At 37.7% G+C, this 72,089-nt stretch overlaps 5 protein-coding genes and 1 long non-coding RNA gene across 6 annotated transcripts; 3 read left to right on the top strand and 3 right to left on the bottom strand.

The window, feature by feature from the left end:
* The first annotated feature begins 17,085 nt into the window (after positions 1–17,085).
* On the top strand, positions 17,086–18,630 carry LOC142531771 (uncharacterized). The gene is made up of 2 exons (XM_075638025.1): positions 17,086–17,265; positions 17,668–18,630. Exons 1-2 carry the CDS (start codon positions 17,086–17,088, stop codon positions 18,628–18,630), a joined length of 1,143 nt encoding a protein of 380 aa, XP_075494140.1.
* A 674-nt stretch (positions 18,631–19,304) lies between these two features.
* LOC142531770 (uncharacterized) lies at positions 19,305–19,652 on the top strand. Its single transcript, XM_075638024.1, has one exon. The coding sequence runs from the start codon at positions 19,305–19,307 to the stop codon at positions 19,650–19,652; it is 348 nt and encodes a 115-aa protein (XP_075494139.1).
* Positions 19,653–20,197: 545 nt separating this feature from the next.
* On the bottom strand, positions 20,198–21,499 carry LOC142531781 (uncharacterized). Its single transcript, XM_075638035.1, has 2 exons — positions 21,059–21,499; positions 20,198–20,994 (listed from the first exon to the last, which is right to left on the bottom strand). Exons 1-2 carry the CDS (start codon positions 21,377–21,379, stop codon positions 20,299–20,301), a joined length of 1,017 nt encoding a protein of 338 aa, XP_075494150.1. The 5' UTR covers positions 21,380–21,499; the 3' UTR covers positions 20,198–20,298.
* An 11,202-nt stretch (positions 21,500–32,701) lies between these two features.
* LOC142530933 (uncharacterized) lies at positions 32,702–33,734 on the bottom strand. The gene has a single exon (XM_075636868.1). The coding sequence runs from the start codon at positions 33,617–33,619 to the stop codon at positions 32,876–32,878; it is 744 nt and encodes a 247-aa protein (XP_075492983.1). The 5' UTR covers positions 33,620–33,734; the 3' UTR covers positions 32,702–32,875.
* Positions 33,735–37,526: 3,792 nt separating this feature from the next.
* Positions 37,527–38,086, top strand: LOC142530934 (uncharacterized). Its single transcript, XR_012816182.1, has 2 exons — positions 37,527–37,653; positions 37,816–38,086. It is a non-coding gene; the product is annotated as an uncharacterized LOC142530934 (long non-coding RNA).
* Positions 38,087–58,502: 20,416 nt separating this feature from the next.
* Positions 58,503–63,906, bottom strand: LOC142531944 (MA3 DOMAIN-CONTAINING TRANSLATION REGULATORY FACTOR 1-like). Its single transcript, XM_075638232.1, has 4 exons — positions 63,683–63,906; positions 63,328–63,615; positions 60,618–60,712; positions 58,503–60,518 (listed from the first exon to the last, which is right to left on the bottom strand). The coding sequence occupies exons 2-4, from the start codon at positions 63,590–63,592 to the stop codon at positions 58,740–58,742; spliced, it is 2,139 nt and encodes a 712-aa protein (XP_075494347.1). The 5' UTR covers positions 63,593–63,615; positions 63,683–63,906; the 3' UTR covers positions 58,503–58,739.
* Positions 63,907–72,089: the final 8,183 nt, after the last annotated feature.

Raw genomic sequence — 72,089 nt, 5'->3', positions numbered from 1 at the left:
AAAATATTATTTATTTAATCAAATTTTCATACTATTTTTTCAATTATTAAAATATATTTTAATGTACTTTATTTAAATTCGTAAAACATCCGTTTTACGAAATTAATAAAATGTAATATTTTGCGTAATGCTTTTGTAAGATTATAATTCAAAAACTAAAAGAACAAAAGATTACTTATAAAGAGACTAAAAGATTGAAATAATATGTATAACTCAATAGTCTATTTCTATCATTAAATTTTTTAACATATAGTTCAGCTCTCCTAAACTCAAAATCCTAGCTAAATGCCATTCCAGTGTTTACTATGCAAACAAGCTTATTACCGAGAGGAATATGTTAGGAATTGGAGAGGCTGTTCCTGAAGAAAAATATAATTTCTATATTAAATTAATTTCCCTAATATTATCTTTTTCTTATTGATTTGATTGAGTATAATATTTAATTATGGTTTTGTCTTTCTAAATAATTATGTTAAGATTTTATTGTGATATAATATCTTCCTTAAATTTAATTTGCTTCTTGATAAGATTATGTGAAATGTTAGATTTTACCTTTCTAGATATTATCTTTATGATAAATATCCTCTAGATATAATATTTATGATAATGATTTACATGATATGATATTGTTGATTTTGTTTCTAATATAATTCTTGTATACCATATCTTATAGATTTTCGTCAAGATAAATCATAGAAGAGGAGACATTTATAAATAAGCGATGGAGATTCAAAAGCATTGATTCACAGAGACGAAAAGAAATTCAGAGAGTTTTAGTGGAGGAGTTTTAGTGGAAAAGTTTTCCGTGGGAGGCTCTTGGAGTTTTTCGTGGAGTATTTTTCGTGGACGGTTTCTTCGATTTATTGCTATCGTGTTTTTCACTCTGTTCTTGAAAGTTTTCGTGTTGCATATCTTGTGCACGTTGTATGTCGTGGTTCTCAAAGAAAAACATCCTACAAAGACGCTGCTGTTTGACAAGTGCTGATATCAAGTGTTGCCATAATTGTTGGAGACATTTCAGAAAACACGCGTGCAAGTGTTGGCTGAAGATAAGGTTTTGTTGCTCCAAGTTTTTTTATCACGTTTTGCTCTCTTGTCTAAGTTTTAGAAAGCACTTATTTTCCCAACCTGTTGAGAAAATTGATTTTCGTCTAGATCACTAGTGGTAGGTTTTTGTAAACGGTTAAGTTTTCTAGTGATTAATTTTTGCCCTGAGGTACCGCGCAAGTATTTATACTTGTGCAAATTTAATCTCATCCATCTGTTTATTTAAAGTGAATTTGTGTTACAAAATATAATATTCCGCTGCATGTTGTCTTAAATGTTGTAACATTTGACACAACACTTAATTCTGATAAAACACAAATTTACATTCTTATTTTACTGTTTATCATATTAACGTACATCTGTCAAGCATTATTCCTAACAAGTGGTATCAGAGCCTACTCTTGATATACTAAGTGTTGATTCTGGTTTTGTTTTTGTTTTTGACAGAAATATTTAAATGGACGTGTCACTCGTAAATACAGTACTTCGACCACCTATTTTGAATGGATCTAACTACAGTCTATGGAGGGTGAAGATTAGAATATATATTTAATCCATAGATGAACGAGCCTGGCAGCGTGTTGTCAGCGGTTGGAGTCCATCGAAAGGGATAGATAAAGATGGTGATACCCTGATAAAGCCTGAAAATGAGTGGACTATTGATGAAGTGTAGAATTCGAATTACAACTCAAAGGCCTTGAATGCAATATTCACTTCAGTCGATATGAATATGTTCAGTTTGATCACAAACTGTACTTCTGCTAAGAATGCATGTGATACTCTCCAAAGACATTGTGAAGGTTCTGAGAGCGTGCGACGAACAAGACTGAGGATGCTTACTTCCAAGTTCGAGATGATGAGGATGGAAGAATCTGAGAACATACTGGATTATGATCGTCGCCTACGGGAAATTGCTAATGAGGCGTTCAGCCTTGGAGACCCCATCTCCAATGAACGATTAGTTAGTAAGGTTCTCCGTTCTTTGCCCGAAAGATTCAATATAAAAATTTGTGTGATAGATTAGGCTAAAGACATGACTCAGATGGCTTTGGAAGATCTTATCAGTTCACTTCGCACCTTCGAGATGAACGTGGATATTCAGAAGAAGGACAAAGGTAAAACGATCGCTTTCCAGGTATCAAATGACTCTTATAATGATCTCCTTAAATTGTAACAAGAAGTAAATGAGTCAGACCTTTGTGAAGACTCTACTTTATACATCACGGAGAAGTTTGGAGATTACTTGAAAAGAATTAGAGATAAGAAGAAGGATGCACAACCGTCGAAATTTCCTAGTCTTCCAGCACCCGAGAGACCACAAAATTTTCCTGTCCAACAACAGCTTTGATCAAGGAATGAAGGCAAGTGTCAATTTAATTTGAAAAGATATGACTCGGTGCAGTGTAGAGAATGCAATGGCTTTGGTCACTATGCCAATGAATGTGCTAACAGATTACGCAAGAACAAAGGCTACAATGCGTCTCTAAGTGATGAAGAATTTGATGAGGAGGAGAAATCCAATGATGAAGATAATCACACATCCTTGACTGCATTATTGACAGAAAATCGCAGGCTGCAGGTAAATCCTTTAGGTGTTGCCACTACTGGGCGCAACATCTGCAAAAAATCAGTTTGTTTAAAATCTATAGCTTCTGTAAATTCGAGTGTAGATGATGAATTGGAAGCTGATGATGAAGAGATGACTCTTGAGAGTGTCCAAAACTTTATGAAGAGTTTTTTGAGGATTGGACCAAAAGAAACAAGCTTAACTCAACTCTTATGAAGAAAAACACCGATCTAAAAGTCGTGGTTGCCAAACTTGAAGTAATTCTGAGCAAAAAGGATTTAGAACTGGGTAAGACCAAAGAAGAGCTTCAAAAGGCAACTAAAACCCTATCCAAGTTCAATTCTAGCACATCCAAGCTTGAATCCATACCTTTGATGGAAAGAGAAGACAAGAAAGGCTTAGGCTTCAAAGACAGTGTGTTTGAAATTGGTGAATCTTCAAAATCTACCGTTTTTGTGAAAGGAAAAACTGAAACATTCACACTGTCACAACCTACACCTTCAACCAAAAGCTCTCCACCGAAAAGACAACCCATTGCTTCTGTTCCTAAGAAAATAAAACGCAGGTATGTATTTCATTACTGCTTTAAGCCTGGTCATATCAGGCCCTACAGTTTTAAATTCATGGATGACCGCATGAATCAAACGACGAGTCGGATATTGCCCCGAATGTTGTCCAACACTTCCCGCAACACCTCCCACCATCGACCTACAGTAAGAGAAATTTGGGTACCAAAGGTAAAAATTCACTGTAATGTTGTCTATATTTCTTTAAAAACTAACACTGCAGGTCATTGGTACTTTGATAGTAGAAGCTCACGCCATATGATAGGATCACGAGAATATCTCATGTTGAACAAAAATGTGGTAAAGTAACCTATGGAGGAGAAGCTAAAGGAAAAATTGTTGGAAAAGGTATTTTGAATGTTGAAGGACTACCAAAGCTCCAAAATGTGCTTCATGTTAAAGGATTAAATTCAAATTTTATAAGCATCAGCCAATTGTGTGATGATAATTTTCTTGTCAAGTTTGATAAACATACTTGTGAAGTTTTTGATGAAACTAATATGTGCATTATGACAGGTACAAGGTCTTCAGACTATTGTTATCAAATAGGCGAGGAACTTTCATGCAATCATGCTCAAATCAGTGAACTCGATCTTTGGCATCAAAAACTCGGTCATGTAAACTTCAAAACCTTGAAGAACTTGTGTAAGTACGATGCAGTACGAGGTATGCCTAATATCTCATCTGGTATACCATATGTGTGCGGAGATTTTCAAGAAGGAAAACAGACTCGCGTTTCACACCCAGTGTTGCCATCTTCTGGGACAAGACGCTGTCTGGATTTACTTTACATGGACCTAATGGGTCCTATGGAAGTGGAAAGCTTTGGAGATAAGAAGTACTCTTTTGTTTGTGTTGATGATTTCTCACGATATTCTTGGGTAAGTTTCATTATGGAGAAATCAGACACGTTTGATGTGTTTAAACACTTAGTCACAAAAATCAACAACTTCCAGCTGCCACTTGTGTACTGTGATAATTCTAGTGCAATTGATATTTCAAAAAATCCAGTACAACAGTCTCGAACAAAACACATTGACATTAGACATCACTTTATTCGAGATCTAGTAGAAAAAGGATTGGTTCGAATTGAATTTGTTAGTACAAATAACCAACTGGATGACATATTCACAAAAACATTATATTTTGAGAGATTCTTCAACCTTAGGAAATCTCTTAGCATGTGTTTTGCCTAATCATACATAGATGTTGTCGCAGATGTTACAACATCTTGGACTACACCTAACATGCATGTGTATTTCTAGGACTTAGACATATTGCATCTGCATACATACTGTTATATGATGTGTTATCATAATGTTGCATAATCTTCTGGTGCACTTACAATTTCTTGTTATATCTAAACTTAACACACTTGGATATGCTTAACAATCTGATTAAATCATAAAGTAGTTGAAGGATGATCATGTACTCCATGACATTGTCCCATAAGAAAAGTGATCTGACAAGATAGAGTAAAAAGACAAATCAATTATGTATATTGCATATGCTCTGTATCAGAAGACAAGATGAGAAAAAACTACCTAAAAGAGTCCAATGAAGACTGTGTTTTTAGTGTGGGAGCTACCTCTTCTGAGTTTAATACAGAAAGGAAAACATACGAAGTTGGAAAAAGCTACCTAGAGGAGTCCTAAAGAAAACCGTTCTTCTAGTGTGAGAGCTATCACTTCTGTGATCAGAAAATTGATAAGTCTCTAAGTGTGCAGAAAAATCGAAATAAATTTTAAAATTGGACGTGTTGTCAGAAGATGTTGCCAACATTTGCGAAAACACCTCATCTGTGAATATATCTCATATTTGTTTTCATGTTTCTATTTCAGTTACATTTTGTTATTAGGCATATATAGGTCATGCATAAACATAACATTGTGAATATTGTTGTGTCAAGATGGTATGCGTATTTCAACAGAGAAAATTCGACGAAATTCCATATTTTGCTATAAATCCAATATTTGTGATTTTTGATGGTTCAGTGGTGTTAAAATCGATGTGGGTTTCAATTCTGGAAATCATTTTGAAATGATTTTGGATGCAAATATCTTAGTAATTTTGGAAATTGATTACTCGCCAAAGCTGCTCTTGTCTACTACGAGAACTTAGTTTCTGACTATTGACTGGTCATGGAAGTAGATGTCCATTCTGCACAAAAAGGGGGAGAAAATATGACTCAAACTCAAATCCGAGCTAATGATGGTGATGAAGGGACTATGAATTGAAATGATCAAACGATATCAGATAGAGTTTTGAACCTTGTTTTGATTTCCTTCTCGTTTAAATGTTCTGCTATGTTAGGTTATCTGATGTTTCTGTTTTCCCTGATTTAATTCTTTTTAATGAACTGTTAATGATATTTTGAAGGTGTTGTCTCATTTGTTGCCAACACAACTAACAAAACCCGTACTAACTTGTTTTTATTCAGGGGAAGAAAAATTCTCATATTTTAGGGGGATTTAACTGGAGTGTAACTGAGAAAATGAGTTTGATTTGATTTTGTCCATAAAGGCAAAAAGGGGGAGATTGAAGGGAAACATAATTTTCATATTAAATTAATTTCCCTACTATTATCGTTTCTTTGTTGATTTGATTGAATATAATATTTAATTATGGTTTTGCCTTTTTAGATAATTATGTTAATATTTTATTGTGATATAATATTTTCCTTTAATTTAATTTCCATCTTGATAAGATTATGTGAAATGTTAGATTTTACCTTTCTAGATATTATCTTTATGATAAATATCCTCTAGATATAATATTTATGATAATGATTTACATGATATGATATTGTTGATTTTGTTTCTAATATAATTCTTGTATACCATATTTTATAGATTTCCTTCAAGATAAATCATAGAAGAGAAGACATTTATAAATAAGAGATGGAGATTCAAAAGCATTGATTGAGAGAGACGAAGAGAAATTCAGAGAGTTTTAGTGGAGGAGTTTTAGTGGAAAAGTTTTTCGTGGGAGGCTCTTGGAGTTTTTCATGGAGTATTTTTCGTGGGCGGTTTCTTCGATTTATTGCTATCGTGTTTTTCACTCTGTGCTTGAAAGTTTTCGTGTTGCATATCTTGTGCACTTTGCATGTCATGGTTCTCAAAGAAAAACATCCTACAAAGACGATACTGTTTTGACAAGTGCTGATATCAAGTGTTGCCGTAATTGTTGGAGACATTTCAGACAACACGCGTGCAAGTGTTGGCTGAAGATCGGGTTTTGTTGCTCCAAGTTTTTTTTATCACGTTTTGCTTTCTTGTCTAAGTTTTAATTTATTGGTTGTTTTAGAAAGCACTTATTTTCTCAACCTGTTGAGAAAATTTTTCGTCTAGATCACTAGTGATAAGTTTTTGTAAACGGTTAAGTTTTCTAGTGATTAATTTTTGCCAAGAGTTACCGCGCAAGTATTTATACTTGTGCAAATTTAATCACGTCCATCTGTTTATTTAAAGTGAACTTGTGTTACAAAATATAATATTCCGCTGCATGTTGTCTTAAATGTTGTAACATTTGGCACAACACTTAATTATAATAAAACCCAAATTTAAATTCTTATTTTACTGTTTATCATATTAACGTACATCTGTCAAGCATTATTCCTAACAGTTCCGAAGCTTTTTGTTGGGGGGACAAATTGGGGAGAGAAAATGGCATATGGTAAAATGGGAGACTCTGATTAAACCAAAGAGCATCGGTGGATTGGGCCTGCGAAAACTATCTCAGTTGAATTTAGTGATCATGACGAAGCTGGGATAAACTTACGGAGGAACAAGGCAGTTGTGGTTTGGAATGACTGTGTTCAAAGGAAAGAAGATGGATGTCAAGATGAAAATTCAATGGATTTTAAAATAATACTAGGCTATTAAGGTTGCTTTCTCAACAAAAAAGAGTGATTTCAAACAATATGAAATGTCTATAAAGATGGAGCCATTAAGTAGAGCCATCCACCAACAGAGTGGTGCGTGTTAAATGTGGATGTTTGCGTCAAACTAACTTCACTGCCAAAGGGCAGGTGGAGATCTCTTGAGAAATGAATTCGGAGAATGCATCAAAGGTTTCATCCATAATATCGGCACTGGCATAAACGAATAAGCATAACTATGGGCTGTCTACGTGCAAAGGACATGCAATGATGACATGGGAATCAGGACACAAAAAGATAATGTTTGGAATCGACTCAAAGAGAATAGTAAAATCGCTTCATAGCGAAAGGATACCATGTTCAACCTTGTTCAATTTGGTATCCAGGTATCAGGATTTACTGGCCAAAGAGTGGGAAGTCAAAAGACATCATATGAATAAAGATAAAAACAGAACATCTGATTTACTGGCATCCGAGGCCATAAAATATGATATGGGCTGATGTACAATAGAAGATCCTTAGACGAGGTTGTAAGAAATTATGGAAGAAGACAATCTGAGAATGAACTTCTGCTAGAAAATGCCAATAAAATAGTGTTTAGCCCAATTGATTGGTCAATGACCGAAATCAGCTGGGGATAGTTTGTTTAGCCAAAATTCCTTGAAGCCCAAGCCACAGCCCAATGAATAAAAGCCCAAGTAAAGTGGCAGCTGGCACAGTGAAATAACGTTGCTGCCAGTTACGGCCATTACCCACGTTGGAAGTGTATCACGAAAATTGCAGGCGTGCCAGACACGTGTTCGTGCCAAAATTGTGAAATAATCTGACTTCTTTATCAAACATTGCGACTCTCGATTTGATCGTTCGTTCTAATTCCCTCGAAATGGCTCCAAAAATATGAACACGGAATGAGGAGTATAATGAAATTAAAAGGAAAATCCATAAACAACGTCAACATTCATTATGCTATTATAAATTCGAACAAAGTTTTTACATAAAATGTGGATGGACATACTAGAATCTATAGAAAAAGATTGCTGGAAATGGAAACAAACATCAGACAAATGAGAGAAATTCTGCAGAGAGTTTGCTATGGATTTTTTGTGTTGATTTGTCGAGAGCTTTCTCTGATTCCCTTCCCTACCTTTTTTCACATTCCGCACATCGGTTTCTCCTCTCCACGATCATCCCACGATCTTCCACGATCTTCCACCTTGGGTACTGGCAGCAACGTTCTTCTGCTGGGCCAACTGCAACTACATTGGGCTTCATCTGTTGGGCTTCTTCTGTTGGGCTTTTTTAACTATTTTTTAGGCACAACAATTGCCCCCTAGCCAATTTGGGTCAATGGCCAATTTGGCCCATTTTGGCTAATTTAACCAATTCAGCCCAGTGGGCCAAGTTGGCTATTTATTTTCTTTGTTTGGTCTCTAACTATTCAGAGCACAGCGTATAATCACATGGTTTAAAGGAATGGTTCTACGGACTTAAAGAAGAATTGACCGAGACACATGTTTTTCTTCCATCAAGTTAAATCCAAGTGTGCATTCCCTGAACCCCCTAATTCCTCTCACATTCCTTAAACATTTTTTTATCTTTTTATTTCTCACTTTTCCCCAAACCTCTATCGGTGCCCAATGATTTTCCCGAAGAAATTGCCGCTCCATCGACTTTGTGATGTCATCCAAGTTTCTGAAAATTGTCATCATCAATATCCTTTACATCAAACCACAACTTCTCAAGGTAAGTATATTTCACCATTTTTTCAATCCTCCATCACAAAAACATTGTAGAATTTGCCACATTTCATGATGCACTCAAAGTGTTTGTGAATATACCTGAATAAGTTTTTGATGAGCAACAACTTGCAACACCCACGGCTTGCACCTCAACAGAGCGGCTCCCTTGGTGTGCATATTCAAAGCTTGGTCTATAGCTTGTGCAACTTATATAATCTTCCATGTGCTTACAAGAAATGCACCAGCATAAGGAATTGTGATGATATACCAAATTCACTGAGGATGAGATCCCATTTTCCGGAACCATAAACTCAAAAATGACAACATTCATTTCATCTCATAAAGAAGTGACAAGTGCCACATATATGATAATATATAGCGCACACAAAGCATAGTTTTGTTGATCAACACTCCATTATTTCTCATGTGGTTCTCATTTATTTTTCAGGAAACATGGTTGGAGAAATCGAATATTTGAGAATCTCATAGGCCGATGCAAGAAAGTACCTTAAAGATCAATGGAGATGAAAAATCCTCATGGTAGTGCTGCTGGATAATTCAACAGAAAATTACCAAGCTTTGATGAATATCTCTGCCAACGGCTGAACATACATGTACGGAGTGTCAAATATATTGAGAGAAAATAAAATACGTAGGCTAGGGACAGTAGGTGTACGTTTTGCACTTGTTTGCCATTGTTTGGCAAGTGTATTTTTTTTTATGATGTGTAGAGTTGGGAAAGTGGCTTGAAAGCCAAACTTTGTTGTTAGAAACATGTTGTTTACCTTATATATGCTGCTTGGGATTTGTTTTCATGTATTTGTATTTCTGGGATGTCACGTTTACAGGAGAAACTCTGCCCGGATTTCTGTAAAATAAATTAAGAACAACGACTAAATAGCCAGTTTTCTTCAATATTATCACAACATGTTATCACTATTGCTCATTATCACTCATACTTTTCAAACACCATCAAAGTATCGAAATATGTAATAAACGTACTCTACACGCCATCAATTCGGCTATCAAGACAACACATTATTCTCTTAAAAACACATCAGCTGCAAAGGATTCCATGAGCAAATTTTCTTTTTATTTATTCACAGATGCTCCACCACTATTTGCAAACAATTTCAGCAGGGAATGGCTTAAAAGCCTATTCCTCGCATATTACAGAAACTTTCTACGAGTCTCGCATATTACAGAAACTTTCTACGAGTCAATATCTCAAAATTAGCCAAAGTGGCTATCCAGCCTACTTTGTACAATACTTCTCATCTATTCCATCTTTATAAAACATCTGTCTCCGGCTGTCGATCTTTCATCTGAGCCGGAGCTAAGATTAAATCCTCCATTTGTAACTCTTCTTCCTCACTACCTTCAGTAGCCTTCCTCCCAAATTTTTTCTTCTCTCTGAGTGATTCCCCCTTATTAGATCTGCGATCAGCAGCTTTTTCTCTCAACAAACGTCGTTTTTGGGTCTGAGAAAGCGGTTTTGGGAACTTTGGATGTTCTATCCGTTTCCATACGCCGTTGGGGATTGCTCTGGGAGGAACAACAAAATGGGGTTTTCTTTCATATTTTTGAGGTGCTGGCCTCTGTATTATCTTCTGGGATAACTGCGGGTAACTTCTTCTCTCGTTAGTCACCAACCCAGGAGACGAGTTCCTTCTGAGGTACTGGGTCTCTGGCCTTTTGGCCATAGATTCCCTATCATACCTCATATTCTTCTCACCATAATGCACACTACTCCCACTGTAATAGCTGTCTTTTTCATGAAAAATTTCTGTTTTCTTCCCCTTAACCTCAAATATCATTTTCCGAGGCACCCAACACTTCCTTATAGTAACTCCTGGCCTAATGGATATGTCCTCACCTCCATTCCTTCTCCTCTCATTGATTAAGAAACGCAAATCAGTATTGCTCATGTTCACATTGGCTACCGGGGGAAAAGGATCTTCATCCACTATCATTGCTTCATTTTTCTCAGGAAATTTCAGGATCCCCTTGTTGATTCTTTCCTAAAAGACATAATTGAAGGCCCAACAAGCATTAGTATTATGGTTGAAGGAATTGTGATACTTACAGTGATCTCTTCCTTTCAACTCCTCCCTAGTGGGTAGCTTGTGATCTGAGGGGAATGTTATAAACTTTTCCTTCACTAGGTGATTGAAAATTTCCTCCGTCTTTGATGCATCAAAAGTATAGGACGTTTGCACTGGAGGGATGTTTTTCTTGGAAAGTTCTTCACTTTTGCGTTTCAAGAAAGGGACAATACGCGATCCGGAATTTGCTACTTCTGCCAATGCAACTTCCTCCACTTCCTGGAAATAAGAGCCCACTGTAGACTTTCTTTTATGACTCTCCTCCCGTAACAATTCCTCATACTCTGAAAATTTGGCAGCAAGTTCATAAAAATCACGGAATTCCATCCCTTGGAATTTCTTTCTAAGCTCAAAATCGAGCCCTCGTTGTGCCATCTTCACATATTCTGACTCGGGGAGGAAAACTCGGCATCTGTTTCTCACCTTCTTGAATTTACAAATAAAATCATTAGCAGATTCCCCGGGTTTTTGGACCACCCTTGACAATTCCGCTATACTGATATCCGGCATTGTTCTGAAGAATTGTGTATGGAACTGACGTTCCATATCATGCCAAGTCATAATAGAGTTCCGAGGTAGCGTTGCATACTACGTGAAAGCAGTGCTGGTCAAGGAATTGGGGAACAAACGTAGCTTGTAATTTGAAAAGTTCTCCAAATTTGCTAACTTCCCACACTGAATTGTAAACCTGGCCACATGTTCCACACTAGATTGACCATCTTCCCCGGAGTATAACGTGAAGTCTGGAATGTGGTATCCTCTTGGATAAGGGTTGTCACGATCCACAACATCAGGATACGGTTTATGAAATTCTGGTCGGTTGATTGGCCTCACTCCTGGGCCATACAACTCTTGGATAACATCACGTACCGTCTCAAAATCCAACACTGGAGTTTGTTGTACCTGGTGCGAAAGATAGATTGCCCCCAGGTGTTATTCCCCGAACCTGCCACTGAATATCCATGCATTCCCCCATCACCATACATCCCTGGATGTAAGTTAGGAGACATCACAGAGAACATATTACCAGCCATTTGTTTACTGTTACTGCAATTTGGGAATTTAAAACCCAATTCCTCATCTCTTTTGTGCGGAGGAGTGTACCTTCCTTCCCTGGAAGATTCAGGAATCAGTGCTTCTCCCAAGCGGCAATTTTCACCTGCTTGAGGAATCCCCGATCCTTGGCCTTGATCTTTAAATAGTTTAATGTATGCTTCTTGAAGTTTATCATTTTCTGATTTAACAACCTCTCCTTTTGCAGACTTCCTCCATTCCTTCACCTCTGCCACAAATTCCATCATAACAGTAGCAAAAGCTTGGGTCATTTCTCTAAGATCACTGTGGATATTCTTTTCCATAGTCAACATGAAGTTTGTTGAAGGTCCATCACCACCAGAAACGACAACTCCTTCCTTCATAGTCTCCTCTTCGAACTGGTGAACAAGTCTTTCAACAGTTCTTCCATCTGCATCAGTTTCTTCTTCCTGTGAGCGATGACCTTTCCCCTGTGATGGAGGAATTCCCTCATTCTTCTCAGTACGTTTTGGAGGCATTTGGTCCCACTGGGTGTGCATATTTGTTTATCACGAAAATTGCGGGCGTGCCAGACACGTGTTCGTGCCAAAATTGTGAAATAATCTGACTTCTTTATCAAACGTTGCGACTCTCGATTCGATCGTTCGTTCTAATTCCCTCGAAATGGCTCCAAAAATATGAACACGGAATGAGGAGTATAATGAAATTAAAAGAGAAATCCATAAACAACATCAACATTCATTATGCTATTATAAATTCGAACAAAGTTTTTACATAGAATGTGGATGGACAAACTAGAATCTATAGAAAAAGATTGCTGGAAATGGAAACAAACATCAGACAAATGAGAGAAATTCTGCAGAGAGTTTGCTATGGATTTTTTGTGTTGATTTGTCGAGAGCTTTCTCTCATTCCCTTCCCTCCCTTTGTCACATTCCGCACGTTGGTTTCTCCTCTCCACGATCACCCCACGATCTTCCATGATCTTCCACCTTGGGTACTGGCAGAACCGTTCTTCTGCCGGGCCAACTGCAACTACATTGGGCTTCATCTGTTGGGCTTTTTCTGTTGGGCTTCTTCAGTTGGGCTTTTTAAACTATTTTTTAGGCACAACAGGAAGATCATGGAAGATCGTAGGGAGATCATGGAAAGGAGAAACTGATGTGCAGAATGTGACAAAAAGGGAGGGAAGGGAATCAGAGAAGCCCCCGACAAAATCAACAAAGAAAACTACAACAAAAGCTCTGCAGAATTCCTTATCAATTTTATGTCTGTTCATGTCATTTCTAATTCTAGTAGCCAAATATTCCATATGTTCATCAGTCTTCTTGGTAAAAATATTGGTCAAGTTCATAGCAACATAATGATATTTGATGTTGTTAATGGATTCCTCCTATAATCTTTTCATATTCCTCATTCTGTGTTTACGTTTTTGAGCCATTTCGAAGGAAATATAACTAACGGTCGAATCGAGACTCGCAAAGCTTGGTAAATGGAGTCAGATCATTCACAACTTTGGCACGATCACGTGCCTGGCACGCCCCGCAATTTTTGAAACAAACCAATTGGAACGCCCAGTGGGATCCAATACCTCCAAAGCGTACTGAGAATAATAAAGGAATTCCTCCATCACAGGGGAAAGGTCATCGCTCACAGTAAGAAGAAACTGATGCAGATGGAAGAACTCTTGAAAGACTTGTTCACCGGTTCGAAGAGGAGACTATGAAGGAAGGAGTTGTCGTTTCTGGTGGTGATGGGCCTTCAACAAACTTCATGGTGACTATGGAAAAGAATATCCGCAGTGATCTCAGAGAAATGACCCAAGCTTTCGCTACTGTTAAGATGGAATTTGTGGCAGAGGTGAAAGAATGGAGGAATTCTGCAAAAGGAGAGGTTGTTACATCAAAAAATGATAAACTTCAAGAAGCGAACACTAAACTATTTAAAGATCAAGGCCAAGGATTGGGGATTCCTCAAGAAGGTGAAAATCGCCGCTTGGGAGAAGCACTGATTCCTGAATCTGCCAGGGAAGGAAGGTACACTCCTCCGCACAAAAGAGATGAGGAATTAGGGTTTAAATTCCAAAATTGCAGCAACAGTAAACAAATGGCTAGTAATATGTTCTCTTTGACGTCTCCTAACTTACATCCAAGGATGTATGGTGATGGGGAAATGTGTGGATATTCAGTGCCAAGTTCGGGGAAAAACACCCGGGGGGCAATCAATCTTCCACACCAGTTACGACAAATTCCAGTGTTGGATTTTGACACGGTATGGGACGTTATTCAAGAGTTGTATGGCCCAGGAGTCAGGTCAATCAACCGACCAGAATTCCATAAAATGTATCCTGATATTGTGGACCGTGACAACCCTTATCCAATAGGATACCGCATTCCGAACTTCACATTGTACTCAGGGGAGGACGGTCAATCTAGCGTGGAACATGTGGCCAGATTTACAATACAGTGTGGGGAGTTAGCAAATTTGGAGAATTTTTCTAATTACAAGTTACGGCTGTTTCCCAATTCCCTGACCAGCACTGCTTTCACGTGGTATGCAACGCTACCTCGAAACTCTATTATGACTTGACATGATATGGAACGTCAATTCCATACACAATTCTTCAGAACAGTACTTGAGATCAGTATAGCGAAATTGTCAAGGGTGATTCAAAAACCGGGGGAATCTGCTAATGATTTCATTTGTAAATTCAAGAAGGTAAGAGGAAGAAGGTAAGAGGAAGATGCCGAGTTTTCCTCCCCGAATCAGAATATGTGAAGATGGCTCAGCGAGGGCTCGATTTTGAACTTAGAAAGAAGTTTCAAGGGATGGAATTCCGTGATTTTTATGAGCTTGCTGCCAAAGTAGCAGAGTATGAAGAATTGTTGCTGGAGGAGAGTCATAAAAAAAAGTCTACAGTGGGCTCTTATTTCCAGGAAGTGGAGGAAGTTGCATTGGCAGAAGTAGCAAATTCCGGATCACGCACTGTCCCCCGATAGCCAATGTGAACGTGAACAGTACTGACTTGCGTTTTTTAATCAATGAGATGAGAAGGAATCGGAGTGGGGACATGTCCACTAAACCAAGACTTACCATAAAGAAGTTTTGGGGCCTCGAAAAATAATATTTGAGTTTAAAGAGAAGAAAACAGAAGCTGCTCATGGAAAAGACCGCTATTACAGTGGGGGCAGTCTGCATTATACTGAGAGGAATATGAGGTATGACAGGGAATCCATGGCCAAAAGGCCGGAGAACCAGTACCTCAGAAGGAGCCCATGTTCTTGGTCGGTGAATAGCGAGAGAAGAAGTGACCGGCAGTCATTTCAGAAGATAATACAGAGGCCATCTCTTCTGAACACCGATAAAAATTATAAAAGGAAATCCAGCTTTGTTGTTCCTCCCAGAGCAATTCCCGATGACGTATGGAGGCGGGTAGAACATCCAAAATTCCCAAAACATCTTTCTCGGACCCAAAAACTACGTCTGTTGAGAGAAAAAGCTGCTGAGCGTAGATTGAAGATGGAAGAGTCATGCAAAGAGAAGAAGAAATTTGGGAGGAAGGCCACTAAAAATAAAGAAGAAGAAGGTGACGACTTGTTATCAGAGGAAGACGGTGAACCAGTCAAGAAGGCTAATTTCAGGGTGGGACAGATCCTCGTTTCATTTGAATGTGCCACTGCTGCATTAATGCTGCCATAGGAGATTAAACGCAAAAGAACGTTTGAATCCGATGTATTCACTGGAAATAAAAGTGGTACAGAATCCATTCAAACTGATATTTTGAATGAAAGCGTCGGTGTTCTTATCGATGAAGAGTGTCAGCCTTTTTCGTGGTCAATTCAGTGCTAGCTTCCATGCTTTGTTAGGGAGAGATTGGATTCACACCAATCATTGTGTACCATCATCCATGCACCAATTACTGTTGATGTGGAAAGGGGATGAGGTGGAAGTGGTGCAGGCCGATTCACAGCCGTATCAATTTAATTCAAATGCAGTAGAGGCTAGGTATTATGATGGAGCCTTCGGTCCTATTAAAATTCGTGATTACAAGGTTAATGGACAGCAAGGTGTAGTCTACATGGATACTAAAAAAGTGAGAGAAGCAGTTGAAAAAATTCTCAAACCCACCGCCATGGGCTCTCCTAGACACGTGGTCCGACCGATTATCGAGGAAGTCGATGATTAAGTTCACTAAAGAAGAGATGGAAGTGGCCGCAACTTCCGAATGGAAAGCCACATTGCAGGATCTGGTGAGTGAAGTACAATCTCAGGAATTGTGGGACATTGAAGGAACTGAAATAATATTTGAAGATGAATGTGATAACAGTGAGGAGACAGAATTACAGTTGGAAGATATAGTCTTAGCTCTGGCTCAGATGGAAGATCGACAGCCAGAGACTCAGGATCCTTTGAAAGAAGTGAATCTGGGAACTGTGGAATGCCCCAAACTTACCTATATCAGTGACTTGTTAGAGGAAGAGATGAAGGGAGAAATTGTGAAACTCCTCATAGAATTCAAAGATTGTTTCGCGTGGGAGTATGAGGATATGCCAGGTTTAGACTGTAAATTGGTGGAACATCGGCTACCAATTAAAGATGGTTTCAAACCATACCAACAGCCGGCTAGGAGGATGTCCAAGGCCATTGAAGCAAGAGTAAAAGAAGAAATCGAAAAATTACTCAAAGCGAAATTCATCCGTCCAGTAAGATATACGGAATGGCTTGCAAACATAGTCCATGTTATGAAAAAGAATGGGAAGCTTCGAATTTGCATAGATTTCAGGGATTTGAATTGTGCCACCCTGAAAGACGTTTATGTCATGCCAATAGCTAATATGTAAGTTGATGCAGTGGCAAAGAACGAATTGATGTCATTCATGGACGGATTTTCAGGATACAACCAAATAAAAATAACAAAGGAAGATGTATCCAAAACAGTTTTTAGATGCCCTGGGGCGATCGGCACGTTCGAATGGCTGGTTATGCCATTTGGATTAAAAAACGCGGGCGCAACTTACCAAAGGGCCATGAATACCATTTTTCATGACATGATCGGTCAATATTTAGAGGTATATATCGATGAAATTGTTGTGAAATAAAAAAAGCATCAGATCACCTTGGCCATCTCAGAAAAAGTTTTATAAGGATGAGGCAACACAACTTGAAGCTGAATCCTTTGAAATGTGCTTTCGATGTACAAGCTGGGAATTTCCTTGGGTTTTTGGTTCACCAGCGGGGAGTAGAGGTGGACAAAAATAAGGCTAAATCTATCATGGTAGCAATGCCACCGAAGAATAAGAATGAGCTGCAAAGATTCCTCGGTCATGTAAATTATTTAAGAAGATTCATTTCAAACCTAGCAGGTAAAACTCGAGAATTCTCTTTATTATTAAAGCTGAAAGACTCGGAAGAATTTAAGTGAGAAAAGTGTCACCAAGAAGCCTTTGACAAGACAAAAGATTTTTTGTCTAAACCTCTTGTTTTGATGCCCCCAAGGCGTGTTTTTCCCCTCAAATTGTGTATATCGGCCGCTCAAGATTCTATTGGATGTCTTTTAACACAAAATAACCAAGAGAATCATGAGCAGGCTATTTATTATCTGATTCGATCACTTACAGAGGTGGATGTTAGATATTCAGTTATAGAAAAGTTGTGTTTAGCGTTATATTATTCATGTACTAAACTGAGGCATTATCTGATCCATTCAAGAGTTTATGTGATTTCGCAGACAGATCTTGTAAAGTACATGCTTCACAGGCCTATCTTTACTGGAAGGATTGGCAAATGGTCGCTGGCATTGGCCGAATTCACCTTGATTTATTGCCCCCAAAAATCGGTGAAAGGCCAAGCCGTTGCTGATTTTCTGGTAGACCACCCTATGGTTGATGTGGTAGGGAGTGCACCAGTGGATATCCCAGTGTTCTATGTTAATCAGCCCTGGACTTTGAAGTTTGATGGTTCCAGTACAGAGAGGGCATCAGGGGTGGGAGTCGTGATAACATCCCCAGCGGGAGTTAAGACTGCTTTGTCATTCAATTTGGATTTTCCTTGCACCAATAATCAAGCTGAATATGAAGCACTAGCGATTGGTTTGGAAATTTTACGAGATTTGGGCGCTAAAGATGTGTTGATTATTGGAGATTCCCAGTTGGTTCTCAAGCAAATGTTAGGGGAATATAAATGTTCGAGTTTGGCGTTGGCCCCTTATTTTACGGCTGTTTCACAGCTCCTTGACGATTTTGAAGAGGTGACCTTCAAACACGTGCCAAGACAAGACAACTGGGAAGCTGATGAATTGGCTCAGATTTCTTCTGGTTTAAGGATATTGCTCGAGCTCACCCACAAACTTTTGCTGGTACAAAAGAAGAATCATCCTTCTATTTACCAACGAGGAATACAAGTGGATACCTTTGATATTGATGTGGAACTCGCCGGGGATTGGATAGATGAGATAAAGGATGCATTGAGGAATCCTGAACAGAATTTGCATTATGGTTTGAAGATGAGAATTCTACATTATGTCTTGGTGGAAGATGAAATGTACAGAAAAGGGGATGATGATTTATTGTTGCGGTGTTTGGGTTTCCCAGAGGCCATGAAAGTGATGCAGCATGTACATGAAGGAATATATGGGGCACATCAGTCAGGGATCAAAATGAGTTGGTTAATCCGCAGACATGGTCATTATTAGTCATTGATGTTAAAGGATTGTATAAGATATTCGAAAGGGTGTTAACAGTGCCAAAAACATGGAAATATCCAGAGGATACCAACTGATGAGATGCACGCTGTCATAAAGCCGTGGCCATTCCAGGGATGGGCCATGGATTTGATAAGGAAAATTTATCCTCTTCATCTAAAGGGCATTCCTTTATAATTGTGGCTACTGATTTCTTCACCAAGTGGGTTGAAGCCCTCCCCATGAAGAAGGTAGAGCAGAAAGATGTTATTGTATTTGTGAAAGAGCATATTATTCACAGATTTGGAATCCCACAATCGATCACGACCGACCAAGGAACTATATTCGTTGGGTCAGAAATGAAGGAATTTGCTGAGGAATATGGGATCCAGTTGATTAATTCTTCACCTCATTATCCCCAATCCAACGGTCAAGCTGAAGCTTCAAACCAAGTATTAATCAAGATGTTGAAAAAGATGATGGAGGATAACCCCCGAGATTGGCACCGGCTGCTATCGGAAACTTTGTGGGCTTATCGGACATCAAAGTGAAGTGCTACTGGTCTAAGCCCTTTCACCTTGACTTATGGACATGATGCAGTATTGCCTGTGGTAGTGGTGATCCCTTCTTTGAGAGTGATGAAGCAGAATTAATTGGAGCCAGAGCTCTACACGGAAGCTATGATCATGGAACTTGAGGATTTGGATGAGCTGAGAATGCGAACGTATAATGCTTTGATGCTTCAGAAATCCAAGGTGGCCAGAAGTTACAATAAACGTGTGAATAAGAAAATATTTGAGGAAGGAGACGTGGTTTGGAAGGTGATCTTACCCCTTGGGTCCAAAGACAGAGAACTTGGCAAATGGTCGCCCAACTGGGAAGGGCCATTCAAAGTTCATCGAGTTTTAGATGGAAACGCATATTGGTTGGCAAGTCTGGATGGGGAGCCACATAGAAGATGCATTAATGGCAAGTATTTGAAGCACTATTATCCCAGTAGTTGGGTAGGGATGTCGGAGACAAAGGGTTCATGAAGCTGGATGCGAAGGAGTTTAGTACAAAGTAGGCTAGATGGCCACTTTGTTTGAATCTGCCATATTAATTTGTAAGAAGTTACGTTGAATATGAGAGGAATAGGCTTTTAAATCATTCCTTGCTGAACTTGTTTGTAAATAATGATAAAACATTTGTAAATAAATAAAATACTGGTTCGTGGAGTTCGATGTAGTCAATTTGGGTAAAGTGCTCATTGTGTTAGTTGGCAAAAATCGATGACAAAGCGAAATTCATTTAGTGCATGTCTTGAAACTTCGGTGAGCTTTATTCGAAAAATATGGTTTGGCCGTTCATTAGGAATGTATGTTGATTTACGTTTGTTTGCATCGTTATGAAATGTTCACTTTTTAGAAAAATTTTGAAAGAGTTTCCCTTGTAAATGCAATATGCCAAAAATATAAACATCTGCAAACAAATCCCAAACAACAGATACCCAGACAACAGTATATTCTAACAGCAAAGTTGAGATTCTGACCATTCTCCAACATTCACGAAACAAAAAAGAACAAGCCACATTATGGCAAACAAGTGCAACATGTCAAGAAAGTATTATGCTATGGTCCAGAAATTTCATAAAAATGCCAAAACATAAACTAGGATCGCCATGAAAATGAGACAGAGTTTTCAAGAGAAATCAAATTGACGTAACTCTTCCCATTTGGACAGACACTCGGCTCGAGTCTGCTCAGCAGCCTTCAAGGTATCTTCCCAGTGTTGATAGGCCTGTTTCTGATTTATCAAATCGTCACCCAGGCATTGGATGTCGGCCTTGAGTCTATCGGAGGAAGCTTTTAGAACCTCACTCTCGTGCAGAAGGTTTACCATGTCGGCTTTGTGTTGAGCGAGCTCCGTCTCTAACTTCTTCACCAGCTCCTCCTTGGTATCAAACTCTGCAGTCTTCTGATGCAAAGTGGACAGGGCGGTTTTCCTCTCGGAGAGCATGTAATCCAATCTCTCTTTTTTCCCCTTGAATTTTCTTACCTTAATCCATGTCTCAGAACAGGTAGAGCTCGAAGCCTGAAAAGCTGAGAACATGGTCGGAAAAGTGTTCAGTGCATCATGCAGCGGGTACGAGGAGAAATCAGGGCTGCTTTTCAAAATAGACGCAGAAGATAAAACAGTGGCCTTCTCCATGTCCCCTAAGGCATTGAAATTCATGTTCAGAAAATGTCGTAGTGAAGCTTTTGCGGTGGCCAGCTCCAAGCTAGAGGGGAGGTTCGAATAAGAGGCCGCGTGGGGTGATCCTGAATCTAGGAAACAGAAGTCAAATTCCAAAGTCTCTTCAACCGAAGAGACCATTGCCCGCCGTGCTGATAAATCCTACAATGCCAGGGAGGAGGTGAGATCCAAATGATAACTAAAGGAAGAATATAAGGGTTATTACCTGAAAGTGAGAGCTGGTCGAGAGAGGTTTCTCTGCCACATCATCCGAATGACTTCCTGGGAGAATTTTCTTGTGTTTAAGTGAGGCCAAAGGGACGTGATCATCCGACTCAGTCTCTTGATCAGCGGAAGGACTAGAGGTTGAGGAAGAATCAATATTTTCCACTATCATAGTGCCAGCCGAAGGAATGGAGGTGAGTGGTAGACTTGCTTGAGGCAGTTGGGTGGTGGATCGAGTTCGCCGTCTCAATGGAGGAGGAACATATGCTTTCTTTTCTTGGGAAGCCGGGATTACTTGTGCAGGATTTGGTTTCCCTTCCATACCTTTTCTATCGTTCCTAGTAACTGATAAATCCAAGGCCTGTCGAGGGCTTTGAGGATTTACAATCCAAACATATAATATTTTAAAAATGAGAGTAGCAAACCATTTCAAAGGCAAAGGGAATTGTACCTGGAATCTCCAGCTCCTCGGGGAGAAGTTGATCGTATCGTGCAGTCCACCACCCAAGATAATTGATAAGCCCAAATCTTATAGAGATTTTAGGGATTCTAATTTATAATATTTGTGCTTATCTAGAATTATTATCCCTAATTTTGTGCTTATCTTAATTAAGTTTATAATGATTGTAGATTTAAATAGAAGAGGAAAAAAATGCATAATTTGGGAGATAATATGATTTTGCAAGACTTCAAAGGCAACAAAATACCAAGAGGAAGGAAATAAAATATTCTTATATTTTATTCCTTGATAATGTTGAAATTTTGGAAGAAAATCTGTCCAGATATTGAGAGAGGGAGCCTAAAAATTAAAAAATAAAATATTATCTACAATTTTAAACATGAGAAGAGCTTCAAAGATTTAAAGGATGAGGCCCATGAAGAATTATAAAAGGTAGCGTACGTGAGCAGAAAAGAGAGGCGCACTAAAGAGAAAAAATCAGCGCGGAAGAGAGAGGCAGAGAAGCAAGGAGGAAGAGAGAGGGAGAAGCATATAGAGACGTGAACTGTGAGAGAAAAGAAGAGAGAGGCAGAGGAGAGAAGACAGAAGTGCAGAACAGAAGAATACACGGAAGACAACACCATGGAGGAAGAAGAGAAAAGAAACAGGGAGGAAGACAGAGGCAAAAGCTGGAGGAATTCCTCATCACACGCCACAAATCACTGAGAATTCCTTTCACTCATCTTTAATTTTGTTTTCTTCTATGAACTTAAATATGACTTTGCACTTTTGTTTTGAATTCATGGAGCAATTTTATTTAGACTAAGACCACGATAGGGCCAAACAATATTTTATTTGATATTTGTTTTATTTTCAATATATTATTTTTCTAGATTTTAATTATTGATTGACGTTAGTTTAATATTTATTGTTAATAGCCTGATCAACTATTTAAATGTATGTTGATTAATCACGAACCGGAAGATGATTGATTAAATATAGCAACAAAGACGTCATCAACACAAGGTTAAACTGACTAGAAATAGTATTCGGTTTCAGTATGCGGTTTTTGGTGAAAACTGAAATTTCACAAAGATTTAATACATTTAGATCTAATTAAATTCAAATAGAAATAATTAGACTGTTAGATTTAAATAGGTTTATTAACTCGAGGAATTGTTTAATAAATAAAATTGGGGATTTCACCGTGATTGTCAAGAATTAAATAATTAATTGAATTTTAACACGTGTCAACATAGTAGAGTTTGGTACCGTTGTGTGTCTTAGTTATTTATTTGAATTTGAACCCCTCCTTGATATTTGAATGTCTCGTTTTTAATTGCAATTATTTTATTTAATAATTTAGATTAATAATCCACATATTATCTTTTTATTTATTTTGTCTAACTTAAGTTAAGTGATATAAATTCTAGTAATTAAATATTAGTCTCTGTGGGATCGATACTTGGACTCATCATCCATTTACTATAACTTGACCAAGTCCGCTTGCTAGATTTATTCCCAACCGAAATCGTCGGTCAAGTTTTTGGCGCCGTTGCCGGGGACTAATTTATTTATATTAGAATAAATTACTTATTTAAGACTAGACATTTTTTCGAATTTTTTATTTATTTTATTTGATTTATTTTTATTTTATTGTGAGGTACTTCAAGATGGATCATCGAGGAGTGTTCACGAATTTTGCACAACAATACTCGGAACCATTCTATGCTGCTTGGGGGAGATTCAATGATCTAGCAAACAACTTTCGGTTTCATGATTTGTCAAACTACACTCTTATTCAAATTTTTTATTTTGGTTTGGATGAGGCAACAAGAAGTTGGGTAAATTATGGAGCTTGGGCAATTGGTAGTCACTTATTTAATAGAGATTACAACAGTGCGACGCACTTGTTAAATGATATGGCAGATTTCGACTACCACTGGCATTGTGATCCTTCACTGCAAGGTTGGAGTCACCAATATCCTCCACAATTTTGCCCCAATTTCGTAAACCAACCATTTGAGCAACAAGAAGAGCGTAGTGCACATTTAGATGAAATCATGGCCCAGTGGGAGAAGATGATCAACTTTTTGTGCTTCATCGATGAACAGATTGAGCTTCTAATGCGACCATTGTCCGAAATCCACCAAGAGGACGAAGCGATTTTTGTCGATCAATTAATGACCAATCAGGTATGGGTTAATAATGACAACTCAAACAATAAAGGTTTGGAGAGTGATTCAAATCATGTAGAAATTTCATCTAAATCTGATCTTCCACAAGTATTTGAGCTGAAGGAAGAAGAATTCTTCGAGGAATCCTTACGCAAAGATGAGGCAGAAGTGAAGTTGGAAGATGTAGGGAACAGAAGGCGAAGGATTTGAACTCAAATATGGTTTTAACATATATTCCACCAGCATATTCTTTATTTCTATCAACGCAAACTCAAGAATATTACATCCTCTACGAGCTTTATCATGGATTGGATTGTTCTTCCCCTAATAATCAATTTTTGCCGAGTGTTGTTGGAGCGATGAGCTTACAATGTCAATATCATGCCAAGCTTGAGGGCACATATAATCAAGACCCATATGTAATATTGTATGATATTTACTATTGGCGGAAGCCGCTATTTGATGGATGCTTCTCCGTAGTCAAGCTATAGACAATGAATTTAGCGCTTGCTGGGAGGCAACCCAGTGATTTATTTTATTTTGTTTAATTTATTTTTTAATTTTTACTTTTTCATTTGGTTAGTTTAATTCTCTGTGATTTTGGTGTGTGTAAGGAATATTGAAATGAAGTAAGATGATTTGGATTCTGGAAAAGATTTAACTATTTGGTTTCACGTCACCACACTTAGCATGTGCTTCAATGTTTAATCCTCGAGCATGAAAATTTTTGGTTATTCTTTGAGAAACTGCACTAGTGATTACATGATACACTAATTGACTTTCTATATTTTTGAACACTCAAGAAATTACATCATACCTAGAATTGATTGAGATGAGCTCTAGTTGTAGCCGAAGGATTTGAGCACAAACTACTTTTTTTGTATCATGTTTTGAGACATCATCTATGCACTTTAAGTCATATTTATATGAATTAATTGTGAATTAGCAAGAGGTGAGATCATAAAAAAATTGTAAAAAAAAGAAAAAAAAAGAAAAAAAATAATCTAGAACTTGTCTGATTATCTTTCGAGGCGAAAATACGGAGGAGAATGACTTAGGGATGATTTAGGCGATCTTTGGACCGTTTGAGCCTTTCGAGCCTATCCAATGCATCATTTATATCCCTGGTATCCCCTTTTCAGCCTAATAAATCAAATGGAGTGTGTCAAAGACATACAATTAGCCCCCATTCGTATTCCCAACTACCCAATTTTAACTCATACACTATTCACCTACCTTAATTTTGAGAGAAATTGTGGGGACCCGGACGCTAATCATGTTCTTAATCATCATTGGGACTAATTAATCAATTATAAAACAGGGTCTAAATTTTTTTTTTAATGCGGAACGTAATGAAATAAAACGTATATACATCTCAGTATAAAAGTACAAGTCCTGTACCACATACATTTATTCAACTAAGGTTTAACAGCTAATATCCCGTGTCTAACCCTATCTCTAATCCAAGTACGGAGCCTCCACTCTAATCACGATCTCTCTTCATCTTCTCGACCCTGAACCTGTCCCACCTGTTGTCATGCACACATACAAAACAAGACAACAGCCGGATAACTCCGGTGAGAATGAATCCCAGTATAAAAAATGTAAACATGCAATCATATAAAGACAGATATAAACGCATAAATAAGGTATCATTAACATGTAGCAACTCAACAAACATGAATGATATAAACATTGTAAATCAACATGTCATCACAAACTCGACTCAAACAACGCGTCGTCTCAGACTCGACTCATTCCTAATCTAGGGATCCCGGTTTTGAATATTGAGAATTATATCGAATCTCAGTCGATAGGAATGACTCAACCCTAAACGGCATCGATATAATTCCTATATCCAGTGTCTGGGCGAAACAGCCACAGAATTGACGAATCAGTCAAGGTTAAGCGAATCAGCCAATAATTAGACGAATCAGTCAGGGACTAGGCGAATCAGCCGATAGCCAGACGAATCAGCCGGTAACTTGGCGAATCAGCCAATGACTAGCGAATCAGCAGTCAATACATGCATACTATAACTAGGCGAATCAGCCGATGACTAGCGAATCAGTAGTCAATACATGCAGTGGCTATAAATCAATAGACTACAAACATCAATCTCATCAATTACAAATATCAATGTAATAAACTAAGTATGTGATTTAGGGAGACTCGAGTCAAACCTCACTCGAGTTGTGCAATCCCAACTCAACATTAATTTATACCTTTCTTTCTGATACTCTGACTCTGTCGAAGTCTCGAACTCAAAGCCTGTCAATACTCAATCTGACAATAACAATATTGAGGGTACGACATCAATACACAACTCAATCAATACTGGATATAATCAGAATTCAATCAAATTCTGTTTCAACAACATAACGTCATAATTTCAATATACCCAGTACTATCATCTCAGTCAGATATTAATTCTAACGTCTTATACTCGATAATCACTCAATCTTGATATCAATTCTTACTCAACTCAACTCTAAAAATCATAACAATTTCATATGGTATCTGTTTCTCAATCCAGTTTCAGTTATACGATGTCTAACATACCAAGAACATCATATATGAATCATATCAGATTCTGACAATACCATAATTCCAAAACATATCAAAACGTAGCAAAACTTGCGTCCAGTTGTAGCCTACGTCGATAGGAACACAGTACTGAAGTTGGATTCAAAATCAGATAGACGGATTTCTCACAAAAGGCGTAAGAATATTTCAATTCTTTCCTCGGCCCTTTCTCGATTCTTCATTCCTAAATTCTGAAGAATTCGTGCATATATATATATATACATAAACGTACATGCAAGAGGACGAGTGGCTCATTCCGCCTATTACACGTCTCGCGCATATGCGCGACATCAATCGGCGCATATGCGCGAGACCTTAAGTCTCGGCGCGTGTCTTCCCAACCGCTGGCGCATATGCGCGACACATTTCCGCGCATATGCGCCCAACTCTCTGGACTCGACTTCTAGGCAGCTCGCGCATATGCGCGACTCATCTCCGCGCACATGCGCGAGGTCCTCTGGACTTCGCTTGTACAGGCTCGCGCATATGCGCGACTCACTTCGCGCATATGCGCGAGGTCCTCTGCCCATGTCGCGCATATGCGCGCATCTGTGCCGCGCATATGCGCGAGGGCTACTGTTCCTCGCACATTTTCATGCATTATCTCGTCTTTCTCGGTCCGATCTTTTCCGTCTATAATTATATCAATTATCACCAAATCATTTCAGATTAATAGGATAAAATTCTCGGGCCTTACAGAAATAAACCCCTTTAGCGCTTTAAAATTTTCATTGTTAATAATTGATAAGAAAAATTGGAGGAGTTTGAAGAAAAAAAATCATGAAGAAAGGGAAGGGGATTGATGAAAAAAATATATATAATGAGAAAAAAAGAAAGGAGGAAGAATGTTGTATGATGTGGTGATTGAAAAAACTAAAAGAGAATGTTGTTGAAGATTGAAAAAAGTTGGAGGAAGAAAAAAAAGGGGGAATGTAAACGAAAGTACAAGGAATATGAAAAAAAAGATAAAAGATGATGAAACTCAATAAGGAGGAAGATAAGAGATGAAGGAATGCGCTGAAGGAATAATTGTTTATTTTCTCTCATTTTAAATATCCATACCTTTATTGTAGCCGTGAGCCGTGGCCTAACGTTATAAGCTTAAAAAGACCTATTGACCGGGTCATATTCCTCCAACATTTAGTGGAGAAAGGTATGAAAGACAAGCTTATGAAGAGTTTCTTTATATAAAAAAAAATTTCAGAAAATATGAGCACTCCTTGAACTAAAACACCTTTGAGGAATATGAGTTTTGACTTCCACACTACACACGTCTCATTATCTTGATCTTTTCTAGTGAATGCTTGAGTTTTGAAGTTGCAACGAAAGTGATTTTTATGATCTTCGAAGTGTGATCTTTTGATTGAGTGTGACGGAATTTAGTAGGTTGAAAAATGTTGATTGTGTCATTTTTGTGGTGAATCATTGAATATTCCTCGGTTATATTTTTATTCTTTTTATTTGTTCGAGGACGAACAAAAGCTAAGTGTGGGGGGATTGATAAGCCCAAATCTTATAGAGATTTTAGGGATTCTAATTTATAATATTTGTGCTTATCTAGAATTATTATCCCTAATTTTGTGCTTATCTTAATTAAGTTATAATTATTGTAGATTTGAATAGAAGAGGAAAAAATGCATACTTTGGGAGATAATATGATTTTGCAAGACTTCAAAGGCAACAAAATACCAACAGGAAGGAAATAAAATATTCTTATATTTTATTCCTTGATAATGTTGAAATTTTGGAAGAAAATCTGTCCAGATATTGAGAGAGGAAGCCTAAAAATTGAAAAATAAAATATTATCTACAATTTTAAACATGAGAAGAGCTTCAAAGATTTAAAGGATGAGGGCCATGAAGAATTATAAAAGGTAGCATACGCGAGCAGAAAAGAGAGGCGCACTAAAGAGAAAAAATCAGCGCGGAAGAGAGAGGCAGAGAAGCAAGGAGGAAGAGAGAGGGAGAAGCATACAGAGACGTGAATTGTGAGAGAAAAGAATAGAGAGGTAGAGGAGAGAAGACGGAAGTGCAGAACAGAAGACTACACGGAAGACAACACCAGGGAGGAAGAAGAGAAAAGAAACAGGGAGGAAGACAGAGGCAAAAGTTGGAGGAATTACTCATCACACGCCACAAATCACTGAGAATTCCTTTCACTCATCCTTAATTTTGTTTTCTTCTATGAACTTAAATATGACTTTGCACTTTTGTTTTGAATTCATGTAGTAATTTTATTTAGACTAAGACCACGATAGGGCCAAATAATATTTTATTTGATATTTGTTTTATTTTCAATATATTATTTTTCTAGATTTTAATTATTGATTGATGTTAGTTTAATATTTCTTGTTAATAGCCTGATCAACTATTTACATGTATGTTGATTAATCACGAATCGGAAGATAATTGATTAAATATAGCAACAAAGACGTCATCAACACATGGTTAAACTGACTAGAAATAGTATTCGGTTTCAGTGTGCGGTTTTAGGTGAAAACTGAAATTCCACAAAGATTTAATGCATTTAGATCTAATTAAATTCAATTAGAAATAATTAGACTGTTAGATTTAAATAGGTTTATTAACTCGAGGAATCGTTTAATAAATAAAATTGAGGATTTCACCGTGATTGTTAAGAATTAAATAATTAATTGAATTTTAACACGTGTCAACATAGTAGAGTTTGGTACCGTTGTGTATCTTAGTTATTTATTTGAATTTGAACCTCTCCTTGATATTTGAATGTCTCGTTTTTAATTGCAATTATTTTATTTAATTATTTAGATTAATAATCCACATATTATCTTTTTATTTATTTTGTCTAGCTTAAGTTAAGTGATATAAATTCTAGTAATTAAATATTAGTCTCTGTGGGATCGATACTTGGACTCATCATCCATTTACTATAACTTGACCAAGTCCGCTTGCTAGATTTATTCCCAACCGAAATCGTCGGTCAATAATCATCGGATGCTGAAATGGGACTCATTATAACGGGGGTCTTGAAATATTCTTCTTGATCGGACAGTTCTATCAGTGATAGGGAAGTGAACCTTTTCTGGGACAATTATGCCTTCATCATGTCATTCAAAGAACGAGGCAAGTACAAAGCACTGGAGGGGACGGTCGGACAAAGACCCAGTTGGGATGGATACAAAGCTGGATTGTAAAATTCAAAGACATGGGTACTCTGGTCGCGAGGGGAAGTCCCGTCATGTACTAAAAAGCGAGGGTGTAGGATGGCAGTGCGTACATTTTTCACCGGGGATGACACATCTATCTTTTTACTGGCAGCCATATGCCCAACCCATGGGTACTCTTCGGCTGTGATTGTGAGGAAAGAAGGACGATGAACCGCTCGCGAGAAAGGCAAGGATCGCATAAAAGAACAAACCCCTGCAATGGTGAAGTGACTCTAGCAAGACATGAGCTCCCTCCATGATAATCGCTCAGATAGGAGTCCTGGTGGAGATTTTAACTCGGGAAGTAAGAAAACAACCACATCTAGAGGAACCACATGGCCCCATTGAGTTTGGAGAGGGGCGCGTCATTTACTGCGACATTCAACCAGTGATAAAGCGACCCCAAGAACATCACACCAAGACCATGGACATGTCCAACGCTTAAAGACCTATCAAGGGCCAAGTATTCCATGGTAGGCTTACTAGAGGAGGGACAAAAGATATATTTACATATCAACACCCACATGAAAGATATGTGTTCCTCACTGGTGGGAGAAGTTCTTCTAAGAGTGCTCCAGGACCTAATAACCTGAGAATAAGATGAAGGATTCCAGTACTGTTTGGGAAGCTGAGGTAACTCCTGAGTATCCAATAAGCTAGCAAATTCATTTCCTATAAGGGGAATACCTGTAAGATGCAAAACATCCTGTAGAGTTACAGACATAGGGCCACAGGGGAGTATAAAGGAATTACAAGGCGGCGCCCACAGCCTAATGACACCTTCAATAAGGTCAAGATTAAATGTACGGTCGATGGTGGATATTTGAATGAACTGATAAAGGCCTTGTTTCCGCCATATGCCCCCATCAAATTTTTTCAACCTATCGACCCAATTGTTCCAATTTGCATCGCCTCGCGGTAGAGACTTGAACTTACCGAATTCAAAAGGGGGCGCAACGGCACGATTCAACAACAGGATGTCTGACTCAAGAGTGGACAGGGGGAACAGCATGTTGGTGGTCTCAATCGAGATATGTATGTGGCAGTAGGAGGGGTCAATGACGTGATTAAAAACTTCCACCAAGGTGGAGTCATCAGCAATGATCTTCGAAGACCTGCAACTGTGAAAATTCGAAATGAGGCAAACTGAGACAAAGTATACCCAGCCAAAATTAAAACATACCCAGGAGTAGACATTCCAATAACAAATTTGCCGCTGAGTGTAAAGGATTGGCTTTGACGGATAGAAGACTGTGTGCTCACAAGTGATAGATCGCTGGTTGTCCCTACAAGGTGAAATACGAAAGGCGCTTCATGTCACAGACAAGAAAATCGAAGAGATGGAACATTGGCGCTAACAAGGAACACACGACATGGAATTTTCACATGTAATGAGCAACAAGGAATCGCCAATGTGTAACGATCATCGCTATAGAGTGCTCAAGAATTCATAGCCACACAGAGCATACCCCAATACGTCAACATAAATCTCAAATAGAAACAGATCGTCCTCCGATCAATTCAACCATGTTAGTTAAAAGAGAGAACACGAAAATCTACCTTTTCCCTGTAGTTGCCCGGCCGACGAGTTGCGAATGGAAGAATCACAACCTAGAGAAAGGAAGCTTACGCTATTTGGAGAGTGAAATCCAGGAAACCCCAAAGGGCGTTGCGGAGAGAGTAACCCACGCAAGGGAAAAGAAGGCCGCAATGGTCCGCGAGATATGCCACAGACCGCAATATACTGAAATCATTTGGGCGATTAGCGAAGTCAGGGAATGTAGGATAGTGAGGCGGGTCAACGTTTTTGTTATCCGACGTAGATTTAGTTGTAGGAGTTGGGTTAAGGGGCGATCGAAGGGAGGAAGGAAGGTGGTGTGTGGTATTTCGAGAATTTGATGCCGAAATCGAGGGATTAGGGGCGGATAATGAGGTTATTGAGGGATATGGGTTTAAACGAGAATCTATTATTGCGAAGGGGTTGAACTTATGAATCTCGTGTTGAGGAACACTGGAAGAATCAGAATGCTCAGGAAACGTGCGAGGGAATTTTATTTTTTGAAAAGACATGTTTCAGCTGTTAATTCATCTTGATAGAAATTTTCTTTCAATGACCAGGTGGAGTTGGGCTCACTTAGGAACCTAAGGAAAGAGGGGCACACTACGAAATAGCCAAATTGGCTAGGGGGAAATTGTTTATCTCAATTGATTGGTCAATGACCCAAATCAGCTGGGGGCAGTTTGTTTAGCCAAAAATCCTTGAAGCTCAAGCCACATCCCAATGGATAAAGCCCAAGTAAAGTGGCAGTTGACACAGCGAAAGAACGTTGCTACCAGTTACACCCATTACCCAAGGTGGAAGATCATGTAAGATCGTGGGGAGATCGTGAAAAGGAGAAACTGATGTGCAGAATGTGACAAAAAGGGAGGGAAGAGAATCAGAGAAGCCCCCGACAAAATCAACAAAGAAAACTACAGCAAAAGCTCTGCAGAATTCCTTATCAATTTTATGTATATTCATGTCAATTTCTAATTCTAGTAGCAAAATATTCCATATGTTCATCAGTTTTCTTGGTAAAAATATTGGTCAAGTTCATAGCAATATAATGATATTTGATGTTGTTAATGGATTCCTCCTATAATCTTGTCATATTCCTCATTCTATGTTTACATTTTTGAGCCATTTCGAAGGAACTATAACTAACGGTCGAATCGAGACTCGCAACGCTTGGTAAACGGAATCAGATCTTTCACAACTTTGGCACGATCACGTGTCTGGCACACCCCGCAATTTTCGAGACAAACAGATAGGATATTTACTGGTATCCCCCTCTCGTAGACAAAAACAAAGCAAAAGCACTTTTGATATTTCGATAAAACTCAAAGACACTGTTTACTAGAGGTGATTATTTGATTAAAACCGAACATACCAAATCGAATCACTCAAAACCTAACAAACCCATTTTTTTTTTTACCGAACCGAACAGAGGAATTTTTCATCAAAAAACCGAATCAAATTAAAATCGGTTATAATCCCGATTTCTGGAGAAAAATAATAGGATACAAACACTTAAACAAAGTACATATTGTATTTTAATGTTCTCCTGTAAGAGAAGATATGATTTGACCGAATTTTAGATAAATTTATGCCTAGGAAAAAAAATCATGTATAGTGCGCATAAAAGACTAAGAAAGAAAATCATGTATATTGGCAGCGACGCTCCCCCAATTGTTGAATGTTCTTTAATCACAATACAATAGACTAATTATCACTCCTTAAAATTCATTGGAGAACAAAAAATCGTATTGAAGAACACAATCACCGATATCCAAAATAATTTTGCTACAATATTCTGGAAATTCTGAAAATTTAATGAGAATAAATCGGGACAAGATCCTTTGCAAATTCATCAATGGAATGGAAGCTTTGGTTATTCTTTTTTCTTGAAAACAACTTCAGTATCTAAACCAAATCCATCGATACTCCTTACCTCTATTAGCTCCGATTTCTTGAACAGTTTCTCCAATGGCTTCACACTGTACAAATCGTTGGCGGAATACTTATCCGCGCGTCGAGATAGCAACACGTGTAGCACGCAGATCCCACCGCGTTTCATCGTCCGTTCGATCTCCCCCACGAACTTCCACGGATAAAGCGCGTGATCAAACACGTTGGAGAACTCGAAGTCGAAAGTCTCATCGTCGAACGGTTGATGGTGAAAATCTCCCTTGAGCACCAGAGGAGGGTAGGGAACCAGATCGATCCCCACCGAATCATTGACCCCGACCCGTTTCATAGCCGCGACTTCCTGCCCCACCCGGGCTCCGATGGAAAGCGCTTTGGACCCATTGGAGATGAGCCCCCTCTGCTTCAAGTTGTCGAAAAACTCGGAGAAAACCTTCAACTTCCGATCCCAATCACGGGTGGTCCATATCTCTCTGAGCTTAGGGTTGAGGGTCTTGTTCATCTGACGCTGGAGGTAGGCATCGTAGGAGGCGTAACCGGGCCGGATCTTGAGATCGGAAGGCAGTTGTTCCTCTTCGGCGGTGTCGGTTTTGCCAGAGGAATGACGCGGGGTTTGGCGCGAGAGGAAAGCTAAGACGGAAAGCGAGAGAAACAGGGAGAGGATGACTGGTTTGAGGATTAAGGGAAGCTTTGCGAGATGTGCTTTCATGCTGGGATGGGGTAGGTTGTCTTCTTCGTTCTTGTCTCAATATCTGTTTTTCCCAATCGAGATTCTTCATTTCATTTTTTGGGGATTAAATTTTCATCAGGTTTTCTTATCTGATTTTATTTAATTGATCTAAAAATTAACATCTCGATTTGACGGATACCATTCATCCATCATTTCAAATAATCTAAAAATATTCACGAAGTGTGAAATTTTTTGACAGGAGATCTTGTAAGAATTTAATCATCATCTACATCGATATTTCAAATATCAATTGAATTAATCAAAAAAATATTCAAATTCAATTAAATAATATTGATATCATAATCCCATTATATATATAAATAATGTTATTATTTAAATCACACAACTTTTTTGTAATTCATGGTGTTATAATAAACAATAAAATGAAACAATATAATCATAATGAGCTGACAAGTTGAATAATTAACAAAATTTGAATATTATGAATTTTTTTTGGGTTAATCTATTCTATTTTATTAAGTCTGAGCACATGATAGTAAATACTTAAAGGACACCAACTTTTTCTTCAAATTTTATCCTTATATGATACTAATATTACACTTTTTTTTGTTATTTTGTTTTTTTTTTAAATTTCAACACACACTTTTATTTTTATTTTTTTATTTAAACAATTCAAATATCAATTTAGTCACTCCATAAATTTTGAAATTATACTTTAGTCCATCGATAATAATAAAAAAAAATTGTAAACACACGCATCGCGTGTGTAGAGTTACTAGTCTATACAATCTTATTAAGGCTCAACACTTTATAAAAACTGTCAACAAGGACACCAACTTATTTATTCCCTTTTTGCCCCTCATTATCTTCGTACAACCAACTCAAATATGATCCGATCCCTTTCAGCCCATAACCCCTAATCCGGCCCACTTCATTTGTACATATGTTGGATTTCATATTGGTTTCGAACAGATTATACTAGCAACCAAAACCTACGGCTTTTGCTCCCAACTCCTTTATCGAGATAACATACGGCTCAATCGGACTCACAATCGACCGAATTGCTAATCCGGAAGGCAACCAATCTAGGTAAGAATTGGCTATACCTGTTTGATTTCGTTTGTGATGGCTTCTATGTGCGTGATTTTTATTTCTTTGTTGTTCTCGGAGCAGTTACTGAAATTCAGCGGTTGGTATTCTTTAATTCAGTATAATTGTTATTTTGCAGTGAATTTATTTTTGGTTTTTCTCCATTTCAATATTATTGTTCTTTTGCTCTTTCATAAACTAGCTTTACAGCCTACTTTCGTTGAGGGCCTTGGATTAATAGCTTCATCAGATTGTTGTTTATTCATGGATCTAATGCAAGAAAATTTAACGTCCATAAATTCTTTAGACGCTCTTGAGCGACGACTACTCAATTCGGCATTACCAAAACCTACTGATTTTGCATATTCTTTATAATATTCATAAGCCCTCTCGTGAGTCGTGAGTATCAATTTCCATATCATCCAGAGTATCTAAATTTTAATTTTCCAACACAATACCACAAGTAGAATCCATTTTCAACATAATTAAAACAAACTACATAAAAACCAATTCCCAGTAGGAACACCCGTAGGACCAAAAAATTGAACTCTGAAAAATAAATCCGAATCTTAAGCAATATTTTTTATTCACCCATCTCTTTTGCAACTTCAGTAGGATGTTTTGAAGACAACCTCTTCAATGCTAATGAAATCAATGAAAACCAGTACAACTCTCTATAAAACCTTTGAGTATTTTACATTTTCTATGAAATCAATGAAAACCATTACAACTCTCTATAAAACCTTTGAGTATTTTACATTTTCTAATATAGACAGACCAGTAGCTTAGCATATAATCCGAGTCATTTTTTGTCCTTTTATTTTTATTTTTTTTGGGTTTTTATATGACTTGAAGATTTTAAATGTGATTGAGGGGTTTTGCGAACAAATTTCATAAAATTATTATTATTCTTATAGTATGGTTTTATAAATTTAATTTAAATAAAACAAGTTTCATAAAATTATTATTATTATTATAGCATGGTAATGGTTTTATAAATTTAATTTAAATAGATGTTTTTGGTAATTTTAATGACATATACTTGGTAACTGCGGCTGCCTCTGCTTCAATGTCCTAATTTTGAGGGCAATCTTGGTTGTACTATTCATTGGTTTTTTGAAACTCAAATACCAAGTGAACTTAGGAAACTTCAAATTAATTGTCGATTGTCTTACTTATTGATGCTTTGCTTGATGATTATTTTTACTTGCTTCAGCATTTTGATATAATTGATGGCAGCAATATTGTGCAATTTATATTTCTTGACCATACTGATGTGTCTTTGAAATTGATTCTAATTGTTTCATTTAAAATAATTGTGTTCAGATCAGTAACATATTTGTTTTATACTTTTGTACGATGAATTGATATAATATTATCTATGTTTATATTCACATATCTAGGAATTTAACTGCTGTCTTTGCATGTAATTTCAGCTAATGAGTTTAATGATACTAGCTTTGTCATTGATGTAATGTGTTGGTCAAATAAAGGAACTAAATTATGTTCTGATGTTCGTATGGCAACACTCAATTATCAACATGGCATAGAAAATAATAGTAATTGTAATATGAAAATCGTAAAATGTGAGTTCAATTGCGTCCTATAGTTATGCTCAACAAAAGAATGTATTATAATATCTGTTCTATTTTATTAAATCCTAGCACCTTATAGAAACTGCCATATAAGACACCAAATTATTTATTTTCTCTTTTGCCCCTCATCATATCTACAGAATCCGAAATAGAAGCCAACACGTTTCAGCCCATAACCTCTAATCCGGCCCACCTCTTCTCCACAAAATCTCTCTCCCAACTCCTTTAGCGACAGAATAGAAGGCGCAATCGGACACAACATCTCGATCGAATTGCTCATCCGGGAGGGCAACAATTCAGGTAATAATCGGCTATACATGTTTGATTTTGTTTGTGATTCCTTTAGAATACGGCGCAATCGGACTAACCATCCATATAATTGGTCATCCGGCAGGGAAACATTCCAGGTAAGAATCGGCTATACATGTTTGATTTCGTTTGTAATGGTTTTTCTGTGCATGATTTGTGGTTTCTTGGTTGATTCGGAGCAATTCTTCAGATTCACTATTGGGTTTTCTATATGTTGCACCTTCTTTGCATCTATTCAATGTTTTGTGGTTTGATCTGCTAACTAACAATGGAAAAGAACTTATGCTTCTTCCGTACTGTTAAAAATTTTCGGTATATTTTTCAACTATCACTGAAGTTGCTAAGACAACATGTAGTTGAAGTGATATGATTTTATTTTAACCTTTTCGTCTTATAACATGTGCACTCACTGATTATCCTATCGAATTCTACTAACGTAAAGCCCTGAAATTGTAGTCATCGTGATGATCATTAGACTCAAAAAACATAGCAGGAGATTTGCGACTTATCTAATACCAATTATATTCTTCTGTTCATAACCGATATATGTGTGCAAATAGGTTCCGTCACCAATATGTATTTCTTATACAATTTTGTGTCATAACCGATATATATGTGCAAATAGTTATTCTTTGTTTTCTATCATTAGTTATTTCATTGATTATTTTCATCCTTCTTATTTGTTCAATTTTTTTAAAAATATCATGTTTCTCTTCGTAGAAAATCTGTTATATGAAACTAAATCCAGTGTTTAAGATCGTGATTGAATCATATGAAATTAATGAGTTTCCTTCCAACTAATAGAGTTGTAACTCAATTAATAAATTGAACAACTTGTCACTCGATTCTTCATCTCTTTCAAATAATCCAAGATATTTTTGAATTATGTTCATCTAAGATCCAACTTTGGAAACAAATTTAAGATTTTGCAGATGCAAAGAGATTGATCGCTGGAGATTTAACGACCCTCAACCAATTTTTCATACTCTTCGGTCTTCACCATTCAGAGCCTCCACATCTTTAACTATTGTGTTTCTATTCCTTGAAGAGCTTGCTCAAGTATGTTAAACTTAAGTTTATAAATGTTTTTGTTTAATGTTCTGGTTATCAATTTTAGGTTTTCTTAATTTGTTTCTATTTGTTAGTTTTCACAATCCTTTTCATTTCTTCAGTCTTAATAAGATGTTATACTATTAGTTTAATTTAACGACATGATATCAGGGAGAGATGGAGTCATGAGATTTTTAGCTTCTTCGACTACAGGAAATTCAGATTCATGCTGTTAGCGCTTCGCCATCATCGAATATGACTATTATCTTACATGGATTTATTTTATTGTGGAATACATATGAAATTCAGATAAATATACGTTAGAATGAAAGGAAAAGTGTGTCTGAAAGTATAAATATTATTTATTTGTTACGTTACACATGAAACGCGTGTGCAAATGTACGTTAGAATGAAAGGAAAAGTATGTTTGAATGTATAACTATTATTTATTTGTTACGTTACATATGCAACATGTGTGCATCGTCACCTATAAGAAAAACACAAAAGCTATTAACTCCAATAACTTTCTCTTGCACTCATTCCATATAAGGCTTTTTGTGTTTGGACAAGTAACATGTCATGAAATTTATTTCAATTTTGTGTAAGATTTAATGTTATCAATAGTTATGTCGTTTCAATTATTTGACAAGATACACTTACTATTTTAAACATTCTTCAATCTTTGCATAATTTTACCTCTTAGCATACTTATATAACATATTTTATCCTTAATATTCACGTACAACGTTGCACACACATCGTGTGTGCCTCGATTGCTAGTCCTTAGAAATTATCATCATTATTATTGATACTCGCGAAAAATTTAGGGTCCAATTCCAGCAAATATCACTAATCCAGATGCAGGTTTCGAGATTGTCCTTAGCCTGAAATCACGAATAAGACCGTTAGAAGGGGGCCATGATGGTGTCTCGGCGTAGTTCCTCCGACGCTCAAGTCAAAGACTGATGATATAAGTGGAGAGCAGCTAAAAGTGTTGCTGAAAAATAATAAAGCAAATGAATCAGTTATACATCCGAACCTGATATTTATAGGAGAATACCTGAGCTCGTGCTTGGTCTGTCTTCCATTTAAACTAAGGATGGGCCAGGAATAATGGACTCATCCATAGGATATCAATTATTATTAGTAATAATATTATTATAAATAGTCTCGAGATGAGTTTGAGATGAAAATAACATTTTCATATTCATCCTCAATTTACTTCGAGAAAATCTCCAAACCCACCATATTCCCGACTTTTTCACAGGGTCCCAAACCGGCCGGATAAATTGTCATATATACTTTCATATCTGCATTGATAGCGTAAATTGGGAGATGTGCTTTGGGTTACATAAACTTCTGACTTAATTTATTCACATGAATATTATAGAAACGAATATATATATTACAAATAAAGAAACAAATAGTGAAGTAAAAACATGAAGCAACTGTGATGGACATTAAGTGCCAACTATTAGTAATGATGAGGTGGTGATCTTGAGCTCAAATTGTTAGAGTAAAAACAATGTTTATTTCAATTATATTTACGATTTTATCCAATTTTGATATTTACTTTATTTATGTATTGATACAAAATACATGGATAAATACTTTGAATATACAATAGGTATCATAATATCTGTCTCGCAATGTAAAATCATGAAACTCAATAGGAAGTATACCTTATATTCTAAACATGTTCCTAGTCGAATCAGTCACCTCAAAGAAATATAAAAGTCGTTTGAGTTTGAAACTAGAAAGTGTGATGTATCTCAAACATCTGTGATTTAAATTTCATGTTTCATTAGTAAGAGTATTGAGATGTCTGTTCATACATATTATTGATCATTTGATCATAATGAGTTGGAATAATTAACAAAATTTGAGTATTATGAATTTTTTTTGTTAATTCTTAGAAAAATCATCATTATTATTCGTAAAAATATTATTATCAATGGTCTCGAGATGAGTTTGAAGATGAAAATAACATTCTCATATTCATCTTTAATTTACTTCCAGAAAATCCCCGAACCCACCACATTTCGACTTTTTCACTGGGTCTCAAACCGGTCGGATAAATTGTCATATATACTTTCACATCTGCATTGATAGCGTAAATTGGGAGCTGTGCTTTGGGGGACATAAACTTGTGATTTAATTTATTCACATGAATATGATAGAAACAAATATATATAATTTATTCTATTTTATTAAAGTTGAGGACATGATAGTAACTATTTAGGAAGAACACCAACTTTTCATTCCAACTTTATCCTTATATGATACTAGTATTATATTTTTGTTTTTTTTAAAAAAAAGTTTCAACACACTTTATTTTTATTTTTTTTATTTCAACAATTCAAAAATTAATTTAGTCCGTCCAAAATTTGTCAAATTTCACTTTAGTCCATCGATGATGATAAAAAAGACTGTACACACACGCATCACGTGTGCAGAATAACTAATATAAATAAAGAAACAAATAGCGAAATAAACACACGAAGCAACTGTGATGGACATTAAGTGCCAATTATTAGTAACGATGAGGTGGTGATCTTGAGCTCAAATTGTTAGAGTAATTATTTAACGAGTCATCTTGTGATTTGGAATTTATTGATTTTTATGTAAAAACAATTTTATTTCAATTATATTTACGATTTTATGCAATTTTTATGTTTACTTTATCTATATATTAATACAAACAATAAGTACCATAATATCTGTCTCGCAACGTAAAATCATGAAACTCAACAGGAAGTGTATCTATATTCTAAACAGGTTTTTAGTCGATTCAGTCACCTAAAATAAAGATAAAGGTCGTTTGAACTTGAGACTAGCAAGTGTGATGTATCTCAAACATCTGTGATTTAAATTTCATGTTTTATTGGTAAGAGTATTGAGGTGTATGTTCATACAGATTATTGATCATTTGATGAGGCACTAAACAACTATCTCTCAGACTTTCCAAGTGATTATTATTTATCGTGTGAAAAGTCTACTGTTATTATTTTACACCATTAGTCCATTGAACCAGGACAACATGAAATATCTGCGTACTAGCACTGCACTTTGACTCGCTACCGACTCCATTCATGGTTATCATGTAGTGAGGCTGGGTGTAGTTTCGAAATACGTAGAAGTCAATGCATTTTAGTCGGGGATTCAATATTTACTTGTGGGTGAAGATATCATGTGTGATCTGATGAGTTAATAGTGCAATGAGTCTTTGGCCAGAGCAAGACATGTGATTTAGGAAAATGTGTTTTTCTAGTTTCATTTATCATGTTAATGTTATTACTCAAATATACATCACATCATTATCGAATTCATTCGCAACTCTAGATGTAACACCTCTGACCGATTTTATAAAATAACACAGCGGAAAATTAAAAATTTTCTTAAAAGAAAGAAGGATTTAAAATACATTTCAATATATAATCAAAAGTATATACATGATCAATAAAATGATGCAACAAAATACAAAATATCATTTTTGTGATCATGTCCAAAATGCTAGCAAAATAGCCTTCTTCCTTCCTTCTTCTATGCATATGACCTCGGCTCCAATCAACGTCCTGGCCCGTCACTCTTATCGCATCACATGAATAACTGAAATGAGTATAAAACTCAGCAAGTGGAACTCTTACATAACAATGGATACATATCATACTCTGTAAAACATGGCTTTGAAAACATTAAATACCATCAACTCTGAAACATAAATATCATAGCATGAATAACAATAACGATGGTATTTCTCTTTTATCTGATGGATTGATATCTAAATAGTATCTCTGTCTCTGTACCTATATCCCATCGATATAAATCGATACTCTGTTGGGATATAAGCCTATGGTCGTTGATCAACTAATTGCATGCAATCTCTGACTATGTATCAATCAATCCAATAAATCATTTGAACTCTCTTTTAGGCATTAAACCAAACACTTTGCATACTCTTTTCTTTTGTATTCTCTTTGACATAATTGAGACATAAAATGCCTCTAATATACAACAAAGTGTATTAATACATAGCATGAATCAAATGGAAGGGAATAACATGTTAAAACCATTGAAACACCATATGTATATTATCATGTGAGCAAAAGGAAATGAATTCCACTTACAACCAACAAGAAGCTTGATTCTAATCTCTTGGTACAAAACCTACAACAACAAACCATGTATTGCACCATCAATAACCCAATAATCAAACAACCATACCATTAAACCCATAAAACCAACACCATCAACAAACCCATGATTTTTCCAACACCAAAATCCATGAATAAACAAAACCACAAGCTTACCTTAGCTTCTTGAACCCAAAAGAACCTTGTTTTCACTTCAACACTCCAACTAGATGCTAAAATAAAAATAGCAAAAGATGGAAAATAAGAACCCTGGACTCCCTTGCTCTGAGGAAACCGAGAGGAGTGGAGGAAATGAGGCATAAAGTGAACCAACTCATGTATTTAATCACTTAAAATCGAAAACACGCTTTCACTGTTCACGCACCGCAGGTGCGCTAAGTCTTGGACCGCGGGTGCGCTATGCTGTCTGTACAACATCCGAAAATCTGAAAGTGACGACCGCAGGTGCGCTGAGTTCTTACCGCGGGTGCGCTCAGCCTACTGGAGTTCAGCCAAAAATCTGAAACAAGCGACCGCGGGTGCGCTCCTTTTCTACCGCGGGTGCGGTGCCGCCTCTGCCCAATCACCGCGGGTGCGGTGTCTAACTGACCGCGGGTGCGGTCACCTCTGTAGCCAACAACAAAATTTTGCAACTAAAATCAAATCGCAACGCTGCTTCTCCTCATAATTCGGCAACACTCTCAACAAGAAAGTTGCACCTCTAAATCTAATCTAACCACCCCAATTGGCCTCATACCAATTGGCTCAACATACAAATTACCATGAATTAAATCGCAACGACGCTACAATAAAACCACATAACAAGTATAACCAACAATACTATAAACCATAAATCGCAACTCTTAACATCAAAACTATACTTAAACTTAACCAAATAGTCAATAATCATACAAAATCTTAAACATACCGTTCACCAGGCTTGGCTATTACAATCTCCCCTCCTTAAAGGAATTTTGTCATCCAAATTGACGTCACTGCGCAAACAACTCATGATACTTCTCTTTCATTTCATCTTCTGGTTCCCACGTGGCTTCTTCAATCAAATGATTCCTCCAAAGAACTTTAACAATGCCGATCTCTTTATTTCTCAACACTTTAACTTTGCGATCCAGAATCTGAACTGGAATCTCTTGGTACGTCAAATTCGGCGTCAAATCCAATGGCTCGTGGTGAAGAACATGGGAATGATTCGCAATATACTTCCTGAGCATGGAGACATGAAAAACATTATGAACTCTATCAAGATCTGGCTGTAGGGCTAACCTGTAGGCTCGATCACCAACTTTATCCAAGATTTCAAATGGGCCAATAAATCTTGGACTCAACTTTCCCTTCTTGCCAAACCGCATTACACCCTTAAGAGGTGCAATCTTCAAGAACACGTGATCACCAACCTCAAACTGCAACGGCCTTCGTCTCACATCAGCATAACTCTTCTGTCTTGACTGAGCTGTCTTCATTCTTTCTTGGATAACAACAACAACATCAGCTGTCTGTTGGACCAACTCTGGACCCAACATCTTTCTCTCACCAATCTCGTCTCAATACAAGGGAGATCTACACTTTCTGCCATAAAGTGCTTCATACGGTGCCATGCCAATCGTCGCTTGGTAGCTATTATTGTACGTGAACTCAACCAGAGGCAATTTGGAATCCCAACTACCAGGATAATTAATAGTACAAGCTCTGAGCATATCCTCTAAAATCTGAATAACTCTCTCTGATTGACCGTCGCTCTGGGGGTGATATGCTGTACTGAGTGCTAACCGTGTACCCATAGCTATGTGCAAACTCTTCCAAAACTCTGAAGTAAATCTAGGGTCACGATCGACACAGGAACACCATGAAATCTAACAATCTCAGCTATGTACTCTTCGGCATACTGGTTCATGGAATACGTCGTTTTGACTAGAAGAAAATGCGCTGACTTGGTCAACCGATCAACAATAACCCAAATAGAGTTAAAACCTTTCTGCGTTCTGGGAAGACCAGTCACGAAGTCCATCGTAATATGCTCCCATTTCCATTGAGGAATCGGCAATGACTGCAATGTCCCAGCAGGCCTCTGATGTTCGATTTTCACCTGCTGACAAGCTAGGCACTGAGAAATAAATATGGCAATATCCTTCTTCATACCTGGCCACCAATAGAGTCTACGGAGATCCTGATACATCTTGGTGCTACCTGGATGTATCGAGTATGGCGCGGTATGTGCCTCTGTCAAGACGTCTCGCTGAATATCATCACCAGCAGGAATACATATACGGCCTCTGAGTGTCATCAAACCATCTTCATTCATCCCAAACTCTGAATTACCTCTCTCCTCTGCTCTGGCTCTCATCTCTATCAACTGTAAATCATTGACCGGCTCTTTACATATTCTGTCCGTCAATGTAGCCCGAATGACCAACGCTTAAAAGCGAGCAATGGTTCCTGGGACTACCAAAGCTATCTCCTCTCGTTGAGAGTCTAACAACAACGGCTGCTGAATCATAGCACTCAAAGAAGAACTCGACTTACGGCTCAATGCATCTGCTACAACATTCGCTTTCCCTGGGTGATAACTAATCGTCACATCATAGTCTTTGACAAGCTCTAACCACTGTCTCTGACGCATATTGAGTTCTTTCTGAGAAAACAAATACTTTAAACTCTTGTGGTCCGTGAAAATTTCACACTTTTCGCCATATAAATAGTGTCTCTAGATTTTCAGGGCGAATACCACAGCTGCCAGTTCCAGATCATGCGTAGGATAATTCTTCTCATAGTCTTTCAATTGACGAGAAGCATAGGCTATAACCTTTCCACGTTGCATCAGCACTGCACCGAGACCCTTCTTCGACGCATCGGTATAAACAACAAAGTCCTCTGAACCACTGGGCAATGCAAGTACAGGAGCTGACGTCAACTTATCTTTCAACTCTTGAAATCCACTTTGGCATTCGTTGGACCACTCAAACTTCACAGTCTTCCTCGTCAAATTGGTTAACGACAGGGCAATCTTGGAAAAATCTGAAATAAAACGACGATAATAACCCGCCAAACCAAGAAAACTGCGTACCTCTGATACAGTGGTAGGGATAGGCCACTTCTGAATCGCCTCGATTTTCACTGGATCAACAGCTATACCATCCTTCGAGACAACATGGCCTAAGAAAGAAATCTGCTCCAACCAGAACTCACATTTCTTCAACTTAGTATACAACCTCTTCTCTCTCAACAATTGAAGAACAACTCTGAGGTGCTCTGCATGAAACTCTCTGGTCTTGGAATAAATCAAAATGTCATCGATAAAAAAAATAACAAAGCTATCCAAATACGGTTTGAACACCCGGTTCATAAGATCCATGAATACTGAAGGAGCATTAGTCAGGCCGAATGACATAACAAGAAATTCATAATGACCGTACCTGGTCCGGAACGCCGTCTTATAGATATCAGACTCCCTAACCTTCAACTGATAATAGCCAGATCGCAAATCAATCTTCGAAAACACTGTAGTCCCCTGCATTTGGTCAAATAGATCGTGTATTCGCGGAAACGGATATTTATTCTTGATAGTCACTTTGTTGATCTCTCTATAATCAATGCAAAGCCGCAAAGACCCATCTTTCTTCTTGACGAAAAGAACCGGAGCTCCCCAAGGCGAAGAACTCGGCCGAATAAAACCTTTATCCAATAGATCCTGCAACTGAGTCTTCAACTCTTTCATCTCTGAAGGGTCCATTCTACACGGAGCCTTAGAAATAGGAACCGTACCCGGAACTAGATCAATCACAAACTCTACATCTCTGTCCGGCGGTAATCCCGGCACATCATCCTCAAATACCTCAGGAAATTCTCTCACAACATGAATATCATCAATATTCAACTTAACCATTCTATCCATATCAACAATCGAAGCCAAAAACCCATCACAACCTCTAAACAACAACTTCTTAGCCTCAAGGCACGAAATAAAAGGAAGGACCAGCGAAGTACCTGCACTTGCGAGCATACCTTCCTTATTGCCATCATCTGCAAATTTCACCGTCTTAGCAACGCAATCAATCACTGCACGATAGGTTGATAGCCAATCCATGCCAAGTATAATATCAAACGCAACCATCGGAATAACAATCAAATCGGCAAAAACCATTCGCTCATCAATTTGAACAGAGCACGCATACACAATAGATGTCGGACACAACACATCCCCAGAAGGCAATACAACATTAAACTGAAGGGAAAGAACAGAAGGAACTAAACCCAAAGATCTCAAAAATAGTTCAGACATAAAAGAATGAGTAGCACCTGTATCAATTAATGTCGTAGCTACTCTGCCTGAAATTAAAATAGTGCTAGAGATCACAGAAGAATCATGGTTTATACCTTCCTTCGTCATGGTGAAGATGCGACCCTGCACCTTCTCTTTACTCGAGCCTCTCGGACAGTCCTTGGCAATATGGCCTGCAGTTCCACATCGATAACAAGTATGAGTACCAAATCTGCACTCTCCCCTATGATGCCTACTGCACTTGGGACACAACGGCTTCTCTGGATCAGATGGAACTGTCGGTGCCTTAGAACTCGCTCTAACTTGCCTTTCCCTTTAAAACCGCCCTTTCCTCTTTGGCTCGAACCCTGACCCCTTTGAGCAATAGCCTGCTGCCTCGCCTGTCTCTCTCTTGCAATATCTTTCTCATCTTGCTCGGCTAACAAGACTTTAGCTACAATCTCTTTAAATGTCACCGCTTTGGACATATTGATGTCCCTTTTGATCTCTGCTCGAAGACCTCTAATGAAATGAGCACCCTTGTCTTTGTCATTGGAGCCAATATATGGGGCAAACAGACAACCCTCCTCGAACTTCAGAATGTACTCATCGACATTCAAACCTCCTTGACAAAGCTCTAAAAATTCAGTCACCTTCCGAGCTCTAAGTGCATCTGAGAAGTACTTGTCATAGAAAAGATCAGTAAAATCTTGCCACTTCATTGCCGGAACATCAACACCTACCTTGGTAGCATTCCACAAATGCGTGCAGCTTTGACTAACATGAACATTGCACAACCAATTCTGTCCTTGTCTTTATGGTTAAGATGATCAAATATCGCCTCAAGTGCTTTGATCCACTCTACAGCCACCAATGGATCGGTGCTTCCTGCAAATTCCGGCGGATCCATCCTCTTGAAAGCAGTAAAGATTCCATCGGTTCCAACTGCTTAAGCCACTTGGCCTCTCCCTTGGCCTCTATCTTGACATGTACCTTGCAAACGGAGCAATTGTTGGATTTGCTCACTGTAAACCTTGGCTTGCTCTTTCAATAATTTGCGGACTCGCCGACAACTCTCGATGAGGAGCTATCCTCACCCTCTGAAGCCTTTCTCTTAGGAGGCATTAACTCCTACAATGTGCTCACATAGTACATATCAACCAATGACAATAAATAGATGTAGAAGAAGACATACCCGGACTGTTGAAAGTAGACGAAGTCATATGCATTGGTCCGAAGAACGTTGCTCTGATACCACTAAATGTAACACCTCTGACCGATTTTATAAAATAACACAGCGGAAAATTAAAAATTTTCTTAAAAGAAAGAAGGATTTAAAATACATTTCAATATATAATCAAAAGTATATACATGATCAATAAAATGATACAACAAAATACAAAATATCATTTTTGTGATCATGTCCAAAATGCTAGCAAAATAGCCTTCTTCCTTCCTTCTTCTATGCATATGACCTCGGCTCCAATCAACGTCCTGGCCCGTCACTCTTATCGCATCACATGAATAACTGAAATGAGTATAAAACTCAGCAAGTGGAACTCTTACATAACAATGGATACATATCATACTCTGTAAAACATGGCTTTGAAAACATTAAATACCATCAACTCTGAAACATAAATATCATAGCATGAATAACAATAACGATGGTATTTCTCTTTTCTCTGATGGATTGATATCTAAATAGTATCTCTGTCTCTGTACCTATATCCCATCGATATAAATCGATACTCTGTTGGGATATAAGCCTATGGTCGTTGATCAACTAATTGCATGCAATCTCTGACTATGTATCAATCAATCCAATAAATCATTTGAACTCTCTTTTAGGCATTAAACCAAACACTTTGCATACTCTTTTCTTTTGTATTCTCTTTGACATAATTGAGACATAAAATGCCTCTAATATACAACAAAGTGTATTAATACATAGCATGAATCAAATGGAAGGAAATAACATGTTAAAACCATTGAAACACCATATGTATATTATCATGTGAGCAAAAGGAAATGAATTCCACTTACAACCAACAAGAAGCTTGATTCTAATCTCTTGGTACAAAACCTACAACAATAAACCATGTATTGCACCATCAATAACCCAATAATCAAACAACCATACCATTAAACCCATAAAACCAACACCATCAACAAACCCATGATTTTCCCAACACCAAAATCCATGAATAAACAAAACCACAAGCTTACCTTAGCTTTTTGAACCCAAAAGAACCTTGTTTTCACTTCAACACTCCAACTAGATGCTAAAATAAAAATAGCAAAAGATGGAAAATAAGAACCCTGGACTCCCTTGCTCTGAGGAAACCGAGAGGAGTGGAGGAAATGAGGCATAAAGTGAACCAACTCATGTATTTAATCACTTAAAATCGAAAACACGCTTTCACTGTTCACGCACCGCAGGTGCGCTAAGTCTTGGACCGCGGGTGCGCTATGCTGTCTGTACAACATCCGAAAATCTGAAAGTGACGACCGCAGGTGCGCTGAGTTCTTACCGCGGGTGCGCTCAGCCTACTGGAGTTCAGCCAAAAATCTGAAACAAGCGACCGCGGGTGCGCTCCTTTTCCACCGCGGGTGCGGTGCCGCCTCTGCCCAATCACCGCGGGTGCGGTCACCTCTGTAGCCAACAACAAAATTTTGCAACTAAAATCAAATCGCAACGCTGCTTCTCCTCATAATTCGGCAACACTCTCAACAAGAAAGTTGCACCTCTAAATCTAATCTAGCCACCCCAATTGGCCTCATACCAATTGGCTCAACATACAAATTACCATGAATTAAATCGCAACGACGCTACAATAAAACCACATAACAAGTATAACCAACAATACTATAAACCATAAATCGCAACTCTTAACATCAAAACTATACTTAAACTTAACCAAATAGTCAATAATCATACGAAATCTTAAACATACCGTTCACCAGGCTTGGCTATTACAATCTCCCCTCCTTAAAGGAATTTTGTCCTCGAAATTGACGTCACTGCGCAAACAACTCATGATACTTCTCTTTCATTTCATCTTCTGGTTCCCACGTGGCTTCTTCAATCAAATGATTCCTCCAAAGGACTTTAACAATGCCGATCTCTTTATTTCTCAACACTTTAACTTTGCGATCCAGAATCTGAACTGGAATCTCTTGGTACGTCAAATTCGGCGTCAAATCCAATGGCTCGTGGTGAAGAACATGGGAATGATTCGCAATATACTTCCTGAGCATGGAGACATGAAAAACATTATGAACTCTATCAAGATCTGGCTGTAGGGCTAACCTGTAGGCTCGATCACCAACTTTATCCAAGATTTCAAATGGGCCAATAAATCTTGGACTCAACTTTCCCTTCTTGCCAAACCGCATTACACCCTTAAGAGGTGCAATCTTCAAGAACACGTGATCACCAACCTCAAACTGCAACGGCCTTCGTCTCACATCAGCATAACTCTTCTGTCTTGACTGAGCTGTCTTCATTCTTTCTTGGATAACAACAACAACATCAGCTGTCTGTTGGACCAACTCTGGACCCAACATCTTTCTCTCACCAATCTCGTCTCAATACAAGGGAGATCTACACTTTCTGCCATAAAGTGCTTCATACGGTGCCATGCCAATCGTCGCTTGGTAGCTATTATTGTACGTGAACTCAACCAGAGGCAATTTGGAATCCCAACTACCAGGATAATTAATAGTACAAGCTCTGAGCATATCCTCTAAAATCTGAATAACTCTCTCTGATTGACCGTCGCTCTGGGGGTGATATGCTGTACTGAATGCTAACCGTGTACCCATAGCTATGTGCAAACTCTTCCAAAACTCTGAAGTAAATCTAGGGTCACGATCGACACAGGAACACCATGAAATCTAACAATCTCAGCTATGTACTCTTCGGCATACTGGTTCATGGAATACGTCGTTTTGACTAGAAGAAAATGCGCTGACTTGGTCAACCGATCAACAATAACCCAAATAGAGTTAAAACCTTTCTGCGTTCTGGGAAGACCAGTCACGAAGTCCATCGTAATATGCTCCCATTTCCATTGAGGAATCGGCAATGACTGCAATGTCCCAGCAGGCCTCTGATGTTCGATTTTCACCTGCTGACAAGCTAGGCACTGAGAAATAAACATGGCAATATCCTTCTTCATACCTGGCCACCAATAGAGTCTACGGAGATCCTGATACATCTTGGTGCTACCTGGATGTATCGAGTATGGCGCGGTATGTGCCTCTGTCAAGACCTCTCGCTGAATATCATCACCAGCAGGAATACATATACGGCCTCTGAGTGTCATCAAACCATCTCCATTCATCCCAAACTCTGAATTACCTCTCTCCTCTGCTCTGGCTCTCATCTCTATCAACTGTAAATCATTGACCGGCTCTTTACGTATTCTGTCCGTCAATGTAGCCCGAATGACCAACGCTTAAAAGCGAGCAATGGTTCCTGGGACTACCAAAGCTATCTCCTCTCGTTGAGAGTCTAACAACAACGGCTGCTGAATCATAGCACTCAAAGAAGAACTCGACTTACGGCTCAATGCATCTGCTACAACATTCGCTTTCCCTGGGTGATAACTAATCGTCACATCATAGTCTTTGACAAGCTCTAACCACCGTCTCTGACGCATATTGAGTTCTTTCTGAGAAAACAAATATTTTAAACTCTTGTGGTCCGTGAAAATTTCACACTTTTCGCCATATAAATAGTGTCTCTAGATTTTCAGGGCGAATACCACAGCTGCCAATTCCAGATCATGCGTAGGATAATTCTTCTCATAGTCTTTCAATTGACGAGAAGCATAGGCTATAACCTTTCCACGTTGCATCAGCACTGCACCGAGACCCTTCTTCGACGCATCGGTATAAACAACAAAGTCCTCTGAACCACTGGGCAATGCAAGTACAGGAGCTGACGTCAACTTATCTTTCAACTCTTGAAATCCACTTTGGCATTCGTTGGACCACTCAAACTTCACAGTCTTCCTCGTCAAATTGGTTAACGACAGGGCAATCTTGGAAAAATCTGAAATAAAACGACGATAATAACCCGCCAAACCAAGAAAACTGCGTACCTCTGATACAGTGGTAGGGATAGGCCACTTCTGAATCGCCTCGATTTTCACTGGATCAACAGCTATACCATCCTTCGAGACAACATGGCCTAAGAAAGAAATCTGCTCCAACCAGAACTCACATTTCTTCAACTTAGTATACAACCTCTTCTCTCTCAACAATTGAAGAACAACTCTGAGGTGCTCTGCATGAAACTCTCTGGTCTTGGAATAAATCAAAATGTCATCGATAAAAAAAATAACAAAGCTATCCAAATACGGTTTGAACACCCGGTTCATAAGATCCATGAATACTGAAGGAGCATTAGTCAGGCCGAATGACATAACAAGAAATTCATAATGACCGTACCTGGTCCGGAACGCCGTCTTATAGATATCAGACTCCCTAACCTTCAACTGATAATAGCCAGATCGCAAATCAATCTTCGAAAACACTGTAGTCCCCTGCATTTGGTCAAATAGATCGTGTATTCGCGGAAACGGATATTTATTCTTGATAGTCACTTTGTTGATCTCTCTATAATCAATGCAAAGCCGCAAAGACCCATCTTTCTTCTTGATGAAAAGAACCGGAGCTCCCCAAGGCGAAGAACTCGGCCGAATAAAACCTTTATCCAATAGATCCTGCAACTGAGTCTTCAACTCTTTCATCTCTGAAGGGTCCATTCTACACGGAGCCTTAGAAATAGGAACCGTACCCGGAACTAGATCAATCACAAACTCTACATCTCTGTCCGGCGGTAATCCCGGCACATCATCCTCAAATACCTCAGGAAATTCTATCACAACATCAATATCATCAATATTCAACTTAACCATTCTATTCATATCAACAATCGAAGTCAAAAACCCATCACAACCTCTAAACAACAACTTCTTAGCCTCAAGGCACGAAATAAAAGGAAGGACCAGCGAAGTACCTGCACTGGCGAGCATACCTTCCTTATTGCCATCATCTGCAAATTTCACCGTCTTAGCAACGCAATCAATCACTGCACGATAGGTTGATAGCCAATCCATGCCAAGTATAATATCAAACGCAACCATCGGAATAACAATCAAATCGGCAAAAACCATTCGCTCATCAATTTGAACAGAGCACGCATACACAATAGATGTCGGACACAACACATCCCCAGAAGGCAATACAACATTAAACTGAAGGGAAAGAACAGAAGGAACTAAACCCAAAGATCTCAAAAATAGTTCAGACATAAAAGAATGAGTAGCACCTGTATCAATTAATGTCGTAGCTACTCTGCCTGAAATTAAAATAGTGCTAGAGATCACAAAAGAATCATGGTTTATACCTTCCTTCGTCATGGTGAAGATGCGACCCTGCACCTTCTCTTTACTCGAGCCTCTCGGACAGTCCTTGGCAATATGGCCTGCAGTTCCACATCGATAACAAGTATGAGTACCAAATCTGCACTCTCCCCTATGATGCCTACTGCACTTGGGACACAACGGCTTCTCTGGATCAGATGGAACTGTCGGTGCCTTAGAACTCGCTCTAACTTGCCTTTCCCTTTAAAACCGCCCTTTCCTCTTTGGCTCGAACCCTGACCCCTTTGAGCAATAGCCTGCTGCCTCGCCTGTCTCTCTCTTGCAATATCTTTCTCATCTTGCTCGGCTAACAAGACTTTAGCTACAATCTCTTTAAATGTCACCGCTTTGGACATATTGATGTCCCTTTTGATCTCTGCTCGAAGACCTCTAATGAAATGAGCACCCTTGTCTTTGTCATTGGAGCCAATATATGGGGCAAACAGACAACCCTCCTCGAACTTCAGAATGTACTCATCGACATTCAAACCTCCTTGACAAAGCTCTAAAAATTCAGTCACCTTCCGAGCTCTAAGTGCATCTGAGAAGTACTTGTCATAGAAAAGATCAGTAAAATCTTGCCACTTCATTGCCGGAACATCAACACCTACCTTGGTAGCATTCCACAAATGCGTGCAGCTTTGACTAACATGAACATTGCACAACCAATTCTGTCCTTGTCTTTATGGTTAAGATGATCAAATATCGCCTCAAGTGCTTTTATCCACTCTACAGCCACCAATGGATCGGTGCTTCCTGCAAATTCCGGCGGATCCATCCTCTTGAAAGCAGTAAAGATTCCATCGGTTCCAACTGCTTGAGCCACTTGGCCTCTCCCTTGGTCTCTATCTTGACATGTACCTTGCAAACGGAGCAATTGTTGGATCTGCTCACTGTAAACCTTGGCTTGCTCTTTCAATAATTTGCCGAACTCGCCGACAACTCTCGATGAGGAGCTATCCTCACCCTCTGAAGCCTTTCTCTTAGGAGGCATTAACTCCTACAATGTGCTCACATAGTACATATCAACCAATGACAATAAATAGATGTAGAAGAAGACATACTCGGACTGTTGAAAGTAGACGAAGTCATATGCATTGGTCCGAAGAACGTTGCTCTGATACCACTAAATGTAACACCTCTGACCGATTTTATAAAATAACACAGCGGAAAATGAAAAATTTTCTTAAAAGAAAGAAGGATTTAAAATACATTTCAATATATAATCAAAAGTATATATATGATCAATAAAATGATACAACAAAATACAAAATATCATTTTTGTGATCATGTCCAAAATGCTAGCAAAACAGCCTTCTTCCTTCCCTCTTCTATGCATATGACCTCGGCTCCAATCAACGTCCTGGCCCGTCACTCTTATCGCATCACATGAATAACTGAAATGAGTATAAAACTCAGCAAGTGGAACTCTTACATAACAATGGATACATATCATACTCTGTAAAACATGGCTTTGAAAACATTAAATACCATCAACTCTGAAACATAAATATCATAGCATGAATAACAATAACGATGGTATTTCTCTTTTCTCTGATGGATTGATATCTAAATAGTATCTCTGTCTCTGTACCTATATCCCATCGATATAAATCGATACTCTGTTGGGATATAAGCCTATGGTCGTTGATCAACTAATTGCATGCAATCTCTGACTATGTATCAATCAATCCAATAAATCATTTGAACTCTCTTTTAGGCATTAAACCAAACACTTTGCATACTCTTTTCTTTTGTATTCTCTTTGACATAATTGAGACATAAAATGCCTCTAATATACAACAAAGTGTATTAATACATAGCATGAATCAAATGGAAGGAAATAACATGTTAAAACCATTGAAACACCATATGTATATTATCATGTGAGCAAAAGGAAATGAATTCCACTTACAACCAACAAGAAGCTTGATTCTAATCTCTTGGTACAAAACCTACAACAATAAACCATGTATTGCACCATCAATAACCCAATAATCAAACAACCATACCATTAAACCCATAAAACCAACACCATCAACAAACCCATGATTTTCCCAACACCAAAATCCATGAATAAACAAAACCACAAGCTTACCTTAGCTTTTTGAACCCAAAAGAACCTTGTTTTCACTTCAACACTCCAACTAGATGCTAAAATAAAAATAGCAAAAGATGGAAAATAAGAACCCTGGACTCCCTTGCTCTGAGGAAACCGAGAGGAGTGGAGGAAATGAGGCATAAAGTGAACCAACTCATGTATTTAATCACTTAAAATCGAAAACACGCTTTCACTGTTCACGCACCGCAGGTGCGCTAAGTCTTGGACCGCGGGTGCGCTATGCTGTCTGTACAACATCCGAAAATCTGAAAGTGACGACCGCAGGTGCGCTGAGTTCTTACCGCGGGTGCGCTCAGCCTACTGGAGTTCAGCCAAAAATCTGAAACAAGCGACCGCGGGTGCGCTCCTTTTCCACCGCGGGTGCGGTGCCGCCTCTGCCCAATCACCGCGGGTGCGGTCACCTCTGTAGCCAACAACAAATTTTTGCAACTAAAATCAAATCGCAACGCTGCTTCTCATAATTCGGCAACACTCTCAACAAGAAAGTTGCACCTCTAAATCTAATCTAACCACCCCAATTGGCCTCATACCAATTGGCTCAACGTACAAATTACCATGAATTAAATCGCAACGACGCTACAATAAAATCACATAACAAGTATAACCAACAATACTATAAACCATAAATCGCAACTCTTAACATCAAAACTATACTTAAACTTAACCAAATAGTCAATAATCATACGAAATCTTAAACCGTACCGTTCACCAGGCTTAACTATTACACTAGATATACCAATGGTTACAGATTCGATCAGGATATATGAGTTAAATAGACCGTACTGTATGCTGCCTATAACTTAATGTTTCTGCAGGCACTATCAATGATACATATGAGATTATGGGGTAATGCTACTAGACGCTCTTACCATGATCCGATGGGTGCGATCAAACTTGAGTTCTGAAATTTTTTATCAAAGGGTTGATGAAAAGAATGAAGATAGTTAGGGTAAGCCCGAATAAGAATAAATGTTATTTTGAATCACAATATAGTAATGAACTCACGTATTAGATTTTGTGTTTCTGTCGAGATAGTCAAATTCAAGAAGAATGTAATTTAATGGAGATCAAACATATTGTTTATAAAAGAATTTATAAATGAATTTTATGTAATGGAAGTTGTGGAAGATAACTTGATGGCAAATTAGTGAGGAGAGTAGAACTGTCTGTTTTAGTAAAGGAGTTCACAAAATTGGCAGCTGTCAAAAATAGATCAGTGAAAAAAATTTCATTCGAAATTTTCAATTTTGATTATATGAACAAGATTTGTACTTTCGATACATCATCGCAGCCTGATCGTCGATGGGAGTTATAGTTCGCAATTATTTATTTAGTGTATTTAGAATATATTAATTAAATAATAATGTTAGTAGTGGTGACTACTATATGTACATAGTTCTCATTAAATGTTCTATAGGGATGTAGAATTGATTAACTAATTGATTAATTAATTAACAATTAATTAAGAAAATTAAATAATGATTATTTAATTTTACGTGTATATATATATATATATATATGATAGGATCGATTAGGGGATCATCGTTGAGCTACAATAGCTCGGTTCTTGAAATATTGAACACTGATGAATTAAATCGAGTTGATTTTTTAAACTAAGAGGAAGACACACAAAATAATCCTTCGTAGAAACCAATTAAACATTTTGTAAAACATTTAAAATATATGCAAGCTGAATAAGTAAAAATATTTTGGTTGAAGCATTTTATCAAACACTTGGTATACAATATTTTGGTATTTGAAGAACACATAAAATGCTTCAACAATGCATCTTTAAAACAATGAAAATGATAAGTAAATGCAATAAATAAATAGAAAGACACGAATTTGTTTATGGATGTTCGAAGATTAACAATTCATGCGCCACCTCTTTCCCCCTTGGGAAGGATCCACTAAAAGACCTTGATTTATACAACACCTTGTACAAACTCATTTCAACTTAGGACTTATCTATTGCCTAATTGAAACTCCTAGCACACTCTCGATTGTAGGCCGCAACCTCACAATCCACATAATATTTAACATCTCTTATGCCATGACTATAAACATAATCTTTAATGTCTTTTATCCAAAGATGACTTTGCACGATATATACTACTTGAGATTTTTAATTAGGCAAAAACTTGTGTGAGACGGTCTCACGGGTCGTATTTTTCGAGACAGATATCTTATTTGGGTCATCCATGAAAAAATATTACTTTTTATGCTAAGAGTATTACTTTTTACTGTGAATATCGGTAGCGTTGATCCATCTCACAGATAAAGATTCGTGAGACCGTCTCACAAAAAAATCCACTCTTTTAATTAATGGAAAAAAGAAGGAATCTTTAGTTAGATTAGGATTATGAATCCTAACAGAATTGAGTTAGTGTATTTTTATTAAAATGATATCTAAGGTTGATAACATGTAACATAACCATACAAAAAAAATACACAAAATTCACTCTTCCTACACAAGAAAATTTTCGTCCAACTTGAATTTTTGAAGGAAAAATTGGTCACCCTCTTTTAGCGCACCGACGCCCTGGCATAGTCGCAACACCATCGAATTTTTGAAATTTCGGCGATCCAATCTCTATGCTAAATCGTTTAGATCTCTAGTGTAATCTAAACGAGGAACTCAGTTTTTTATTGTTAATCTTATTTGACGATCAAAGAAAGAGGAAGATTTGTTCGTAGGAATTATAAAATGGTCAATTTCGTCAATCTCGTACTGATTTGGAATCCAATTTTAAATAAATAAACATTTTATGAATGTTTTAAATCATACGACGCCAAAGGAACATTTTGAACAACAAAACAAATTTTTTTTTAAACTTTCGTTGCGCCTTGAATACGAGAAAACGATACTCTAACACAAATCTCATCAGTTGTATCATATGTTTAGTTGATTAGGAAAAAAAAAAGAACTTATTAGGAATCTTATCTATCATAAAATTAGATAAACTCTCTCCCCTCAAATCATAGTGTTTCTAGCAATTGACGGCCAAAATGTATTATGTTGTACGTAGAAACAACTTTGTTCTAATTTTAGTAGGAACATAAAAGAACAAATGATCACTTAAATAAAAATATTGACCAAAATTTTGTCCAACTTCTGAACAGAATATAACATGCATTTTTTAAAAAAAACAAAATAACAAGATATTTAGTTACACAACGATCTGGTAGAGATATGTAAGAACAACATTTTCACCCATCATTTCAAGGCTAGAAATATTTTCAAAACCTACAATGATATCCTCCCCACAATGGTGGAAATTTTTTTATTACCCCACTACATCAAGATCAAGAACATATATATTTCAGTTAAAAAATATTAGGAACAGATCGAAAATTAGAGCATAAATCTATATCACTTTCCAATAATTGAATGCTCGAAGTACGCCATATTTCAGATTCTCTAGGATTTTCAACTTCTAAAACATAATGCCGAGTTCGTCCCGAATTAAAAAAGAGTACACACTACTAAAGCAAAAAGTCAGTTACCAACTATTTCAAATTTGTCATCAATTGTTCGAATGAAATTAGGAAACACTGATGTTCCAAAAGTCAGACTTCCGACGCGTGGGGTGTTTAGCCCGAACTACTTTGTCTCGCCAAGATAAAGCAGCGCTATCGCAAATCATACAGAGAATGTTTTACGGACTCAAGGCATTCGAGCGAAAATGAAAATGTTTGCCATCGAACAAACCTTGATCTTCTCAATAGAAACCAATTTCTATATGCAGAACAGATAACAAAATTGAATTAGCGTCTTCTTTATTTTGTTGTCATTCATGTAAAATGGTATGTTTACATAGGGTTGGTGCCAATTCTTCTTTTCGCCTACCTGCAGAGCTATGTTTAGAAGAACAGGGAATAATTGAATATAGAAGAGCAAAGAAATACTTCATTACGAAAACCACGTCTTCACTAAACTTAAAACCAGCCAGAAACCTAGTATATACATAATAACATTACAATCTTTATATGATGACAGAGAATAACAGTATCCACCAGACAGTTTACCAATCCAAATCACAAGGTAAAACAACACATGGAGAGAAACGACTCAAATTTGTGTTTTACTCTCAAGAAGATACCGCTAAAATATCTGATGCAGCAAACTAACCAAATGATGGCAAGAGCCAACCTCGTTCTCGGGCATGCTCCACATACCATTTGAATTTATCCTTTGCATTTGGAATGTCGAGAGCAAGATCTTCGAGCCCATCTTTGATCCTACTGAAGCCTTTGGTCATTTGATTGATAGTGATCAACCCCTCACTAAAGCATGCTTGAAGTAAATCGAGCACCCTATCATTTTTCTTCTCCATTGCCATAACTAACGCTCTCTTCACCACCTCATGATTGAAAAAAGGCATGTCCAGATCGCGAATGCATTGACAAGCTTCATTGACAACTCCCCCGCTTTCATATTCCTCAAGAAGCTTCTGAATCTTGTCCTTTGCATCTTCCACAGCCCAGCCGGTGCCACCACCCCAGCACCTCAGAATCCTCTCCCCAGCATGACGTGCTGCTATGAGTGATCGTGCCATACTAACAGTTTCACTTCCACTACTACTTGGAGGCAGCCTACTGGCGATCTCTTCCAAATTTAGAGGAGCAAGGACATCGTCTATAATGGCCCTTGCCAGGAAAAAGGCAAGTTCATTTGACGCATCTAAAATGTCGAGTGCCGTATCTTCGGCAGATTCTAGCAGCATAACAAACCCATTAACTATGTCTTCGGTTGAGAAGATCTCTATATGAAGCACAGAGAGTAAAACAGAGGCCATTTCCTTCTCCCTGTTTTTTCGATCCATGGCTAGGGTGATGAGCTTCTTGAGAAAAATTGGGTTATATTTGCTCATACCTATATCTTCTAGGCTTCGAATCAGTTCTGGAATATCATCTGAGAGGAAGTATTCATGAATTATGGTTACAACCTCTTTCTTGTAGCACTTCAGGTTTTCATCAACTTTGTCTGGTTGCTTCCCATCCTCGCCCGAAGATTTTAGGTAAGATGCATCAAGCCATCCATCAGATATTGCCTGGGGAACAATGGTTTGAAAGAAATTTTTTGCTGAAGGAACATCAAGGGCAAGGTCATCAAGGCTCTCAACTATTCGAGTAATGCCTTTCACCATCTGACTTGAACTTATTAAACCCTCGTCTGCCGCTTCCTTTAACAGCTTCAAAATAAGTGGCTCCGCAGTCTGGATCTCCATGGCTAGAACTAATGCTCTTTTCACAACTTCGTGATGGAAAAATGAAACACCTAATTCTCTGATACATCTACAGGCTTCAGGAGTATCACCACTCTCCACGTATTCCCTTAGAAGGTCAGATATCTTTTTCTTCACCTCATCGACAGTGAGATGCGTACTTCCACCCCAGCGTCTTTCTATAACTTCAGCATGGTGGGGTGCTGAGAGATAGCTTTTCTCAGCAGTTTGCAGCACCTCCAATCCCTTGGACGCCACTGGAAGTATTTTTCTGACCTTGGTAATGAAAGCCGGGGGTAGAATTTCATCCACCACTGCTCGAGCAATGAATAAAGCAAGAATATCAACAGTATCCAATATGTCCACTGCCAAGTCATCAGCAGATTCAAGCAGTATCAAAAACCCCTGGCTAATTTGGGAAGGATTGATTACATCTGCATACAGAGCAGACAACAAGACCGAAGCCATCTCCTTCTCTTTGTCATGTCTGTCCATGGCCATAGAAACCAGGCGTTTAACAATGTAGGGATGGTACTGGCTTGATCCTAGTTCTCTAAGATCAGAAGCAGCCATATCTACATCCCCGGTGCTAAAGTACTCCTCTATGATGGACAACACAGCTTTTTTGTATTCATCCAGAGGATCAGATACATTTGATCCAACTAGCTCATAGGGTTCCTGCTCATGACCCGGGAAAACAAAAAGATATTATACAAACAAACTACAAATAGAAAAAAAAGGTTTCAAATAGCAATAGGAAAGAAACTATATGATTACCTCGCCACTGTCGTAGTTAGGATCCTTCCGATCAACACAAGAAATGCCATCAGTATCGATCAGCTTTCCCCATGTGCCTTTACCACCAGCACCATCTGTTGTCACAATCAGATCAATAGTGCATATGCATAGCAAAATTCAAGTAGCTTCAAAAAACAATTTAAATACAAGTGTCTCCTACTTCCAACCATTCAAGATACGGGATAGACAACACATTTAAAACTTTACAACCAGTATAGCCTCCGGTCAATAACAATGACTAGTAAAATACTTTGAATCAAACAGATTAAGCAAATCAATGAGATATGCATTTGTGTTGATTTTGCTACATTTTTCAATAGCATTATAACACATGACAGCGATTTGAAATCACAAATACCATATCCACCATTATAGTAAATGATGTGTCATAAGCCATAGTTACTCCATTCACCAGACACTCTGAAGCTCGGATACCATCAACTCAATATGTATTAAATCTGACACTAATCATCTGGTGCTAAAACGTTAAAATCTGGAAAGTAGTTTTCAGACAGTTCTAGTCAGTATCAACCATTATAATGCATACCAATTCTGTCTGGTAGAAAGTTGACTTGTTGATATATCACTAACTCAATAGAAACATTTAATATTGCATGATATCATAAAATCATGTGAACCCGTCATCATCCCTGTCATCGTTTTCATGCACTCGTTTTCTCATGTATGGTCTTAATCAAGACATACAGTGTGACTTACAGGAATCCTTATCTTAGCTGTAAATTCAACCCATAAAGGAAATACACACAGTTTGTGTTTGGCTTATGCACATACAAGTATTATGTGGCACGCTACATGGACAAATCTAATTGATTATGCAAACAAATGTCAGCCCATTGGCCATAATATCCGGTCAGAAGACTAATCTTCAACAAAAAGAGCCCTGTCATGATTCTAGACGATTTTCTGCATCAGCCCTAGTACAGTAACGATACCACGACAACAATTATGACTTCAACAAGAATAACCAAAAGCATCACAAGATTTCTACGATTTTCTATCAATTTTCCATGAACTTGAGGATGACACACACTACATTACATATGTTTTATAGATATGCAAAAAAGTCGAGAAAGCTAGTGATTTAGAAACAAAAAAAAATTTATATAGTTTGATTAGACTTTCCACAATAATGATGCATCCCTTTATGCGCATAGAGATTTGTCATTAGAGTGCTTCATATGTACAACATAGAGATTGAGGGAGAGGCTAGAGATACAACAATCAAACTTTCCATAAATTAACTAAATAATTTGTGTATCATCCAGGTAAATTGTTATCACCAAAACCAAGAGCTACATGCTATAAAACTGGCTATATATTTGTCAGAAGGCGAGCTCCCACAGACAAACAAAAGTCACAATGCCTATCAAAGGTAAAAACAGATTAGAAGAACAAAAACACGACCTGGGTACTTAAGAATGATGATCACAATGAACATCAAGTGGCATCTTTATTGTCCTTAATGATCCTTGGTATAGGATATGTGGAGATATATTAAATCTAGAAAAATATAATTTTATTTACGGAAAATTGTTTGTAATGTAATCATAATCTAATAATTTTTCTGCTTTTAATACATAATTTGGGTTTTAACTTTATTTAATTTTTCTTGTAAAAACAATAATCAAATAGAGAAAGGGTATCTTGGGAAATAAACTTAGAGTATTCTAAAGACCGCAGTTACTTTGGGGGTCTATAGCCCAAAAATATTATTGAGTTCATGTGCGTGCAAATAAGTATTATAATCCTCTTTAATTCCAATTTTTGCTTCCTATTTCAATAGATTTAAGCGTGAATCTGGTTTCTTTATTTAACAAATTAGATACCCGCCTAGAAAAAAAGCAACAAAAATAACTATGACATGTAAATTCACGTACTGGATAGGAAAAAATTATTCACCGGGCTATGAGAAGCGACAGTGGTCAGTGACATTAATTTTCTTAGAAATCATTAAATTTCCACCTGGCTGTTAACTCCAGCATTTGTTGATGAAAAGGAAAACCTTGATCTTTTCACAAGTCAAGAATCCAAAACATCATTTGAAACATTCGATTCTACACCTGACGTAGAAGTGATAAGAGCAAGCCTAGGCTTTGATCAAAAGCATATAAAAAGCCATGAACTGCAGAAGTAATTTCTTTTAAAACCTTATGGTCATTTTTAGCAAATGTTTACCAACTATCAGATTCCTTTGTCCAAGCAATTCCAGTAAAGGTCTTTCAATTATTAATGTTGATAATCTAGTTATGCAATGAAGAACCTAGTTTATGCCAAACAAATAAAGAGTTCAGTACCGAGCCCTTATTAAATCAAGAATCACAAAAAGAATCTCCATTATACTGTTACCAAAAATATACTAGTGAGTCTTGGTCTTATGAGACTAACTATGCCTTCAACAACCTTTTTCTATAGAGCTCAGACGCATTCTTCCATCTATGACAAGCTTCCAAACAAATCCACACATTCCACAATCAAAGCAATTACAAAAGAAGTAAAGAAAAATCGGTAACCACCACCAAACAAAGATAAAAAAAAACGTAAATGCATAAACTACTAGGAAGTATTATTTTCGTATGGTTCAGAAATCTGTGAGAAACAAGATAGACATTTATACTGATTAACTATACTTGAAATACTTTAAGCGTCACTAATATTTTCAGAATCTTACCCTTTTTAACTCTAATAAATTTCCCGGAGTGAGATCGGCGCACGTGCCTAACTGCTATGCCCCCAGCGGCAGCAGACTGCCCGCCGCCTGTAACCTTCACAAAATGATGCTCAGAGATCACAGACGAGTTCTGACCGGGAGACCTTGGACCCGGAGATTTCGGCGACGAAGACAACGATAATGATGACATCACCTCCGCATTTTGGGACGCGATTTTCAGCATCTCCCTCTGCCCCTCCGTCAGAAACCCCTCGCTGTTAGCCATTTTCTCCTCTTTTCACTAAAACCCTACAGAAAAACCATCGGCAATTAGCTTGGATATCAGTTTTCACATAACCACGCATCATATCTTTACCTCAGCGGATTGCAGCAACACTCCTCAGTTCTTGGCTCGGATCTCGAGCCAAGAGAGGAGATGGCGAGTAGAGAAGCAATCGAGACTTGGATCCAGGAAACAAACACAAACCGGAGAGTGGGATTTGCCAGGGAATGTATGCGACTGTGCGTGTAGGTTTTCGAAAGCGAGAGAGGCTATGGATTAGGTCGATGGACGAACAGAATAAATAGGGAGGCTGCGGGTATATGTCAGGTCACCACCTTATTAGGGCATCCACGTGTCCTTCGCTTCCCCTCCAGTGATCCCCCCTGCACTGATCTGCAGTTCCTTCAATTTAAGGAGTACGGACTACGATATCCTCTCTGGTTATATAAAAGCACGCTTTTAAATTAAAGTTACTTTTGTGAGAGAGAGCTGGATGGATATCTTCCATGCCTTTTCTTCAATAAAATGTTTGAATTCACATCCATATACGTAATTGAAAATCATAAAACAATCAGTTTTTTTAAATGCTGATCAGTATAACGATAATTTAGGTGTAAATTACTACTTGAAATTCCATTTTTTTCTCGGATGGGAGGGTTTAAAAATATTGTGACAGATCATGAGTTTACTACAGTTGAATCTCTAGAACTCGTCTAGTAAGTTTGGGACATTGGTACCAACACTAGCAACTAATTTTATCAGGCTAAGAAAGAACAAAAAGAGCAAGACTCTTTTCTCATAACCAAATAAGTTTTCCCTCCAATCATTTCATTCTGTCTTCAAATTCAGTCTGTGAATACATGAGATGACTCCTAATGGCGTGTATATATATATACTCTAAATAGAATTCCTCTAAGGTAGACAGAATATTGTTCGACTTCCATAGATTCTGCCAAGAAAATCGATGAACTTCATGCTGCATCCTGCACTATTTGTTCCCGATGTGTGGTAAGGAGAGGGCAGATGAGTGACGAGCATTCAGGATATTAGTGTAGTAGAACCTTTGAAGTACCAATATAATGCTCCGACACAAGAAGCTTATGTCAAGATGGAAAGGAACAAACATCTCCTCTACACCCAAATACTTGGTGATGAATTCTTCGTCGTTCTTATCGTTGGATCTCGGTTTTCTCGTGCCCAAACGCAGCAGAAGTTTTAAAAAATTTTAGATCTTGACATTCAATATATTTTTGAGCACTCGTATGATTTTAATAAATATAAACATATATACAAGGTTTAAAACTTTTACCTTAGTGAACAATTTTCACTTGACTCCAGCTACGACAGTATAAGCGAATGTAGCTCTTGTTGTAAATCTCACGTACGTTCTTCGAGACTCCTTTTTTCAATCTTCTAATCAGGTCTACGACCGGATTACTTGTTCCTCTCCCAACTTGCACTAGAAAGTATAGAGGGATTTTTCGTTTGAGATTAAAAACGAGAGGCGGCTCAAAACCAAACTTTCTTTGGTGAAGGCCAAAAATTGAGAGAAGGGGAGGAAGATCATGGGTTAATTGTGTTTAACCCTAAGCATAAAACACATATATATAAGCTTAGGGCCTATTACTTAAATTAAAGACTTAATAGGATTAATCAATTAATTATTCTAGTCCAACTAGTTTAATTAATTAATTAATCTTTTAAAGTCCAATTAAGAATCATAATAATATGTATGTTGGTCTTGTACTCCTACAAGCCCATTGTTGGAACTTTTCAAGTTCGCAATCTTGATTTTGATGATAACAAAATTTGTTAATTATGTTACTAATGATCTACCTTAGTGTGCAGCATCTAGGATCACTCACGAGATGTTTACATCGCAAAACTAAAGACCCAACTGATCACACGAAATGAATCAGTCTAACTGGTTACGTCAATTGAGCAGTCCAACTGATTGTCCAGTTGATAGGTGATTCAGCAGGAAAACCTCAGAAGCCTGGCCAACAGAAGGAGTGTTCAACTGATGAAGAAACACAGCTGATCAGTCAAACTGAACGAGTGTGAAATCAGTTCAACTGACGAGTCAACTGATTTCACCAGCCCAACTGAAAGATTAGTTCAACTGACCAGTTCGAAGTATCAGTTAGAATCTTTCAGTTATGGATGAAGACAAACTCTTTCAAGTGGAATCCAGCTGTACGTGAAGGCACAAAGCCATTACCCAATCAAAGGACAATAATGGACGTTGCATCAGTACATTAAAGACAAAATGTTTCAGAAGGGCAGTCGAAAAGCCGAAACACAAAGTCCAAGAAACGAATTCAAGATACAACGGATACAATGAATGAGTCTCATTGTACGATCAGTTTTCCTGCCTATATAAAGAGAAGATCAGTGAAGACTCAAAAACACACAACTTAAGAGAGAGAAAAAAAGGGCACGCTTCAAAGTCATATCAGCTTAAGAGAAGCATTCAGCCCAGTCGAGGGAACTCTTCACAGATAGATCAGCTTAGATTAGAAGCGTATTTTCCTCAGTGTGTGAGAACATCCTTGTTCAGTTCTCACACACACACACACTCTCAACCACTCAAATACAGTCTTGCACAAAGACGTTAAACTTGTGTATGTAGTCTTTCTCACATAGACATTAAAGAAGTGTTGACTGAAAGGTGCTGCCTTCAGTCTAAGTCTAGGAGTTCAGGTTAGGCAGTGGGTAAGTCCTAACTGAGTTGGTTTGTACAAGTGTTTGTATAAATCAAAGTCTTCTAGTGGATCCTACCCAAGGCGGTAGAAGGGGTGACATAGGAGCAGTTGAAGTCTCCGAACATCCATAAACATATCTTGTGTATTTAACTGTCTAACTATTGTTTTTAAACTGTCTGGATCAGTTAGAGTATCCATCAGTTCAGTTGTCACAATAACTGAACTGATGAATGCAAAAACTAATATGTCCCTTTTCGGTTATTCAGTTTACATAAGATCAAATGCTTCTAAAATAACAGTCTTCTTCACGAAGGATTACTTCGAGTTTCTTCCGCTTGGTTTTTAACCAAATTCGATTTAATTCATCGGTGTTAATATTCTTAGAACACGAGCTATTGCAGCTCATTGGAGAATATTTTGTTTGAAGCATCCCAAAGATGCCCAGCAAACGATCCTTCACCCATTACATTTAATTTAAATCTTTTATAAATTCAACATTTGAATTTAATAGTTAAATTATAAATTCAACTCCTTGAATTTATCACCTACAAAATTTAATAGTCATAAATTCAGCTCCTTGAATTTATGCTCTCAAAATTTAATTATCATAAATTCAACTCCTTGAATTTACTGTATCATAATTTTATATATAAATTCAACTATTTGAATTTATTATCTCAATGTTTTCTATAAATTCAACTCCTTGAATTTATTATCTCAATGTTTTTTTTATAAATTCAACTCCTTGAATTTATTATCTTAATGGGGACAAAATAATCTAGTACTTGTGTGACCCTCAATGGTTCAGGGATACAGCTAGTCGTGGGTTAACAAATCTTTGTGATTCAGGACATAATCATTTATTCGAACTTACCCTAATTTGCCCCATTCTATGTATCAACAATTAATCATGAGAATGTCAGAAATCATATTTCTGATTAAACCCATCGAATCATGGTAAGAGCGTCTAGTAGCATTGCCCCATGATTCCCTAGGTATCACTGATAGTGCATGCAAGAACCAGTCGGTAATGATTAACGTACAGTACGGTTCCTTCATCTCATATATCCCGATCGGATCAGCAACCATTGGTTCATCGAGGGTTGCATAACAATTCGATAACCATGTGACACATCTTTGAGAAAAAATAGTGGCATCGCATGTACAATTAGAGAACTCCTTCTCTAACGTACATCTCATATTCTGGCCAGAGATTCTATGCACTATTATTTCATCAGATCACATAGGATATCCACACTCGTAGGTGAGTGGTGAATTCTCGATTACAATGCACTTGCTCCTATATGTGTCGCAACTGTACCCAATCTCGCCACCTGCCCTCCTGGAGTCGGTAAACGAGTCAAAGCACATCCCTAGAATATAGAGCCTCAGTGTTGTCCCGGGTCGTAAGGACTAATGGTGTACAATCATAACCACATACTTATCCTCTCGATGAATAATAACCACTTGGAAAGTCCGAGGGATGGTAGTTTGGTATAATCATCATATGACTACCCATCTGCATGTTTGGACATCTCTATGCCCTTACCAAGAAACGCGGTACACAACATCACAGATGCTAGTCTCGAACTCAAGCGACCTTTATCCACGTTTTAGGCGGCTGAATCGAATAGTAACGAATTTAGGTCATACAGTGTTTACAAATGAGTTTCAACATCGAATTATGATCCATTTGTCTTAAAGTATAATAAAGGTCTTTATCTATGTTATTCACATGTGTATACAGATAAAGAAATAATAAACCATGAAATAATGAATTATATTAAAATAAAGATTGTTTATTACAACTGAGTCAATAAATTCACTAGCCAACAGTTGGCTTACAGGGCATCTACTATAACAATCTCCCACTTGCCCTAGAGCCAACTACCCATAGACTTTAATCACATTGTTTCGCGATGCTTATCAAACAATGGTCCTGACAAGGATTTTGTAAGTGGATCAGCAACATTAACTATAGAGAGGACTCTTTTGACTGATATATCTCCAATTCCCACAATTTCCCAGATGATGTGGAACTTCCTCTGTATATTTTTGGATCGTTGATGAGACCTTGGTTCCTTTGCTTGCACAACGGCACTTGTGTTCCGCAGTACACCGGGACTGGATCAACTCCAATTGGAATGACGCCCAACTCTTGGACGAAATTCCTCATCCAAACTGCCTCTTTGGCTGCAGCAGATGCAACAATGTATTCAGCTTCAGTGGTGGAATCCGCAACAGTTTTTTGCTTGGAACTTTTCCAAGAGACAGCCGCACCATTTAGCATGAATACAAAACCAGATGTCGATTTCGAATCATCTATGTCACATTGGAAGCTAGAATCAGTGTAGCCTTCTAATTTCAATTCTCCACCCCCATAGACCATGAACAAGTTCTTAGTCCTTCTCAAGTACTTAAGAATATCTTTCACGGCCTTCTAATGCATTGGACTAGGGTTCGCCTGATATCTGCTTGTAACACTCAGAGCGTAAGCAACATCAGGACGTGTCGATATCATACCATACATGATACTACTAATGGCTGACGCATATGGCATACGTGTCATCATCTCTATCTCTTCATCAGTTTTGGGACACATAGCTTTAGATAGAGTAACACCATGACACATTGGTAAGTATCATCTCTGGACTCTTCCATAGAGAATCGCTTCAGGATGATATCGATATAAGTTGCTTGGGTGAGCCCCAGTATCCTCTTTGATCTATCTCTATAGATTTGTATTCCCAATACACATGATGCTTCACCCATGTCTTTCATGGAGAATTTACTTGCTAACCATACTTTAGCTGATTGAAGTAATCATATATCATTCCCAATGAGCAGGCATAAAGTACCAAGAATGTCACTGCACTCCCACTAACTTTCTTGTACACGCATGGTTCTTCAGGATTTTTAGCAAAACCAAATTCCTTGATAGTGCTATCAAATCTGAGGTTCCAACTCCTTGACTCCTACTTGAGACCATATATTGATCTCTGAAGTTTGCATACCTTATGCTCACTTCCAACTGATGTGTATCCCTCAGGTTGAGACATAAAAATATCTTCTTTGATGTCTCCATTGAGGAATGCAGTCTTTATATCTATTTTCCATATCTTATAGTCATACCATGCTACTATGGTTAGCAGTATTCTAATAGACTTAAACATAGCAACTGGTGAAAAAGTTTCCTCATAGTCAATTCCTTGCCTTTGAGTATAACATTTTGCAACTAGTCTTGCTTTGAAGGTCAATACCTTCCCATCCGTCCCAAGCTTTCCTTTGTAGATCCATTTGCATCATATGAGAACGATTCACTCAGGTGGATCCACCAATGTCCAGACTTGGTTTGAATACATAGAGTCCATTTCAGTCTGCATGCTTTCAAGTCATTTGGTTGAATCAGTATCAGATATTGCTTCTTTGAAATTCATTGGATCACATCCAACACAAGCCTCATCATGGCTTTGTTCATGAAGAAGCGTATATCTTGCAGGTGGTCTAATAACCCTATCAGACCTTCTAGGAGCTTGTACTTCAACTACTGGTTGTTAAGGATTAGGTTCAACTTCTACAGTTGAGGGAGTGTCTTGAATTTCTTCAAGTTCTATCATCTTGCCTTTTCTATCTAATAGAAATTCCTTTTCCAAAAAGATGACATTTCTTGAAACAAACACTTTTGCTTCATTGGGGTGATAGAAATAATATCCAACAGAATTTTTTGGATATCCTACGAAGTAGCACAAAGTGGATCTACTATCCAATTTGTCTCCCACTGTCTGCTCACATAAGCAGGACATCCCCATATTCTCAAGTAAGAATATTTGGGAGTTTTTCCCATCCATATCTCATATGGTGTTTTATCCACTGCTTTAGTATGAACATTATTCAATAACATTGCTGCAGTTTCAAGCACAAAGCCCCAAAACGATGTAGGCAATTCAATGAATCCCATCATAGATTGAACCATGTCCATCAAGGTTCGATTACGACGTTCAGGAACACCATTCAATTGTGTTGTTGCTGGTGGAGTCCACTATGAGAGAATCTCATTCTCTTTTAGATAACACAAAAAATTCAGCACTCAAGTATTCTCCACTTCAATCATATCGAAGTGTCTTAATACCCCTTTCTAGCTGTTTTACTACTTCAGATCTGAATTCTTTGAACTTTTCAAATGCTTCAGATTTGTGTTTCATCAAATAAACATACTCATACCTCGAATAGTTATCAGTAAAGGTAATTAGGGATGTAATCGAATCGAGTCGAGCCGAACTCTTGAATGTTTGAGCTTGGTTCGTTTATAATCGAGCCGAGCTCGAGCTTTATTTAACGAATATATGCATGGATCACGAGCTTATTCAAGCCTTTATCGAGCCTAAACAAGCTTAATAAATATGAATTATACATTTAAATTTTTATTAAATTAATTAAAAAGCAAATTATATATTTAAATAAAAATATATTATTCTTATTAAAATTTTTAAATTTATTATAATAAATAAATTTAATAGATTTTTCTATATATTTCATAAATAATATGCAAAATCAATAAATCAAATATCAAAACTATTATTTTTTCATCTAAAAGATTACTCATGAACTTATCAACAAACATGTTCACGAGCTAACAAGCCGAGTACTGTAAACCTTGAGTTTGGTTTGTTTATCTTAACGAGCCTCACTAAACGAGCTCAAACGAGCTTTTATCGAATCGAGCTTCGAATAGCTCACAAATGGTTTGGTTCGTTTACATCCCTAAAGGTAATGAAGTAGGATTGCCCAAATTTTGTGCTAACACTTAGTGGGCCACAAACGTCTGTGTGGATCAAATCCAGTAGACCATGTGCATGTTCCAAGTTTCCATTGAATGGAATCTTTGTCTTTTTTTCTTTTAGACAGGACTTACAAGTAGTTAGAGAATTTATGTCTGACAAGTCAAACATGCTTTCTCCCACTAGTTTGTTCATCTTTCTTTGAGAAATGTGACATAGTCTAGCGTGCCATATTTGTGCGGGATTTGGATCATCTAACTTTCTTTCTTTTTTTGTTGTTGAAATCATTTTTACTTGGACATTCACTTATCATTTCCAGAACATTTTTGGCGCATATAATTTCTTATGTCCAGATTTCTTGCAGTGAAATAAATATGTTCTGACTTATCGAGCTTTGTAGGCCTTTTAAGTGTCCTTCAGAGTTTGCCTCTTATCGGGTTTGTTTTTCTTGTGAGGGACAGAACATTTCTTTCCCTTACTTTGTGGGCCATTTTTCGTCTGACGAGAGGCCCATTAGAAAAACAACAATCTCCTGTTTTATGGTGATCTCATAATTTATAAGCGTATTGACTAGCTCTTCAAGGCTATCATCTATCTTATTCAAATTGAAGTTCACCATAACTCTGTCAAATGAGGAAGAGAAAGACAACAAATTGATGTCATCAAGTAACTCGTTAGGAATCACATATTCCAGGCCCACAACATTCTCAATAAGTCCAGTCATATGTACACCATGCTCATGGTCCAGAGCCCCATCTTGCATGCTTGTAGATATAAGCTCCTTGAAAGTGGTGTGCATCATTTTATGAGTTTCATGCACTATACAACTCTTGCACGTGTATTCGAATGTCAGCAGCATTCAACATTTCCTCAAACTGTCCCTACAATTCATTTGACATAGAAGCGAGCATGTTACACTTTAGCTTGCATACTATGGTCCTACCATCTTGCAAGCTTTGTCAGTTCAACAGGACTGACATTAGTGTGTATGCAACTTTCTCCGAATTCATAACAATT

This window comes from Primulina tabacum, chromosome 17 (genome assembly GCF_025594145.1).
Source record: "Primulina tabacum isolate GXHZ01 chromosome 17, ASM2559414v2, whole genome shotgun sequence".
NCBI classification, from domain to species: Eukaryota; Viridiplantae; Streptophyta; class Magnoliopsida; order Lamiales; family Gesneriaceae; genus Primulina; species Primulina tabacum.
Note: the sequence above shows the minus strand (reverse complement) of the source record. Positions and strands in the feature narration are given on the sequence as shown.

What these genes read in the sequence shown, in the direction of transcription:
- LOC142531771 (XM_075638025.1), top strand. Translation starts at nt 17,086, where the DNA reads ATGAGGCAACACAACTTGAAGCTGAATCCTTTGAAATGTGCTTTCGAT. An exon ending in TGCAAAGATTCCTCGGTCAT is followed by an intron (nt 17,266 to 17,667) that starts GTAAATTATTTA and finishes GTGATTTCGCAG; the next exon opens with ACAGATCTTGTAAAGTACAT.
- LOC142531770 (XM_075638024.1), top strand. Translation starts at nt 19,305, where the DNA reads ATGGAACTTGAGGATTTGGATGAGCTGAGAATGCGAACGTATAATGCT.
- LOC142531781 (XM_075638035.1), bottom strand. Translation starts at nt 21,379, where the DNA reads ATGGAAGGGAAACCAAATCCTGCACAAGTAATCCCGGCTTCCCAAGAA. An exon ending in CGACCAGCTCTCACTTTCAG is followed by an intron (nt 20,995 to 21,058) that starts GTAATAACCCTT and finishes CTGGCATTGTAG; the next exon opens with GATTTATCAGCACGGCGGGC.
- LOC142530933 (XM_075636868.1), bottom strand. Translation starts at nt 33,619, where the DNA reads ATGAAAGCACATCTCGCAAAGCTTCCCTTAATCCTCAAACCAGTCATC.
- LOC142531944 (XM_075638232.1), bottom strand. Translation starts at nt 63,592, where the DNA reads ATGGCTAACAGCGAGGGGTTTCTGACGGAGGGGCAGAGGGAGATGCTG. An exon ending in ATTTATTAGAGTTAAAAAGG is followed by an intron (nt 60,713 to 63,327) that starts GTAAGATTCTGA and finishes TTGTGACAACAG; the next exon opens with ATGGTGCTGGTGGTAAAGGC. An exon ending in CTAACTACGACAGTGGCGAG is followed by an intron (nt 60,519 to 60,617) that starts GTAATCATATAG and finishes GGTCATGAGCAG; the next exon opens with GAACCCTATGAGCTAGTTGG.